At 35.7% G+C, this 60,948-nt stretch overlaps 6 protein-coding genes and 1 long non-coding RNA gene across 13 annotated transcripts; 4 read left to right on the top strand and 3 right to left on the bottom strand.

Annotated features, from left to right (window-relative positions):
* Nucleotides 1-5,486: 5,486 nt before the first annotated feature.
* LOC105191264 (peptidyl-alpha-hydroxyglycine alpha-amidating lyase 1) lies at nt 5,487-12,308 on the bottom strand. 2 transcript variants are annotated; one of them, XM_011154541.3, is made up of 6 exons: nt 11,952-12,308; nt 10,596-10,782; nt 9,906-10,526; nt 9,413-9,829; nt 9,102-9,305; nt 5,487-6,098 (listed from the first exon to the last, which is right to left on the bottom strand). In XM_011154541.3, exons 1-6 carry the CDS (start codon nt 12,045-12,047, stop codon nt 5,890-5,892), a joined length of 1,734 nt encoding a protein of 577 aa, XP_011152843.1. In that variant the 5' UTR covers nt 12,048-12,308; the 3' UTR covers nt 5,487-5,889. The 2 variants fall into 2 exon arrangements, with proteins under 2 accessions (XP_011152843.1, XP_011152844.1); XM_011154542.3 differs by having other exon boundaries at nt 10,656-10,782; nt 11,952-12,307.
* A 1,287-nt stretch (nt 12,309-13,595) lies between these two features.
* On the top strand, nt 13,596-14,670 carry LOC112588715 (uncharacterized). Its single transcript, XR_003113012.1, has 3 exons — nt 13,596-13,843; nt 13,969-14,282; nt 14,575-14,670. It is a non-coding gene; the product is annotated as an uncharacterized LOC112588715 (long non-coding RNA).
* Nucleotides 14,671-19,997: 5,327 nt separating this feature from the next.
* On the bottom strand, nt 19,998-22,232 carry LOC112588716 (uncharacterized protein DDB_G0288805-like). Its single transcript, XM_025299426.1, has 4 exons — nt 22,205-22,232; nt 21,854-22,045; nt 20,260-21,744; nt 19,998-20,136 (listed from the first exon to the last, which is right to left on the bottom strand). Exons 3-4 carry the CDS (start codon nt 21,395-21,397, stop codon nt 20,114-20,116), a joined length of 1,161 nt encoding a protein of 386 aa, XP_025155211.1. The 5' UTR covers nt 21,398-21,744; nt 21,854-22,045; nt 22,205-22,232; the 3' UTR covers nt 19,998-20,113.
* A 640-nt stretch (nt 22,233-22,872) lies between these two features.
* On the top strand, nt 22,873-25,902 carry LOC109503911 (uncharacterized). 3 transcript variants are annotated; one of them, XR_003113006.1, is made up of 5 exons: nt 22,873-23,304; nt 23,426-23,734; nt 24,038-24,599; nt 24,742-24,801; nt 25,364-25,902. XR_003113006.1 is itself a non-coding variant. In XM_025299407.1 (2 exons), exon 2 carries the CDS (start codon nt 23,701-23,703, stop codon nt 24,271-24,273), a length of 573 nt encoding a protein of 190 aa, XP_025155192.1. In that variant the 5' UTR covers nt 22,873-23,304; nt 23,426-23,700; the 3' UTR covers nt 24,274-24,615. The 3 variants fall into 3 exon arrangements, 1 of the variants encoding a protein (XP_025155192.1); XR_003113005.1 differs by having other exon boundaries at nt 24,038-24,619; nt 25,364-25,901; XM_025299407.1 differs by lacking the exons at nt 24,742-24,801; nt 25,364-25,902 and having other exon boundaries at nt 23,426-24,615.
* A 1,898-nt stretch (nt 25,903-27,800) lies between these two features.
* On the top strand, nt 27,801-29,346 carry LOC105187875 (uncharacterized). Of its 2 annotated transcripts, none has more exons than XM_025299405.1 (6): nt 27,801-28,112; nt 28,234-28,395; nt 28,470-28,602; nt 28,723-28,847; nt 28,927-29,071; nt 29,181-29,346. In XM_025299405.1, exons 1-6 carry the CDS (start codon nt 28,053-28,055, stop codon nt 29,330-29,332), a joined length of 777 nt encoding a protein of 258 aa, XP_025155190.1. In that variant the 5' UTR covers nt 27,801-28,052; the 3' UTR covers nt 29,333-29,346. The 2 variants fall into 2 exon arrangements, with proteins under 2 accessions (XP_025155190.1, XP_025155191.1); XM_025299406.1 differs by having other exon boundaries at nt 28,034-28,146.
* LOC112588709 (uncharacterized) lies at nt 29,184-29,945 on the bottom strand. 2 transcript variants are annotated; one of them, XM_025299409.1, is made up of 4 exons: nt 29,859-29,945; nt 29,576-29,737; nt 29,362-29,501; nt 29,184-29,248 (listed from the first exon to the last, which is right to left on the bottom strand). In XM_025299409.1, coding segments are annotated over exons 1-4 (363 nt in total). In that variant the 5' UTR covers nt 29,919-29,945; the 3' UTR covers nt 29,184-29,247. The 2 variants fall into 2 exon arrangements, with proteins under 2 accessions (XP_025155194.1, XP_025155193.1); XM_025299408.1 differs by having other exon boundaries at nt 29,193-29,235; nt 29,370-29,501.
* Nucleotides 29,946-31,056: 1,111 nt separating this feature from the next.
* Nucleotides 31,057-33,239, top strand: LOC105181433 (proline-rich protein PRCC). 2 transcript variants are annotated; one of them, XM_011138189.3, is made up of 4 exons: nt 31,057-31,534; nt 31,841-31,900; nt 32,011-32,922; nt 33,139-33,239. In XM_011138189.3, the coding sequence occupies exons 1-3, from the start codon at nt 31,166-31,168 to the stop codon at nt 32,902-32,904; spliced, it is 1,323 nt and encodes a 440-aa protein (XP_011136491.2). In that variant the 5' UTR covers nt 31,057-31,165; the 3' UTR covers nt 32,905-32,922; nt 33,139-33,239. The 2 variants fall into 2 exon arrangements, with proteins under 2 accessions (XP_011136491.2, XP_025155189.1); XM_025299404.1 differs by lacking the exon at nt 33,139-33,239 and having other exon boundaries at nt 32,011-33,072.
* Nucleotides 33,240-60,948: the final 27,709 nt, after the last annotated feature.

Raw genomic sequence — 60,948 nt, 5'->3', positions numbered from 1 at the left:
TTCCGCCACGTGATCTTCATTTGCACATGTTTCCTCTCAGGCGAGCGCCGCTCGTACGACATTATCGAACGCGGCGAAAATACACGTCGCGCCCTGAGCCGTGCCGAGATCAAAGCGGAAGTCGCGGCGAGGTGCAACGAGATGTATACGACAAGTTATCTTAGTATTATACATATATATATATATATATATATAATATATGTACATATGTGTGTGTGTGTGTACATATACACACACGCATATATATACACACACATATATATATACACACACGGCATTGTAAATATAGTAAAAATATTGACGTGATAGGATACTATTATGGATTATTATTGCAATTACCATTGCTGTCGAATCGCGTAAGCGCGACGGAGCTGTCGGCTGCTCTCGTTCACAGGCTGTTCAGCTTGCAATTCGCATCGCAAATAGTGTTTAACGAGGCTGTACGCGCAAGTAGTCGTTTGCTTCAAAACGATATTTTTTTACGGATATTTTTTGACGTTTGTTATGATTTCCATCGAATAACGGCGTCTTGAGTTTTGCGCGGGTACAGAGTTCCCGAGAGTCCTCGCCTCACGGCGGCAGAATCCTTACATTGTGTATTCGTCGACTGGTTGGAACAACCAGAGGCTTTCGTCACTTTCGGAAGTATAGCTCCTTACCTCATGTTTGTAGGCGTATTTGCGTGTGTGCGTGCGTGCGTGCGTGCGTGCGTGTATATGTGCGTGTGTATGTGTGTCTGACAAGAGATTAGAATTACTTTCTGAATTTCTGTGCAGGGCAAACGTTAATTTCCTTACAATATGTACCGTCAATTAGAGAAAAAATTCCTGTAAAAAAAAAAACGTCGAAAACTTGGGACTTTGCAAAGTTGTGCGCAACTGAAAAGAAATTGTCGTTCCTACTTCTCTTCCAACGTTGAATACAATCCCGAAGCAACGATCGCTCAAAGATTCTGTCGCCGAACGAGGGGAACTATATGTTAATACGCGCAAAGAAAAAAAAGAAAGAAGAAAAAAATAAGAAAGGAAACCTAGTCTTTCTCGTCTTGACTTTGCGTTACAACGCAAGCGTGGTTACGTGAAATCTCGCTTGGGTAGAGATACGCGGCGCACTTTATTAACTTATTGTACGATAATTTCCCTTTCGCAGTCTACACGGAGGAAGTTTCAGCTTTCCTCGACGAATCCGAGATAAATAGAGCGGCGTCGTTCGTCGCGTAACGAGATGCGTAATTTGGATTTTCTCGGAGATGGGTGTTTCTCTTCTCACGGTGATGAGAAGGCACGCGATTTAACGTAAATTCACGTCACCATCCCGTACACTATAAGTATACACACATTGTTCCGTTGTTGTCATCGAAACGTAAGGCTCTGTAAATAAAACATACGTCTAATAATAATAATAATAATAATAATAATAATAATAATAATAATAATAATAATAATAATAACAATAACAATAATAATTACAATAATAATGATAGTAATAATGATAATTATTACAACTATAATAATAACGACAACGATAACAATAATACTAATATTAATATTAATAATAGTAATATTAATAATAATAAAGTATAATGAGTATGATGACATCAACATTACGATCGAATGCGAGTATACATGGACATTGTGATATATTTTGGGTCGGCCGTCCATTTTTTCGACGGCGACGTCGGCCCGCACACGAGATATTCCGAGCGGTACCGGTGGTAGATTTGCGAGCGACCGCGAAGAGTCGACTATTCTAGTTACGAATTTACGGTAGACCTAGGTGAACCTAACGATAAATATGGAATAACAGATAGGCAATTGTCAGTGTATTACTACGAATGTATACGATTTTTAATGTACAAAAAAACGCGGTGGCGCGCGTCGCGGTGGCGCCGCCCCTCACGATTTCGTCCTGTCGTCCTGGGGCGGAAGACCTTATGATGTTCATCGGAGTGTTTGTGGTTCCTTATTTTCGAATGCTTCGTGCAATACCTCGTTGTTGAGTCTGCGTTCTTTTTAGCGCGCAAAGAGAGAGAGCTACTGTACTCGGTGAGAGAGTTTCGTCCCGTTGCTGCGCGAGTAAATTGGCGTGTTTGTGGTAAGCTAGACGGAGATTCCCGCATCAGGATTAATCGCGTCGACTAGTCGAAAACTAATTCTTTGCTCCAGAATTCTGACGTTCAACGTTTGGTTATTCTTGCGTGGATATTTCTGAGGAATAAAGCGGAAATGTGTGAGATCGGATGGAAATTTACGTTTTGTCAACAATTTTTAACACACAGCACACACATACGCACACATATGAGGGCTGATGTAATCGACCATTGATTTCCGAAATGACATTTAATAAATTTCGAAGTTAAATGTCAGGGATGCAAAGTATATAATTAAGCATTTAGACTTTATGAATCAAGAATGTGATGAATATTTCATATTGCCTCCGATCTCTCTCTCTCTCTCTCTCTCTCTCTCTCTCTCTCTCTCTCTCTCTCTCTCTCTCTTTCTTCCCCTCATACACACACACACACACACACACACACACACACACACACACACACACACACTAATGATACGCCAATTTATGCCCGCGCAGCCAACTTGTCTCGTTTCGCTTTGTTCTCAGATCGGATTCAGATGGTGAATTCTGAGAGCTCTGATTGGTGTCCTTGATGATTATATAATACCTCCCATTTTAAGCGAGAAACACAATTTCTGTATTTATTTTATTTATCATATGTGTATAGATAAATCTTCCAGTGAGCAGGGAGAAGTTCGCGTGCCCTCTTTCTTTTTTTGATTTGCGACGAGTGCGGGCATCGCTCCATACAGGTGATTTGTAACATACCACGAGCTCTGCTAATTGTACGTTTAATCGTTTTTGCGTCGATGTTAATTCGGTCGAATCGTACAGTCACGCAGAGGTCACCCGATTCTTCAGATTCGCGCGAATCGGGAGAGAATCGACTGACTTTATCGCATCTTTATCACAAATCATTATCGTCAATGACCTTGATTAGCGGTAAAATAGGCAGAATTTTAATTTTCATCGTTGTATAGTTGTGTATAGGGGTCAACTAAGTGTGTAAAATAAATCATTACCAAAATATCGGCCGATTTTTCCCTCGTTCTCCGTGCATCTCCCTTTCCTACCCCCGATTATTTCCCGTTTTCACCCGAAATGTTTCTAAGCGAGTCCCGGTATTGTTTAATAATCGGAATAATATACGTACAGTAGGATAGTACAAACACTCAATTTTTATTTGAAAATATACATTTTCATATTTATGTAGATACATAGATTTTATATATATATATATATATACGCCTCCTTACATTGTACAGAGAGAATGTATTGTTTCATTGTGTGTTACAATGGGTTACAAAGCTATTAAAAATTAACATTATATCTATGCGATATATCGATTTAACTTACAAAGCGGAAGTAGGATTGAGCGTGTAATTTATTCACGGGCTTGTAGAATATGCTACGACGGAGATATAAAGATAACGATTGTATTAAATTAACACGAGCGCTCTATCGACAGAGTTACAAATGAATTCGACTTTTGCGGTAACGACGTATGTATACATGCAGTCTTTCTCGCGGATGAATTCAATAGTTCAAGTATCAGTGACATACATCGCATGTAGACGTTAGAGAGATATACATATATATGCCAGATAAATTTAGGTGAAAAATAGTTTTTTCGGGATAAGGTCCTACGTTCGAGCAATCGTGTCCCTTCAGATTTTCTGTCAGTGTCCATTCCGTAATGATATGTTGACGCAACATATTACATGTAAGTAATATAATGCAAAACAGGAAATAATTGATCGAATGAAGTGCGACTCAATGAGGGTGTGCCGCAACGTGCGCGAAGACATTGTTCGTGTAATATTATCGTGTTGTATTATCCCTTATCGGTGTGATAGGAGCAGCCTTTGTTTGAGAGAAGGGCGAATGCGAAGAATATCCTTAATCGAGCTTTAACTTGAAAGCTTTGCGCGTGACGTACGTATGTACGCTGCAAACTATGTGCAACTGGAAACATTCGCGGCATATTGTCATCAAGCAAGTTATTTACATGAACTTCCGTAAATACGACTACGGATTGGGACAAATGCGTTCATCGAACTTGTTTCCTCGCCTGGAAGTAATCGATGAGTCCGCTGCTTTTTATAGCTGCGCTTATTTATATGTTCACGTGTTCAATCGATTAAATCTAATTTTCTGTAGATGTTCTGTTTTGTAGATGTTCTCTCTTCTAATTAAAAACGTTTCGTACTTTTGTTAAAATGTTTTATGTGTAGAAAGTTTTGTGTTAAATTTTTTGTTACAGTCATGTGTTAATTTAACATATCGTTGTTGTGTTACTTAGACTTTCTTGTGTTAAATTAAGATTAACTATTTTCAAGTGTTAAAATAACATTTCCAAGTGTTAAAATAACACAATTTATATGTAAATGCATAAATTCTTGCTGTGACATATTTTATATGTTAAAGTCAACATCTGTAAAATGTGTTACTTTCCTCATTATAACAGTCATGTGTTAAGTTAAGATTAACTATTCTCAACTAACATTTTTGGTATATAAAGATTGGATTTTTAACACATAGATTATGTCAATCTAACATTTTCATTTCATCAAATCATAAATCATTACTTTTCCCAATTGTTCATTGTATGTCGATTTAACACAAACTATGATTATTGACAGCATTCAAATGTTAAATTTTTGTGTTAATTTTTTACATATTATGCATGTTATTTTTTAATATATTTGTTATATGTTAAATTAACACATAAATGAGAATGGATAATTTGAGACACATGAAATATGTAAAATTTAACATATTATTTCTTACAGTGTACTAATTTTGCTTAAATAAGTGATCACACATAAGTGATCGATAAATATCAGAGCGAATATATTTTTATATTTTTCTCTTTTCTATTTTTAAGGGTAAATGAAGATGAATGCTTGTACGAGGTATTACTAAAGAGATTTTAACCTAATTTTCTTCATTCCAGATAAGTCTCACTTTTACGCACGATGTCTCGTATAAGATTAGATTTTTATTAATTCAGGAAAACATTGCTCCAAAATGTAAATGCTCTCGTACTAACGATCGAGCGAAAAAATGTGCATGATTATTATAAAATGTATATACGGTCCAAGCTTTTAACATTACCATTTCAATCGACTTGTTGTCATCTAATTATTATTGTTATCTAAAAAGCGTTCTGATTTATTTCTTGTATTTCTCGACTTATCTGTTTATTTGATAAAGTACAAGGGATTATTGATTATGGATTATCAAACATTCAAAAAAACGAAAGGAGAGAGAAAAGAATTAAATTATTTATTAATTAGAATTAAATTATCTATGGAAAAATCCAATTATGTATATAAATAATATATATCTCTCTTATATATATATATATATATATATATATGTATATATATATATATATATAACAGTTACGAACATAAGGCTCAGTAAAACTACAACGAATGTGACTCTATTGCAATTTGATCAATGTATCTAATTTCGGTTTGCGGTTACGGCTTGATTTGCTTTTATACGGCATCTCTTCATCTATTTCTAGTATTTCTTCGCTAAAATCTTTCATGGTAAATGTTACACCAAGTGGTAATGTCAAACAACTCACCCTATACGTGCGTTCGTAAGTAAGCCGAAGCGCTGGAATGTTCGCGACTTATCGTCGGTCGCACTCGGCTATCGTCGGCGTTGGCGTCCAAACTTCAAATGAAAATACAATTCGCGCCCATTTCGCGATCATGTCGGACGTCGGCGAGCGTACGGGTGTAAATTTGTTGTTCGGTTCGGTAATACTGACGCGATATTTCGGTATTTGCGCTACATGTCTTAAATTACCTTCGCAAGGCTGTTCTCGGGACGCTCGTCCTCTGAGGTTTCCGGCTCTGTACTCAGCTTATTGAAATCCCGAGTATTTGGCCGCTTCTCCAAAAATTTGAAACTCCGACCACGACGATTTTCCAGCAGGCTAGATAGCTTGAAATTCTCCCGTCTCTCCGCTTCCCAACGCATCCTTTTCCGCATGGTGAGTAAACATCCTGTTCGAATCAAAATATAAGCATATATTTGCTCGGTCTCATACGCAGAAAGCGTCCAACCTCCACGATTCACCTCGCGTAACTGTTAAAATTCTTATACGATTCGTCATTTTGAATCATATGCGTAGCTAAATTCCTCAAATGCAAGTCAACGTCATGATTATTTAACTACATATTTTATGCTTTCTACAACAGTATTTTCTTAGCTGTATGATGTGTCAAAATTTCATTATATATTATGACATTAGATATATATATATATATATATATACACATATATACGGGATGGTTTAAAAGTCTGGAAATGGCTAATTATCTCTGAAAGTAGCGGTTCTGTAGGAAAATGTTTCAGGTAAAAAGTTGTAGGGTTTTAAGTAACGCATTAAATAGCAATATTATTATGACCTTGAAGAGGTCAGATAAAAATCATTTTGAATTTTTTAATTGGAAATCTTCATCTTTTATTACATACTCTTATAGTTTATCTCGAGATCTTTCCAAAACATTATATTTAAGTTATTTTTCATGAAGTACTTTCCCAATTATGAGGCTTGAATATTACAGTACCGCCGGCATTAGCATTACCCAACATGTACCGCGTGGAGGTTGCACAGTCGGATTTACACTTCTGTTGTGTATATTGTGTGTGCGTATGCATACGTGTTGTATATACCGATTGTTAAAATTTCACAAATCTTTTAAAAGAAATTAAGATTATTTAATACTTCGTATTATTACACGGAAATATAATTTTTGTGAGAATTTCCAACTACTGACAAAACGTTTAAGGAAAGAGGAGGTTTGTCACGATATGTAATGTAATTCATACAATCGGTACGCTAAGCTCAATTGGGATAACTCAGGATAACAGATAAGATGTTTTGCTATTAGCAGAGCTCACACTTCGCTGCTGCTTTCCCCACTTCAGGCTCCGGGCTAGGTTTCGATGGGGTCCCCCCCTCACACGTACGCATATACACATACACACAATACACACACAGAAGTGTAAATCCGACCGTGCAACCTTCACCTTGGATAATACTAATACCAGCGGTACTGTAACATTTAAGTCTTATAACTCGGAAAATACTTCATGAAAAATAACTTAAATATAATATTTTGGAAAGCTCTCGAAATAAGCTATAAGAGTATGTAATAAAAAATGAGGATTTCCAATTAAAAAATTCAAAGTGATTTTTATATGACCTTGACAATACTCTTGAAGGTCATGATAATATTGCTTTTGATAGAAGCATTGCTAGATAGAAGTAATGCGTTATTTAAAACCCTACAACTTTTGTCTGAAACATTTTCCTACAGGACCGCTATTTTCAGAGATAATTAGCCGTATCCGACTTTTAAACCATCCTGTATATATACAGGGTGGCCCACGTAAAGTGTTACAAGCCCATAACTTTAAAAATATTTATCAAATAAAAAAATTGTTCATAAGGAAGTTTCATGTATTCGAGAGGCCTCTTTAACTACATAAATATAAAGTCGTCCCAGCTTTCCCTTTAAAGGGGAACGGGGGTAACTTCATAATTTTAAATGGAACCCCCTATAAAATGTTGCATATTTGGATTCTACGGGAAAAAACAAGTAAATTTTATCTGAAACATTTGTTTGGAAAATGCTTCTATCAAAAGTTATAAGCATTTAAACCTTTAGCGATTTCATTCATGATTGAACTCCATTGACACAAAGTTGCGTTCGTGATACAACAAAAACGAAAAAAACCTTAGAGTACATACTTGATGTTAACCAAAAGAAACATAAATAAACACATTTATCGGAAAACGTAAATACAGATCATAGACGAATATGCAACATTTTATAGGGAGTTTCATTTAAAATTATGAAGTTACCCCCGTCCCCCTTTAAAGGGGAAGCGGGGGCGACTTTACATTTATGTAGTTAGAGAGACCTCTCAAATACATGAAACTTCCTTATGAACAATTTTTTTATTTGATAAATATTTTTAAAGTTATGGACTTGTAACACTTTACGTGGGCCACCCTGTATATTATAACATTAATATTAATATTGAAAATAACCAAAAGATTACACTCGCTCTATAGATACAAGCAATATACAAAGTATACAAAGAGGATAGGAGGAAGGAGAGGTGCAAAAAATTAAAAATATTAAACTAAAAAGTATATTTGTGTATAATAAATATAATTTTAAAAACATAGGTAACATAAAAGAGATTGAAAAAGCAGTCAAGATGCTATATATTATAAATTATGAAATATAATATACAATATGCACTGTACTGTATATTGTCTTTTTGATAATTTATAATGATGAGATCTAACAAAGTTCACTGTACAGCAAAATATATCTTTAAAACAAACTTTAAACAATATTTACATATATAAGTAAAAGAAATGCATAGAAAGTATATGACACTTCCTAACTATAGTGCATATATGAGATCAAGACCAAGTATGGTTAAAACAAATTATTTCAAATAAATGAATACAATATGAATATTTGATTATAGGAACAACATAGATTTATCATTACTGATGAGTTTGTAAATATAAAAGTTTAAAAGTAATTACTGTCATTCAGTCAAAGAGAAATAAATAAAAAAAATTATCTCTAAGCACATTTGCAACTACAAAATATGGTAGATAAATATGGTCTTAAAATATGGTCACTATAGCTTTAAATTACAGTAAAGACATTATTCTTTTTTTCCTGTTATATTGTACATATATTATACATTGTACATATATTATATATTGTACAATATTATACATTGTATGATTATATTGCATGCTTTGAATTTTTTCTATAGTTCACTCTTGTTAAATGTTTTAATAAACAGGAAAAAAGGAAAATTTATTAAATTACTACTAATAGATATATCCAGGAATTAAATTAACTCATGCATAATATCAATGTTATAACGAGAAGTAAACAGCCAAGCGAATACTTCCTATTCAACTAGCTTAAATAATTCAAATGTCGTTTCGTCATAATCTGCTCTACCTCTTTTTTGGCATCTTGCTACAATAGCAGCAATTGCGACGCATATTATAAGAAAAGAAATGGCCAGTGAACCAAGACCTAGAATCATTTTTGTCATATTACTTTTCTCAGTATCTGCATCTTTAGTGTCAGGATGTATTAAAATCTTAGGTCGACGGTGATTGGTAGACACTAAATTCTCAGAATGCGTAGAATCATTTACACCTATATAAAAAGTTACGTATATTTAGATACGGATATATTTTAACAAATTCTTACGTATAATTTGGTAAAGTAGAAATATTAGGTGCGCGATTAACATCATTATATACCTTGTAAAAATCTGTAAACTTTGTGATTATTTAGTTCAACTACATATATTTCGGCACCATCTTCCGTCACGTAGAGATCGTGTGGATTGATCATGTTTTCCTTAGGTGCAAATATTGAGAGTACTTTCCCAGAATGGATGTCAAGCACGAAACCTCGTACTGGTACAGGATGTAGCGTATACGGATCGGGTCCATTGACTAGGTATAATTTTTCTCGAGCGTAAGCAACACTATAGATTTTTGTACCGATAACGGGATGCCTATATTCTTTGTGGAATGTACCGTTGCTGGCAAAGAAACACGAGACTCGGCCGTTTTCTCTGTCAGCAACGTAAATATAATTCAATGCGCTCGCTAATGCTAAAGCATGTGGGACGACAAATGCGTTCGCCGGTGGTAATTGCGAGTAGACAGGTCCTGAAATGAATTCAGCTTTAATCCAGAATCTAGCTAGGTGACATCTCGTTGATGTCGATTTCGTTTTTATTATTACCCCCAGCACCCCAGTGTCGTCCCCAGTGTAAAATCCGTTGTCCCTTCTTATTAAACTTGATTATCCTAGAATTGCAATATCCGTCGCTGACGAAAAAGTCACCATTGGTATGTACAGCAACAGCAGTCGGCTTACAAAATCTGATCTCGTCGTTTCCAGGCTCAAAAGCCACTCCCAGAGTTATGGATGGTTTTAGTATGCTATTTTCGAATAATACATTGGCATAACGGTCAGACATGCTTGTTTCCGTGCTAAATTGTGCGCGTTTCAATTTATCCATATGCTTTTCTATGTTTTGAGCGTCAAACTTGAATACTTGATGCATTGCTACATCAGTAATCCAATAATTTCCAAACTGATCGATAGTTAGACCATGAGGAAGATAAAACATATTCTTGCCCCATTCTAATACTATCTTTCCGCTTTTGTCTAAAAGTATAATCGTGTTTTGTGCTATTGGCCCATTAATAGGATTAAACCTATTTGCATTATCGAAAGTATCAAATCCCCAAACTCGTTCCCCTCTGTGAAATATAACAATATTGCCGCTTGGATCCATGGAAATAGCTGACACTTGAGTAAGATTCAATTGTGCAGCCCATTGTCGATCCCATACTATATCTGACAACAGTATAAGAAACATAACAAGATATAAATTACATTTCTTTATGTAAATCAATGAATACCTACTTTTGTCCAAGATATTTGGAACTATCGATTCTTGTTTATCAGGATGATTAATAAGCTCACCATCTGTCAAATAGGTATCTTTTGAGTGTTGCGTTTGATCCAATTGTTCCAAGGCTTCTCTATCTACCTCTTCATTGTCAGGATATTCCAAATATTCATTTGAATTAAATTTTGTATCAGAAAAATGCTGCAATATAGAAATCAGATTTATTTTTTCCATATACCTCTATTTATATAATAAATTTATATAAAGTAAAATAAAGTTTTGTGTATAGGGATAGTTTCTGTTCTTATAAAAAATAAATAACTTATATATGATATCAAATAAGAAAGTATGTAATATCAACTTGTTGATATCATGAAAGAAATAGGTAATTATATAGAATACCTTCCTCACCTCTAATATTGACAAAAAAATACTTAATCGACGTGTTTTTGTAAGACAAACAACTTTTCTACATGAAAAAGTCGTCGTTCTGCCTTGTGGAGCAAGATATTAATTGTTAAAGTTGATGGCAACTTAGGTTAGGAAATCTGTCACGGAGGTGACAAATAAAAAAGAAATCTTTGCCTTACTAAAAAGATGAGTGTACAATGTACTAAGAATGGATATAATCAAAATATAATTATATATAATTAAATACAATTAGATACAATTAAAAAATCAATTAAAATGTTTTATATTTATGTATTTTATGTTTATATTTTTATATACTTATATTTTTATTGATGTTTGAGATATATTTTATATATTTATTTTTATTTCTATGTCATTTTTATATTATCTCATTTACATTTACTATTTCAGTTATGTCTGCCACTTCTCTTATTTTTTTTTTTATTTTTTGCCTTACTAAAAAGATGAGTCTACAATATATTAAAAATGTATGTGGTATCTTATTATGCAGAACTGATCTTGTTCCTCTTGTTACATAACAAAATAGCATATGCTATGATTCTTCCGCTTTCGATTCATGATCCATCCTTCCTTGCATAGGGGCCTTGCTAATCTTTTCTGTATCTATTTTTAATATATTGCAGACTCATCTTTTTAGTAAAGTGAAAATTTATTTTTTATTATCTGTCACCTCCGTGACAGATTTCCTAACCTAAATTGCTGTCAACTTTAACAATTAATATCTCGCTCCACAAAGCAGGCGACAATTTTTTTCAAACAGAAAAGTTGTTTGTCTTACAAAAACACGTCAATTAAGTATTTTTTCGTCGATATTGGAAATGAGGAAGGATTATTTTGTATAATTACCAAGAAATAATAAACATAAGAGCCTAGCTCTTAAAATTTTGAATTTTCTCTTTTATACACTAAAATATAAATATACCCATTTATGTAATTACCTGAGTTTTCGAAATATCCCGCGCGTCCACTTTGACGTGAATTAAAGTAGAAAGAACCAAAATGAAGCAAACAGTGCGATACCGAAGACTCGTCATAATTTAACGAAACCGTCATCAGGTGTTTGCGCGTGTCTTCGATATATTTCGCCACTATCGTAAATATCGGTGACACCCGCGGTATTGGACCGCACGAAAAATCCGCATAACCTTGTAAGATCACAAATATTTTGGCGAACTACGATCAGATGTTTCGGTGAATTACTTTGATGCCGCAAATTTTGGTATATTCGATCCATGGACATAGGAATAGGGGAACGAAGCGATAACCCGAGCTTTAGGTGAGGGGAGTGAAGCCGTTGCGCGGCGGGGAGACTATAGTCACGTGGTACATGTGGTGCCGCACAGATGATTGGCTATAAAATACTTGTAAAACAATGATTGGCTATAAACCATAAATGCGCGAAATGTACAAGAAATATCGTATTAACAAATGTATATGTGTGGTAGGATATTTGGAGTAAAATATTTTATTTATAAATTATTATATATTAAAATATTAATAGTGTTATATAAATATATATGTCATCAGATGTCATTACATTAAAGATGTCAAATAAATGGTAAGAGGTTATGTATAAATTTGAGAACTATAAAATGTTTTTAAATGTATCTAATTTTGCAGGTCTGTGTTCTGACCCTTAGGCTTATCCAGACAAACTTGCATAAGCGCGTAACGCATATGCATAAGGAAATTGACCAATTATGATCCATGTAGTAAAAAAATATTTTTTGTATTAAACATACGATTAGTATGTAATTTCCTTATGCATATGCGTTACGCGCTTATGCAAGTTTGTCTGGATAGGCCTTAAGGCCTAGTACACAATGCAAAGGCACAGGAAATAGGAACAGGGAATGGGAACATGAAATAGAAACCTGTATAATACTGAAACCATAGACGTATAATAAACAGACTGTGCGTTCAGTGGAGGGGGCATTCTATATTCGAAAGAGACAACATGCTTTCGTTGAGCAATCTATCGCTTTCTAACGATGCGTGGTGGTAAAATGTGGGTAAAGCAGTTTTCCGTGACAGGGGAAACAGAAGTAGGAGAATATAGAGAAAGGGGAATTGTGAAAGGCAAAGAGAAGAAAATACGTCTGATATTAATACACGCATATGGAAAAATGACGATTTTGTATGGAAATATGATGAATATGGACATATGACGATGAGTATAATTACATACCGGTGGAAAATAATCTGTTTGTAACTTTTATATGCATTACTGCGGCATACACAACAATATAGACTCATTGTGTTACGATTATACTTTTTGTGTTATGATTATACTATTATGAATAAATACGTTTTATAATCTTTAATGTCAATCGTCTTGTTTACATATGCTTTGTTTTACGAAAAGAAGGAGAACCGGAAACATGAAGCCCTAAACACAATGCCAGGCAACAGGCAATAAGAATAAAAATAGACCAATCACAGTAGATTATTCTTGTAATAATCGATTGTGATTGGTCTATTTTTATTCTTATTGCCTATTGCCTGGCATTGTGTTTAGAGCTTAACACTCCACTCTAAACAGGCGGAGGCCGCCAAATACCTTACCACGCATCGTTAGAAAGAGACAGACTGCTCTACGAAAGCATGCTACCTCTTTCTAATATTGAACATGTGCAGACAAAGGAAACGTTGCGAAAGCGCGGTCTATATATTATATGTCTATGACTGAAACACAATTGCTCCTATGTTAACCAATCATCTGCTGTTGTGCTTGTGCGCATGTGCTGAACGAAAATCTGCCTACAATAATATTGAAACCGAATTAAAATGTTTTATTATTTAATTTCGGTTTTTGTCAGACGAGATTTAAGTAAAGGGAATTACTTTCTGCAATCATTAAAGTCGCAAATATAACATAGATCAACATGAACAAAATATTTAATTATGCATTTTTTGTGTTATATACATCATAATATTTATTCACTTTTTTTATAGGACAAAGATAATTTTATGCTATTTCTGGTTCATGTGCAAATATTTGGATTATATGCCATTTGGAAAAGAAGAAAACGTAAGCGTTGGATCAATAGGAGATGGTGGGTGCGACCCATAAACACAAGACGAAAAGAATATGGTGATTTTACAACCCTTTTTGCGTAATTGAAGGAAGATTGTGATCTTTTCTTTCGATATACACGAATGGATGTCGAAACATTTTATGAATTACTGGAAATGGTGCGACCTTATCTACAGAAAAACAGTTTACAAGAACCAATTTGTCCGGAACAACGGCTTGTGATTACATTTAGGTAAGATAGATGTGTTATTCTAATAATATATTATAATAATAATAAAGTATAATATTCATTATTATTTAAACAATTTTATCATAGATATCTGGCTAGTGGCGACCAAGTATTGTAATTAGCTCTCGCTTATAGAGTAGGAGTGTCTACTGCTCATAAAATAATAAAAGAAACCTGTGAAGTTATTGCCTTTTATATAAAATAGGATTATTATATTGTTAAAATATACTTTGGCAGTATGTATTTTAGCAGTATGTATGTTTTGAATCTAAAATAATCACCAACGTATTTTCAGATAGATTGTTATTGCACAAGGTAATTGGAGTCCAATCAGATGGCGATTCTTTATGACAATCCATGAACTAGAAATCAATAAATGTAAATGAGGTTAATAAATCTTTCATATAAAATTGCATATAAGATTGTTATCTACAAACATATAACTGGTTTTGAAATTAAGTATTAATTTACTACAGTTACACACTATAATATTCTGCTGAATACATTTGAATTTGAATTTGCAATAATTACATTATACATATATGAAATAATTACATTATAAATTATGAAATAGGCAATGTGCAAATCCTGTTATGATAATATCTTGTACTAATACTGTTACTACAAGACAAATGGTTAAATGTATTATAACAGTATACGTTATTTATTTAAAAATAATAATCTTTCGTACCTTAACGTTGTCATTTTGGTAATTATAGTATTGCACATTTCGAGGCTGATTTGCTAAGATATTAAATGTTGGATCAACATTACTCATACTTCTGAAATCATGATAATTACAGTATAGATATAGATAAAATGAAATATTGAAAAATATGATGAGATTATTTTGCCAAATGGTCATTTTGTCAAATAGTCAAAGTGTACATTACACAAAAATACAAAATCAGTTGCAGACAAGAAATTAGAAGAAACTGGTAAATTCATTGGCATCATCAAAAATTAGTACAGTAATGCAGTAAAAAAAAATAAGTCTATTATAACGTGTGTAATATAACAGATACTCTGTATTGACTGAGCCTATAATTAATCTTGTAATGAAAAAATGAAACAAACTTTCTCTGAAAGACGAATTGCCCCAAAAATTTAAGTGGTCGAATAGAGGCCATTTTTGTCTGGTAGGTTTCCTGCTTCATTTCTAGTTTCTAGTTCTTGCTGCTGCCTTTCTTTACTAAATCATTGGCGGAGACGAACCCAACATGTTTGGCAATCCAATGCTACACGAAACATATACAAAAATAGAATTAGATTTAGGTAAAAGGAAATTTTAATAGGGAAAATGTATTAAATATATATCATATAATTTTCTGTCACTACCAATAAATATATAAAAATATTTTTACCACAGTAAATATCGTGTATTACTGTCCATGCATTTTCTTTCGTGTTTGGATTATGATATTCTTTCAAATTTTTGTCATAAAGAAATGGTCGAGATCTTACTAGATCTATCAGTAGTTCATTGCCTATTTTTTCATTCTGCGTATAATATTCTATATTTATGAAATCATCCTCGTTTTCTTTTTCCATATCGTCTGTCTCCTGCGAGCTGTCGACTGTTCTTTTTCGGGAATATTCGTGATTATACACTTCTCTCATAATGTTTGCACAGATCAAATTATTTACGAATAAAGATAACCTCCAATGTCCATGAAAATACGTAGCCTCTCCATACACGAACTGTCTCTCTGTGATTGGTCAGGAATAGGGAATAAGGAACAAAAATCCAACGCGTCGGAAATTCTGTTCCTGTTACCTGTGTCTATGTCTATTATGCATCGATGCACGGTTGCTCGTAAGGCGAAATCTGAGTATTTCTATTGCCTGTGTTATTCCCTATTCCTATTCTCTATGCTTTTGCATTATGTACCAGGCCTTACAGCTAATGTAGACGAGCCTTTAGGGCAAAAGCACAGGCTTTTGTATAACACATAATACATAACATATAAGAGAATAAACCAATTAGTTTTCTTCATTTCCCTCCTCAGGACAGAAATGAAGAACTCTGATTGATTGAAGCCCTAAACACAATGCCAGGCAACAGGCAATAAGAATAAAAATAGACCAATCACAATAGATTATTCTTGTAATAATCGATTGTGATTGGTCTATTTTTATTTTTATTGCCTGTTGCCTGGCATTGTGTTTAGGGCTTAATTCTCTTATGTGTTGTGTACACTCGTGAACTAAAAGGTAAGTGCACCGATTTTTTGTTGACTTCGGAACGCGCTCCAACTTGAGGAGAAAGACAACCACTGCTTCATACGTCAACGCTGTCATTTATTACGAGAGCAGAAGGATGGCATAAACGAGTGTCAAATAAGTAGTGATTGTGGCGTAGACACAAATGTCTTGGAGACTTTGAGTTATAATTGAAAAAATGAAGAAACCAAATAGTGATTGTGAATAAAAGTGGCAAAAGGCTTCATAAAATTTGTAAAACAGCATATTAAAGGAGAGTATTAATTGTCTAACAATATTTTAAGTGAACAATATTTTTAAATTTGAGTGTAAGTTAAAAAAGTTATAAACCATAATTTCTTTAATGTTAATAATTTTATAGCTATAAATTTGCCATCGACGTTAAATGAATATGTATGTAATGCTATCATTTACATAGGTGGAAAATTATGTTATTGCGCTCATAAAAAATAAGCAGCAGACTAAGTCGAGTGATATTTTTTTAACAAGATACTCATATCACTCAACTTGGTCTGCTGCTTACTTCTACTGAACACAATAATATAATTCCTCATCTATGGAAATAATAGCATTATATATATATTCATTCAACGTCGATGACAAATTTATTAACATTAAAGAAATTATGGTTTATAACTTTTTTAACTTACACTCAAATTTAAAAATATTTTTCACTTAAAATATTGTTAGACAATTAATACTCTCCTTTAATATGCTGTTTTACAAATTTTATGAAGCCTTTTGCCACTTTTATTCACAATCACTATTTGTTTTCTCCATTTCTTCAATTATAACTCAAAGTCTCCAAGACATTTGTGTCTACGCCACAATCACTACTTATTCGACACCCGTATATGCCATTCTTTTGCTCTTGTAATAAGTAACAGCGCTGACATATGAAGCAGTGGTTGTCTTTCTCCAAGTTGGAGCGCGTTCCGAAGTCAACAAAAAATCGGTGCACATACCTTTTAGTTCACGAGTGTAGACATATAATATATAGACCGCGCATTCGCAACGTTTCCTTTGTTTGCCCATGTTCAATATTAGAAAGAGGTAGCATGTTTTCGTAGAGCAGTCTGTCTCTTTCTAACGATGCGTGATATTTGGCCCCTCCGCCTAAAGAGCCTAAAATCAAAGAGCCGCAAACTGTCTGCTAGGCAGGGGAATCTTTTTCCTCGCAAACATGGCGTCCCTTCGCGCGAAGTTCGAAACTAATATCTGAATCTCGTAAATGTATTAGTGTGATTATTCAAATAAAATTGAAATAAATTTACATAATCGTTTGAGAACGAACATAAGTTTTATTGAAAATAGTTATAATAATTATATATTATAACAATTATATTATATATTATAATAATTGTATTGAACATAATTATCTTTTAATAATTACATTATATTATTATTGCTATTACTAAAATATAGGTTCCCAGACAGCACATAATATTTACAAAATATTTTAGAAATATAGATCAAATATTTTATAGTTATTGTAATGTTCAACATTCTCTGCTATGAAAACAATTATAATAAATATGTAAAAATATGTCTGCAAAATATGTTTTATAAATCGATTTATAAGTCATAAGTTGTTTCATAAAAATATTTATGAAAAATGGTTTTCTTAAATATTTTTAGATATTTATTATAATCTTTTTCATATCTGAGAATCTCGAACATTACAATATTTATATAATATTTCACATCTATATCTCTAAAATATTTTGCTAACACTGTGTTCTATCTGGGTTATTGCATTCAATAGAAATTTCTTGTGACAAGAATTAGACTAACATACTAAAAATAAAAACAGAATTACTTTACTCAATATCGTTGGAAGTCTCTGCTGACTAATAATAGTTTTAGACTAATAATAAAGTTTTATTTCATGCTTTTGCCTAACAAACGCGAGCCCATGCTGAAACTACCAAATTCTGAACCGGATTCTTTTCGTTCTTCATGACCAGTGAAAATTTTTAGTCGCATTTGAATGAATCTCTTCAGAATAGCTGTTGCAAGATTGTGACACTTTGGTATAGCGGAAACATACAAATTTGGAAACTCCTTCATTATATTTGTCAAAAATATGTCTGCATTTTTACGGACAAATGTGATGACGTGCTCAACATCTCTAAAACATTCTTCTGCTTTCACGATCAGAGTGAAAATTTCATCGGAAACTTCTACTTGAGAACAATTTGCATAGTTTGTTTGGCGAGTAAATTCACTTTCTGGATGAGCCTGAGGACCCTTATGAAGTACAGCTGAAGAACATGTAGAATAAATTAAGTCTAACTTTGTAACTGTAAAAACTTGATGAACCACATAGCCTGCTACTCTGTACAGCACTTTATTTTCTTTTTATGGTACTGTGAAAGGTAGAATTATGAAGTCTCTTGGCCAATCTCCATTGTTATTCAAAGCAGTATCCAAAGCAGCAAATTTCAACTCATCAAAGATATTAATAAGTATTTCTCCCTCTGTCTCAAAGTCATAACTACTTCCAGGTACTTCTCTCAAAAGCATTGAAATAGTAGTTTGTCTTAGCCGTTGCGTTACTTGAAGTGGTGTAGGTGTTGGTCTGCGATACCTTATGACAGAGAAAAGATTTTCAATGATATCTTGAGTAAGTCGACCAGTAAACAGAAAGTCATAACCAAGTTCATTCAGGCACAATTCAGCAAGATCTAAAATAGTCTTAGTCGAAATTTTAATTGCAGTCTGTACAGGTTTCCAACCTCCTGATATATACATATGTTAGAACACATCCATTGTCAGTTTAAGAATAGTAATAGCTTGTTCATAAGCCTCTGTATTTTTTTTACTTAAAGCAGATAAGAGGGATCTGCAAGTGACATAACGGAACCATTCATGCATTAATAGCACCATCCAAGCTGTTGTAACCATTTCAGGGTCACCTCCTTCCATAAAAGCGATATTAAACAAGCTAGCAGCAGTACGATGATTAATGACTCGTCTCGCGACATTTAACTTCATCTTGTCAAAATGATTGCATTGCACATCACTCCTCTTTAATTTTGGAGTCATTCGCCACATATCTCCACTTTGATAATCAATTAGGGCAAAAATATGAGCCACTTTTACTGCTGAAGAAGGCAGACCTTGGTCTTCAACAATTCGATCAGGAAGATGTATAACTTTATTGTTTGTCAGCATTTCTTTGAAATTTTTAAAAGCGTGCACAACATCAGCCATAACAAACATTTTCTGACCTTCAACACATGGATGGCAGAAGCTGTTATTCAGTATCTGCGGACCCACTTCTATTCCCAGGGCTTTCCATACATTACGATTACCCATGTCGCAAGTCAGAACACGAACTGTTATTCCCACTTTGTACGACTCACGTACAATTTCTAGACAGCGATCTTTGACTGCTTCAGAAAAAAAGAATTTCCAGTGAAATCATAGGCTACTGGTTGTTTCCACCGGACAGCTAGTCCTCCTAAGATCCACACCATGATTTTACTTGCCTTTTCCTTTAGCATTGATAGGGATACCTCAGTCCGCCATTTCTCTCTTGTATCAGGATCAGGATATTGAAGCTTTAACTGTGAAGTTACTTTTGGTTTTGCTCCTGATATAGTACATCAACCTATGTATGACTTGGTTCCTGGATTGTAATCAATTTTCTTCTGAATTGCCATCTCGTCAAAAACAAGAACGCAGTCTTTGTTTATAGTTTTCATTGAGCTTATTTTTTTATGAAGAAGCTTAAAAATGTCATGCAACAAACCAGGCGAGAACTGTACATGTTGAAGTTTAGATTGAAGAAGACAAACAGACGGCAAAGGCATTTGTAGCTGTGACTGTAATTGATATCCAGTCGTGCCAGATGCAAAATGCAACTGTAAAGCGATTTGTAATGTCTTATTTGTCCATTTACTGCCGCGACTCGAACTCAAACATAGAGCATTAAGCTGATCCTCCCCAAAACGAGAAGACAATTTGTTCTTAAAAGATGATAACTTTTTCTGCCAATATGTAGCTAATTTATGTAAACTGTCAACTTTTCTTTTCAGGACACGGTTTTGCTGTAAAATACTATCAAGTTTCAAAGATGGATTCAATGTAGGTTGAATATCAATAGATAGAATTTTGGATTGTTTCAGCATAGGTTTCCGACAATTTTGAATAAAATAATTTTTACATTCTACGGTACTGGTATTATATGTCATACAACTGTTTACAATACTAGGATTAGGACTGGGACTTCCTTCTATTATAGAATTATCAGGTATTGTAGAATTATCAGGTATTGTATTATCAAATATTATATAATTATCAGGTCCAGTCATGTTTCTCAATATTATATTGTTATTAATAGATTCACACTCCGAATTTCTGCTATATCTTGTGGTACTTATCACAATGCTACTCTTTGAATTAACATTACTTTTAGATTTCCCACATTGTTCAACATTTTCATATATGGAGTTTGTCAATGTATGAATGTTATTACTTTGACTAAAGTCCCGTAGTTCCGCTATTGCACTTAGACCAGTATTATTATTTGTACTTTGATTATTATTATTAATACTTTGGTTAAAATCAGTTGTTGTTTGGATTTCACTCATCTTACTTGCTATCAATGGTACCTTACATTCTCTAAGAATCACATTCATATTTGCACTACAATGTGTTACTCCTATCTTATGACTCGACTGATTATCACAGTGCATAATGCTAGAAGGTACTTGACATTCGTCAAGGTCTCTATTCATATTCGTATCACAAGATGTTACTTCTATATTATGACTCGACTGATTATCGTATTGCACAATGCTGGAAGGTATTTTACATTCAGTAAGGTCCACATTCATATTCGTATCACAATGTGTTACATTATGACTCGACTGATTATTACAATGCATATAGCTAGAAGATACATTTCTTTGAGAAGTGGACTCTATCGCAGTTGGTCGAGGAACCAAAGATGAAACGATCTGTCTTCTTAAGGCTATGGGACATTGTGTCTCATGTATACATTCTTTTTTTGGACGTCCGCTTTTGATGCAAAGTTTTTCATTCTCTTTATTACTTGTCTTTTTGTTCCTATTCTGTAGATGTTTTGGTAGTCCTGGATGATCTTCTAAAGGATTAAAAGTTTTATTATTGACCTGCAAAGGTTTGACATTCCTACAAGTATTTGAGCAGTTGCAAAAATTGTAGGAATAAGGCTTCGAGTATTTGTTTGTAAATCTTCTCTGCTGAAATGTTCCTGCAATATAAGATAAGAACCATAAAACAAAATCTTATGACATAACATCTAAATATATATACTTTCTAAAGGAAACAACTATTTTATAATTTTATAATTGCATTCATACCTCACAAAGACAAAATTCATTTCCCATAGTACTTCTGTTTAATTTTTCTAACTATTGTTGCCGCAGATGAGGAATACAAGGGCACCTCCTGAACTTTATCCCAGTACTATATTTATTTGAACAATTATTTGCACTACATACTCGTACCATGATGCAAATCAATATTTAAACACCGCAACATAACTACAAATACTGCAAAAATAATAAAGTAATTACATAATTTGAAATTATTCTTATAAATGTTTCATGCAACAGTAAATAGCCATCAAATCTCTTTAAGGCAATACAATAAAACAAGTTTGTAAAAGGTTATGTTCAAATTCCAGCAAGTTTTCTAGACAATGTATTTACATTAGAAACATGTTTCAAAAGATTTAATATAAAATCCATTTACTTTGTATTCTATGATAGACACACTCTTATTTTTCTGCCTTCACATTCTAATGTAAAATAACCTCGCAACCTTCTTATCTAGCAGACAGCTAGCGAACTGTACGATTTTTCCTCGCAAACATGACGTATTCTGACGTCATATAGTACAGCCAATTAAAAACGTGGAGGCAGTTTGCGATTCTTTGATTTTAGGCTTTTTACCTCCGCCTGTTTAGAGTGGAATATTTGGTCTGTTCTTTTTAGCTGCACTACTGAACTGGTGCAATAAGTTAAAGTGAGAAAAAATATAGTTGTCTCATTCTAATTTATTGCACTAGTTCCGCAGTTCAGCTGAAAAGAACAGACCAATTATGTCTCCGGTTCTCTTTCTTTTCGTGAAACAAAGCGTATGTAAACAAGACGATTGACATTAAAGATTATAAAATGTATTTACTCATAATAGTATAATCATAACACAAAAAGTATAATCGTAACACAATGAGTCTATATTGTTGTGTATACTGCAGTAATGCATATAAAAGTGACAAACAGATTATTTTCTACCGGTATGTAATTATACCCATCGTCATATGTCCATATTCATCATATTTCCATACAAAAAATCGTCATTTTTCCATATGCGTGTATTTATATCAGACGTATTTTCTTCTCTTTGCCTTTCACAATTCCCCTTTCTCTATATTCTCCTACTTCTGTTTCCCCTGTCACGGAAGACTGCTTTACCCACATTTTACCACCACGCATCGTTAGAAAGCGATAGATTGCTCAACGAAAGCATGTTGTCTCTTTCGAATATAGAACGCCTCCTTCGCTGAACGCGCGGTCTATTTATTATACGTCTATGGTTGTATATTATGCGTTATGCAGAAGTCTGTGCTCTGGCCCTTACGTTTACGAATTTTTACTTGCGTTGCTCCATATGATGGTACGTGTTGGAGACTTGCGACTTTACGGTTACGTTTAAGAAATTTTTACGTGCCTTTAACATATTGAATTAATTTAAGGATATTGAGAAAGAAAGTATGAAACCAAAGAATCAAACTATACAATCATCAGTAGTAAGTTTTAGAAAACTTCTGAAAAAAGTTTACTGATTTGTTTATGTATATCTGTGTGTGTCTGTGCGTGTGTGTGTGTGTATATGTAGTAAATTTTAAGTGAATTTTTTTATCATTTTAGAAAGGCTGTGGACTCTTTTCCATCTGAGTACCACTAAAAGCAGAAACAACAAAGCATAATAATACTCTAATACCTCAAGTTGTTAAAAATACACTAATGAAACCAAGTATTCATCAAACAAAAATATAAAAACAATCTAGTACAAGTCAGATTAATAATTCTAAAGCAGAAAAGATAGTCATAAATAAAATATGTACTGAAACGAATTCTGATGATGAAGATTAAGCAGTTGACTTTTTGGTCTAACTTCAAGTAAGGACGTACCAGATGATTCTATGATGGTATCTTCAGATTCCGAGTTATATTCAGGTGATTTGACTGGTAAATTGAATGATGAAAAAACTAAACTCACAAAGCATGTACAAAATTATACATCATGCAACTCTCCCTATACTGGTTCCATTATTTCAACGAATAGCCAACTAAACAGTTCAAATAAAACATTAATAAGTAATGTTATGAATTTGTCTAAAGAAGAAATTTTATTGAAAAATAAAGCAGAGGTTGGCCCGCCAAATTGGAAGCCGACTAAGAACAGCAAAATATGTAGTTTGCATTTAAGCAGAAATGATATAGCAGGTATGGGATATACTCGTGTAATTTTACGTCCAGATGCGGTGCCAAGAGGTCAGTCTTCAAATAATGAAGAAAATGAGCAGTGTAATACATTGTTAAATGTAAAAGAAGTTTTCAATATTGAAAATAGTAAAACCAGTATCTTGACTGACAGTATTGATCATAATTATATTGATAACGAAGCTGCTATAAAGAACACATTTAATGGAATTATCATATACACCTATCAAAAAAGGAGTTATACACCTGAATACAAAACAGATAGCTGTTGAAATGAAACCAGGAGAATATTCCATTATATCCGATACACAAAGTATTAGAAACAACTCAACAAATACAGACTCAGAGGAAGAAACATCTATTGAGGAGACGGTTCAATCTAAAAATTTAAAGAAATTACAAAATGAAAATAGAACATTGAAATGGAAGTTGCAGAGACGTGATAAAAATATTAGTTCAATGGAAACAATGCTTAATGAATTACAACAAAAGTAAATCATGGATAATGACAGTTCGCAATTACTAAAAGAACACTTTGGTGGTGTTATGTTCGAAATTATGCAAAATGAAGTAAAAAACCAGAAGCGCAAAAGTAAAGGTGAACGTTATACAGACGAGGTGAAAGAGTTTGCTTTATCCTTTTTATTTTTTTTATTTTTCATCACCAAAAGGTTATGCATTTTGTAGGTAATAGGTTTTCTTTTTCCTTTCTTTTTTAATGTCCTTATTGTCCGTTACAGATACATTAAAACAACACAGATACTTTCTACAAACGTCTTAATGATGTTCCAAGATTCTAAGTATGTTTTTTGAGATGTTCTTAGAACATTGTATGCTGCATGAACATAAGTTCTATTTTATTAAATAACCTGTTTTTCATAAAAAAATAACTAATTATTAACATTTTCTATTTTTAACTCGTTTCTTCTTCAATATTCTGTTCTGTTCTTCAATACAAATAGTTCATATTATTATAAAATATTTTTAAACTCTTTTTATAAAATTTTGCATGGTGTGCAATTTAACTAGATGTTAAATTTAAAAATTTTTAAAGTTAAATATTTAATTAACTTGTAACTGGTGAATGGTAATAAAACTTGATTTTATATTTATTGCATTGTTGATATTACATGTATTTATGAAAAAATAATTTGTTACTGTTATTCATAGAAAAAAACTGTAGTGAAGCAAATTGTTGATGTGAAGTTGAAAAAATGCTGCAATTTTAATATAAAATGGGATCATATTTTTATTGCTTAATAATTGCATCTTGTATATGTTACAATGAAATAATGTTAATGTTCGTTATTAGTGTAAACTCTATATATATATTTTTTTAGTAAAATATTACATATTTTCCAGGAAAATGTTCAGATTACCTGCTCCATCAACTTTGAGAAAACTACTATTGTCAGTTGATGCAGAGCCTGGCTTCCATGAAAACATATTATCCGAGATAGGAAAACTGTCGACAGATGATCGATATTGTAATCTCGTGTTAGATGCCATGGCACTTAGAAAACAAATGATATGGGATGATTATAAGCATCAAATGGTAGGCATACCTGATTATGGAAATATGGGACTGTTGGGAAAAATGGATTCCAAAGACAGGATCGCAACCGAGGCATTGATGTTTATGCTTGTTAGTCTTAATGGAAAGTGGAAGTGGCCTATTGCCTAATTTTTTAAAAGCAATATGACATCAATAATGCAGACTGAGCTAATAAAATCTGCATTAATATTGACTGATAAGTATAATATATGTTCATGTTACGTATATATATATTTTATATATGCAATGTTGAAATACATGTTATGAAATAATGTTTAAAAATAAAAAACAAGTACAGAACAGTTTTCTCGTCTTTTTGTGTGCTGACGAACTGATTTTATGCGTCTTGCGCCATACCTTTGTTCCTACTCTATATTTCTGCGCTATTCCGTATTTATCCGCCTGTATTTTACGCTTTTTCGCGGCTTGCTGTAAATGTTCGCGCGATTCTAATACTCTCTTGTTCCTTTTTTCAGGTGCGTAACTAAACTCTTGTGCCCCTTCCATCGGTACTAATTCCGGCGGTAGCTTTATTAACGCGACTCCTCCTGCTCTAAGCCTAAATATAAAAGGTTCTACTTCATTACATATATGATCTTTTTTATTTAATCTCATCTGAATTTATATCAATTTTTCCTTTTTTGGCATATATAAATATGTGAAAATAGTTAATAAATTAAGTAAACTTTACACACACACGTATATATTTATATATATATACATATATATATATATATATATATATACACAGGGTGTCCCATTTTACCTGACAAATTGTAATATCTGGGAAGCTACATATCGGATCAAAAAAAGTGGGTAATGAAATTTGTTCGCCTCGAAGGGGGACATCCAACGATATCAAACTCGACCTCCCACCCTACTCCCGGGGGGTGGGGGTGGGGGACAACTTTGAAATCTTAAATGGGAACCCCCATTTTTTATTGCAGATTCGGATTCTACGTCACAAAACATGTAAGTTTCGTCCGAAACTTTTTTTTTATTCGTGATAGATGGCGCTGTAATCGCAAAAAATTAGATTTTCTACAATTCTCCAGAAATGATCATTGAATTGAAAAATAAAAAAATACCTGTTCAATATTTTTAAAAATATTTTTAAAAAACATAACAGTTATTCCTCCCCATCCCCTCGGGGTAGGGTGGATGGTAACGTTCAAATCTCAAATGAGAACCCACATTTTTCATTGCAGAATTAGATTTTACGTGAAGTTTTCATGGAAACAATTTTTTTCATTCGCAATAGATAGCGTTGAATTTTTCCGAGAAACTACTTTTAGCATTACCCAGGAACAACGACGAGGACGTAGTAGTTTTCTGTTCCCTTCGAGATGCTTGTTTTAGGTGAGTCCCCTCGCCTCTCACCATCGGGGTGATTTTGCATAATGAACGAATGAAAAAAATTGTTACCATAAAAACTTCACGTAAAATCTAATTCTGCAATGAAAAATGTGGGTTCTCATTTGAGATTTGAACGTTACCATCCACCCTATCCCGAGGGGATGGGGAGGAATAACTGTTATGTTTTTTAAAAATATTTTTAAAAATATTGAACAGGTATTTTTTTATTTTTCAATTCAATGATCATTTCTGGAGAATTGTAGAAAATCTAATTTTTTGCGATTACAGCGCCATCTATCACGAATAAAAAAAAAGTTTCGGACGAAACTTACATGTTTTGTGACGTAGAATCCGAATCTGCAATAAAAAATGGGGGTTCCCATTTAAGATTTCAAAGTTGCCCCCCACCCCCACCCCCCTGTACGGGAGTAGGGTGGGAGGTCGAGTTTGATATCATTGGATGTCCCCCTTCGAGACGAACAAAGTTCATTACCCACTTTTTTGATCCGACATGTAGTTTTCCAGATATTACGATTTGTCAGGTTAAATGGGACACCCTGTATATGTATATATATATATATATATATATACATTTCACAATGTTTCCTTATAATAAAGAAAATAATTACATATTTCTTTCCATATTTCTCTTTATTTTATTTGATTTTCCTACGTATATTAAATTTTAATTAAAATATCTGATATTGACTTCAGTAGTGACTGTTCGTGTGATTTCTGTTTGTGTGAGTACTGGTACCTTCATCATGGCGGAATACACCCCCTCCACTTGCGACACGTTTTGCCAGAAGTCAGCGGTCTAGTTAGTATATAAAAGTCTGTGGGGACACCATTAACCGTACCACGTCTGGTAATGTTTTCTCTCTCGATTGTGCGACGTGCGATAAGGATGCAACATCGGAACGTCTCCCACTACTTCTTCTTCACTTCTTTCGCGCTGTACAGTCGCGAGCATAAAAGTTTGTGACCGTTTTTTTGCAACTTTCGGAACGCATCTCGACTCGAGAAGAATGAGAGTCACTGCTCCGCCTGTAGAGCACGCCTGCGCAATGACTCACGACGAAAGGCGAGAAATGAAATATACGCGGTGGGACATATTATAATAATACAGACTCAGATGAAATGAATACTCCAGTATTAAATGGAAATGAGGGAACACAGAACAGACAAGAATCATCCGATGTAAGTCTTATACTCCGAAGGACATCCGAAAAAGGTAAAATACGAACTTAATTAAGAGAATTAAGCTGCATTACGATAGTTACGATTCTGTTATATATTTATATATGATTTATTGTTCCAGCAACAGCCATCTTCTATAGCAGAAGCAATGATGTTAGATACAGAAGCAACTGTTATAGCGAATTTTGAATTTTTGGGACATACAGACATGGACATGGAAGAGGAAGAAGGAGATGGAGACGATGAAATTTATGATGCAAATACAGATACCAAACCAAATAAAGTAACGCTTACTATCATCTTGCATTTTAATGATATTGTTCACGCTATTTGTTAACATAATTTCTTATTTTTCAGGCATCTATCTTCCTTCTAGCGGAAGATGTTGATACAGATGCAGAGGCAGAAGTATTAAATGAATTAAATTTCCTCACAGAAATTGAAGAATCGCCACCTGGTTCTATCCATCTGGAAATGAATTCTTCAAAGGGTAGTTAGTTAGTAAATCCCTTTTTATTCGTATACTTTAAGATAAAATATAAACCAATCACAATAATAGATGTTTTATAATATTGTCACATATAATCACATAATCTAATGATGCCTGTAGGTTTATTACATAGAGGATTACAACAAGATCCAAGACGCCCAAATAATAAAGAAGGCCGTGACTCCACGCTGGAATTCGGAGAATTACAATTATGTGTCAACAATGATGCAGAAATATCGTACGATGTAAGTTCCAAGAATTTTCCCCTGTATTTCAGTCGAGTCGTTTTTTCAGCTATGTAAGTTACAATTTGAATGAATACAGTTTGATCTCTTCGAACGTTCCGATAATCTCTGCAAGCATCACGGATGTGAGAAGATATCTACATTGGGCGACTGCTGCTTTTGCGTAAGCGGATGTTCCGAGCCGAGGTACGATCACACAAAATGCTGCATAGAAATGGGTCTAGGTGAGTGGAATAAAAAAATTACATCGTAAAAATAAAAAATAATAAAACTTACATCGTACGATATTTCTGCATCATTTTTAACACATAATTGTAATTCTCCGAATTCCAGCGTGGAGTCACGGCCTTCTTTATTATTTGGGCGTCTTGGATCTTGTTGTAATCCTCTATGTAATAAACCTACAGGCATCATTAGATTATGTGATTATATGTGACAATATTATAAAACATCTATTATTGTGGTTGGTTTATATTTTATCTTAAAGTATACGAATAAAAAGGGATTTACTGACTAACTACCCTTTGAAGAATTCATTTCCAGATGGATAGAACCAGGTGGCGATTCTTCAATTTCTGTGAGGAAATTTAATTCATTTAATACTTCTGCCTCTGCATCTGTATCAACATCTTCCGCTAGAAGGAAGATAGATGCCTGAAAAATAAGAAATTATGTTAACAAATAGCGTGAACAATATCATTAAAATGCAAGATGATAGTAAGCGTTACTTTATTTGGTTTGGTATCTGTATTTGCATCATAAATTTCATCGTCTCCATCTCCTTCTTCCTCTTCCATGTCCATGTCTGTATGTCCCAAAAATTCAAAATTCGCTATAACAGTTGCTTCTGTATCTAACATCATTGCTTCTGCTATAGAAGATGGCTGTTGCTGGAACAATAAATCATATATAAATATATAACAGAATCGTAACTATCGTAATGCAGCTTAATTCTCTTAATTAAGTTCGTATTTTACCTTTTTCGGATGTCCTTCGGAGTATAAGACTTACATCGGATGATTCTTGTCTGTTCTGTGTTCCCTCATTTCCATTTAATACTGGAGTATTCATTTCATCTGAGTCTGTATTATTATAATATGTCCCACCGCGTATATTTCATTTCTCGCCTTTCGTCGTGAGTCACTGCGCAGGCGTGCTCTACAGGCGGAGCAGTGACTCTCATTCTTCTCGAGTCGAAATGCGTTCCGAAAGTTGCAAAAAAACGGTCACAAACTTTTATGCTCGCGACCGTACAGTACGCCCATATGCGTATGCGTATATACCTGTCATCGCTTTCGACTGTTTTACAGGCGTATACGGCATCGCCGAGGGACACCATACCTGCCTCTGAGTGTACTTCCCGCTTAAGGCTAATATTACATGTGTCGTACGACAAGCTTTTCGGATACATTGATTGGCGTACGCGGAGCAATCCTAGAAATATTCTATTTGTTAACCAATCAACGTATTCGAAAAGATTATCGTACGACAAATGTAATAGCCTAAGAGCCAGAGCATAGACTTCTGCATAATGCATAATACACAACGCATAAGAGAATCTACCAATTAGAGTTCTTCATTTCTGTCCTGAGGAGGGAAATGGAGAAAACTAATTGGTTTATTCTCTTATGCGTTATGTATTATATGTTATGCAAAAGCCTGTGCTCTTGCCCTAAAGCGGAAAGCACACACGCGTAAAGAAATCAACCAATTAGAATCTTTATTTCTATTGCCATATTGGAAATTAAAGACTCTGATTGGTTCATTTTCTTATGTGTGTGTATTATGCCTTTATGCAAAAGTGCTCGCTTCACGCTTACCCCTCCCCTTAACGTAGCTGGCGAATGACATATGGGTATACCTTAAGCGAGAAGCACACATTTTTGCATAAAGGCATAATACATAACACATAAGAAAATGAACCAATCAGAATCTTTAATTTTCAGCAAGGCGATAGAAATAAAGATTCTAATTGGTTGATTTTTTTGCGCATTGTGCATTATGCCTTTATGCAAGAGTGTGTGCTTCCCGCTTTACTACTTAAAACCATATACCGAACGAACGAACGAGCTTCACGCATCAACCTTATTCTTGCAGCTATTGTAGATGAGCCTTTAAGCAGCTGCTTCTCTTCTTCTGCTAAACGCGACCATATATTAAAAGAAAGAGAAAGATAAAGATAGAGAGGAAGAGTGTGAGATAAAATTAATAAGAGAGAGTGAAAGATAAAAAAAGTTTAAGGTCTGTCAAACAGTTGTTTTGATATATGTGAACATATACATTAATATAAACAAATTTAAGCATTTTCTTGATTAAAAATGAGTCTTGTAGCATACGATAGTAGTGATGAAGGTTCTGAAAATGAAGAAAATGAGTCTATGGAAACTATTATTGCAAACAATAACAATGATGGAATGAAAAATATAACGGTACAAGCAAACTCGAGATTATCCTTACCTGCTCCAAAAGTAGTTTCAAGCACAAACGATGAAGAGGAGAAAGAAGAGAACACTTTAGAGGAGAACTTTAGAAACTTCCTCGATATGCTACCAAAGCCAAAAGATTCAAATTCAGCAGGAAACATTGAAGAAAATGATGATATTTTGTTAAAGAAAGAAGTAGAAAATAAAGTCATAAAATCAGCAAAAAAGCAGACAGTGAAAATAACAGTGCCTTCTTTATTGGAGGTAAGCTGCATAGAAACATAGTATCAATAGATTGAGCCTTTGTTACTTTTTTCTATTTGTCAAAAACTTTGGTGCCAGCAAATGTTAAGACTGAAAATTGAGAAATTAATTAGTATATTACTAATTACTACATTACTATCACAATTTACTTTCACAATCCTAATATTCACTAATGATAGGCCTTTAATTATGGCTATGTCTATTTTTACTATGTCTGTGATAAACACACATCTGTATATTTATTTCAAAATATAAATTTTATTTGTTATATTGTACTTAAATATTATCTTTAACATATTGGATTAGTTTAAGGATATTGAGGAAGAAAGTATGAAACCAAAGAACCAAACTATACAATCATCAGTAGTAAGTTTTAAAAAACTTCTGAAAAAAGTTTACTGATTTGTTTATGTATATCTGTGTGTCTGTGTGTGTGTGTGTATAGTATATTTTAAGTGAATGTTTTATCATTTTAGAAAGGCTGTGGACTCTTTTCCATCTTAGTACCACCAAAAGCAGAAGCAACAAGGAATAATAATACTCTAATTCCTCAAGTTATTAAAAATACACTAATGAAACCAAGTATTCATCAAGCAAAAATACAAAAACAATCTGATACAAGATATCAGATTAATAATTCTAAAGCAGAAAAGATAGTCATGAATAAAGTATGTACTGAAACAAATTCTGATGATGAAGATGAAGCAGTTGACTTTTTTGGTCTAACTTCAAGTAAGGACGTACCAGATGATTCTATGATGGTATCTTCAGATTCCGAGTTATATTCAAGTGATTTCACTGGTAAATTGAATGATGAAAAAACTAAACTCACAAAGCATGTACAAAATGATACATCATGCAACTCTCCCTATACTGGTTCCATTATTTCAACAAATAGCCAACTAAACAGTTCAAATAAAACATTAATAAGTAATGTTATGAATTTGTCTAAAGAAGAAATTTTATTGAAAAATAAAGCAGAGGTTGGCCCGAAGTTACCTATTCCTGAGCAGGAATATAACATTGATACACAAGGTAATATAGCATTTGATGAGAAGGCCATTGAATACCTCTGTGGAAGACGAGGTGTAAAACGTAAAGATAGAGAAATTGACGAAGCAAACATAATTGAGATAAATGGAGAGGATATAAAACCAGACGAAAGAGAGTGGCTGGTAAAGGCATTAACAGAAGAATCTGTACAAAGGCCAGTTTCTATGCAGAATTGTGGAATCAACTCTCAATCCAAGAAGAAGCATCAAATTACTTATTTGGCGCATCAGGCTAAAGCTATGGAACTGGAACTAAAAAATCAGTGGTCTCAAAATAGAATGGCACGAAAACAAACAAAATCAAAATATGGTTTTTAAAACCATGTGAATATATGTGTATGTATAAGTATCTCTTAAATATAGAATTTTATTTATAACTCAAATTATATAATATTACTTGTAACTCAAATTATTACTAATAATTGTCGATAATACTTGAGAAAATAGAACGTTTTATTGATATATTTAAGGTACAATTGAAGCCAATATTCAATCATTCATCCTTCCAAATATTTATCCTAACTGCTCAAATTCTTTTCTTTTGTTTTCCAGCATTAATTTAGCTCCTGTTAAATTAGGTGGTAAATCATGATATGGATCCAAAAATTGCTTAATGTTAGCCAGGTTACCCAACAATTCCAAATATAGTTTATATTTTTCTATTACTGATTTCTCTTATATTGATTTCTGGAAATTTCAAAATCATCAAATTAACAAAAATCAAGGCGCTATTGTAACAATATATTCTTGAGACTAAATAAAGCAAGAAAGTCTAGTACTACTTTTTCTTCTGACAAATAGTTAGCGAGATATCGTACGTTAAATATTGAAAAAATTATCAAGTTTTCCTCAAATATCTCAAAAAATATTAGACAAATAAAAAAAATGTTTTAGACAAAAGTTGTTCAAATTAACTAGTAGAAAAAAACAGTGCAATAAAAAATAAGGGTTCTCATTTAAAAAACGCAAGTTGACCTTCAAATGACCTTGAAAATAGAGGTCAAGGTCATCATAAGGTAGCTCACTTAAATCCTTACTTTTATTCAGATCATTTCCTTAAAACTTCCTTGTACATAAAACACCTTGTACATATATGTATATATTGTTACGTCCCGTATAGAATTTTTTGGATTTCTTGGGGGCGTAACTAGACAGAATGTAATATGCTGAGCGTATCACTTGAGGAAAAGAAAAAAAAGAAATTTATTATGATCGCGAGTAACTCACTCGCCCGCGCCGTAAGGGAGCCGCTGACGGTAAAGGTCATTCTACAATACGTGTCGTAAGTTGTAAGCCATAAGAACTGACCAATTATAGCCGATTATTTTTGTAATAATCGACTATGATTCGTCAATTTTTACTTACAACTTACGACACGTATTGTAGAATGACCTTAAGGTTAGGTTTTAACCTTGATGGAACATTAAATAAGCAGAAATATAAGATATTATTAGGAGTACAAATAAGTTTCCGCCGTTTGACAAAAGATGGCCCCACCAGAAAGTTATGTTGAAATTGTCAGATGTAAAACGTAATATCGTAAGTTTGGACATCTGGTAACAACATAACCTTAAAGTATTAGTGACTTCGTATCAGCATCACATAATTTTTTTCGTGCGAAAATGTCAAGTTTTGTGCCGAATAAGCGTCATTTGCGGGAACTTTTGATTTACTTCTTTAATTTGAAGAAATCTGCAGCTGAGGCGCATCGATTGCTTGTAGAAGCATATGATGAGACTGCTTTAAGTGAGAGAAGTTGTCGTGAGTGGTTTCAAAAGTTTAAAAACGGTGAGTTTGACGTGGAAGACAAAGAACGTAGTGGAAGGCCGAAAGTGTATGAAGACACGGAATTGGAAGTGTTATTGGAGGAAGATTCGTGCCAAACGCAAGAAGAACTTGCACTTACATTAGAAGTGACTCAACAAGCAATTTCACATCGTTTAAAATTGTTGGGAATGATTCAAAAACAAGGAAATTGGGTTCCATATGAACTGAAGCCGAGAGACGTTGAACGCCGATTTTGCACGTGTGAAATGCTGCTTGCCAGGCATAAAAGAAAGGGTTTTTTGCATCGTATAGTCACTGGTGATGAAAAATGGATCCACTACGATAACCCAAAGAAGAGAAAATCATGGGGATCACCTGGCCATGCTTCAACATCGACAGCCAAACCGAATATTCATGGAAAAAACTCATGCTGTGTATTTGGTGGGATCAGCTTGGTGTCGTGTATTATGAGTTGCTCAAACCGAGCGAAACCATTACTGGAGCTCTCTACCGAACACAGTTAATGAGATTGAGCAGAACACTCAAGGAAAAATGCGCCTGTTACTACTCTAGACACGACAAAATTATTCTCCTACATGATAACGCTCGGCCACATGTTGCAAAACCGGTCAAAACCTATTTGGAAACAGTTAATTGGGAAGTCCTACCCCACCCGCTGTATTCACCAGACATTGCCCCTTCCGATTATCACTTGTTCCGGTCGATGGCACATGGCCTGTCTAAGCAGCGCTTTACATCATATGAAGATACTAAAAATTGGGTCGATTCGTGGATAACCTCAAAAGATGAAGAGTTCTTCCGACGTGGTATCCGAATGCTGCCAGAAAGATGGGAAATAGTAGCGGCTAGTGATGGATAATACTTTGAATGAAATGTAATATTCCGTTCTTTCACAATAAATTCTTAATTTTTGATAGAAAACGGCGGAAACTTATTTATACTCCTAATATTATATTTGTTTTTATTAATTCTACTACATTAATAAATATTCTTCGCACATACAAACATAGTATTATTATATTTTTATTGAGTAGTGCACTGAACAACTATGACATTGTTCTGAGAGTTTTCTCATTTAGAGCGACGAAACAAATATATTTTATGAATTTTTTTTCGTGCAGATAGAAAATTTCACGGATGTAATTGTTTTTGGAGATTATTTAATACTGTATGAAAAATATTTATTAACTTACAGGATATTGTAATAAAAGCAAAGAGGGTTTCATTTCGTACTTCTTGATTCTGTTACAATATTCTTTTATATTTCATACTACATCCTTGTATAACTTAAAATTATTCTTAAAATATTATTAAGCAATTCAATAATCAAACCTATGAACCTGCCCGACTCCGCAAAATAATTAATAAAATATATTTCATTTTCTTGGCGCCGAATATTATTAATACTATTATAAATAATATTACAAATGATATAAATTTTTACAAATAAAATTTGTAAAAATTTGTATTTGTAACATTTTTATACAATTACAGATAAAATTACAAATAATAATATTACAAATAATATATATTACAAATAATAATATTAATAAAATATTATTTGTAATAATTTCGGTGCGCGAGTAGACAAAACTTTTCAGTATTGTCATAGAGAGGAAAGGAGAGAGAGACAGTCGCGCCCGCAATTCAGATTATGGGTAAGAAAGAATTAGGCTCGTTCGCTGAGCGAGAACGAGAGCGACAAGGAGGGAATGATATTCTCTCTCTCTCTCTCTCTCTCTCTCTCTCGCTCGCTCGGCGCGTCAACGATTGCCGATCGCGTGGCTCACATGGATTGACCGAGCTGGCTGTGTGCGTGCATGGGGAGGGGGGGGGAGGGAGAAACCTCGTGCAAGCCCGTCACCAAATTCGCATCACTGATACCAATGATGTCAAAACCGAACAAGCTGCGGACAAGCGTAACTTATAAATACCGGAGATCAACTGTTTATCAGTTCATAGACAATTAATATGACGAGATATCCGTGGAGACCCGTGTATTTCTCTTTCGTCTTTGCGTACAATTGCGATCAATAAAAAATTTTCACGAATTGTTCGGTTTTGACATCGGTTTGACATTGGTATACGTGTGTTACGTCCTGTAGATTTAATTAGTAAAAATTCTTTCCTCTCGCGGATTTATATTCTCCTAATATAACTATAATAGGAATATATACATATATAAATATAAATTAGGAAACAGACCCATCTGGCGAACAGCCGTCGCGCCAAATGAAAGGCGATTCGGGAAAATTCCATAACAGGAAACAGTGCCCTGTTGTAAAAATTTACGTCTTCGTTTAAAGTTTATATCTGGATAGTGTTCGCCAAGTGTGTCCGTCGTCCTAGCCATAAAAATTTGAAACTCCGCGCTAACAAACCTTCAGTAAAACAAAGCAACACAGAGCATTCCTGCTCTAAAACTTGAAACTTACATCTTCCCAATCCAAAACCATATGTGTCCTATCAGTCAACCAACAAAGCTTACTTCACTGATAGTCGTAAAATCTGATCTCAGCCTTTGATTTACGGCATTTTGATTTTTCCAGCCGGCCACTTGTATACATTTCTCTATCTCAAGAATCCACCACCTCCACGCTTGTCGCGCCTAATTCATTCAGCCAATCATATATCCACCTAAAACTATGAGACACCCACGCTCCACCCTTTAGCCCTTCCATATTCATATCTCCAAAAACTAACTGTCTCCTCCCACGATGTCTTTTAACTTTGCTAATGGCTGAGACTTTTTCCCACTAAGACCAATTCACCCCTTCCTCAAAGGCCATCTCTCTACCCACCCTGATAGCTTCTGCCTCCGATTATCACTATAAAAACCGCGGTAATCCGCCTCCGCGACACACTACTTCTACTTCTACCATTACTTCTATTCTGAGAGACAGGAAAAAGAGCAGATTCACATTCACTTAGATTCTATTGGGTGAGTGCAAAAGTTCGTGCGGAGTTTCAATAGATGGAGTTATAAGTGTCGTAAAGTGTTGTCATTAATACTTCCATCTACATATTATATAACGTTGGAAAGGTGACGTCTTCAGCTGTTATTAAAAAAAAAATCATTTGTTTTCATACAAACTGCTTCGAGAAATATCACTTTAAAAATGAGTATCGATAAGGTGCATTTACGGCATGTTATGCTTTACGAGTTTCGGAAGGGAATAAACGTTGCCGCAGCCGTAAAAAACATTCAGGATGTTTATCAGGATGAAGCACCAGCTAAACGAACTGTGGAAAAATGGTTTGCTAAATTTCGGCGCGGAGAATTTAACCTTAAAGACGAGCCACGCTCTGGTCGACCTTCTGACATTGATGACGATGTTTTGCGTACTTTAGTGCTCAATAATCCGCGAATTTCAACAGAAGAAGTTGCTACAGCACTAAACGTTGACCAATCAACCGCTTTTCGGCGTTTGAAAAAGATGGGATTCGATTTGAAGCTCGATATATGGGTGCCCCATTTGCTGACCGAGAAGAACAAAATCAAGCGAATTTCTGCAGCCGTTTCTTTACTCGGGCGGCTCAATAACGAGTCGTTTTTGGGTCGACTAGTGACGGGCGATGAGAAATGGGTCCTCTACAACAATGTTCAGCGCAAACGGACATGGAAACAATCAGGTGAGCATGGTGACGCAATGCCAAAGGCCAGTTTGCACCCGATGAAGGTGATGCTCGAAATAGATTATGCCCTGTTGCAAGGGCATAATCTATTTCGAGCTTCTCCCCGCTGGCGAAACGATTGATTCGGACAAGTACTGTCGCCAATTAACCAATCTGAATCGAGAAATAAAAGAGAAACGTCCGATTTTGTCAAATCGCAAGGGAATCGTCTTTCATCACGACAACGCCAGACCACACGTTTCAAAAAAGACGCTGCGCAAACTGAAGAGCCTGAAATGGGATGTCTTAACGCATTCACGGTATTCTCCTAATATCGCACCATCTGACTATCACTTGTTCCGGTCATTGCAAAATTATTTAAATGGAAAAAGCTTTGACTCTTTGGAGGCCTTAAAAAACGGCGTCTCTTCGTTCTTCGAATCTAAACCGCGCTTTTATGATCGAGGCATCCGTATGCTGCCAGAACGTTGGGAAAAGATTATAGAAAACGATGGAGAATATATCATTGATTGAATAAAGATTTTTGTTTGCCTAATCACTGTGTGACTTTTACTCACAAACTCCGCACGAACTTTTGCACTCACCCAATAGATTCAAAAGTCAGACCTGTAAAAACGCGTCCTTAGACTCAAAATCGTCTTCGGTTTTGTTTCGGTACTACACATACTCTTACGTCCTCTGTCTTATTTTTTTTTGGGGACAAAAATAAAAATTTAGAATTAGTGCTATTGTGCCATAATTGGACAATTGGAAGGGAGTCGCACAACCCATCCCAACCTACAGAGCAGGAGCCGCCTATCAACCGTTATATCTTGTTCATTTCTCGCATCCCAGGAATCACCAGTAAGTTACATTTTCTTTGCTTACTAACTCTTTACTCATATTCCTTCCATTTTTTTTTATTTCCTCCTTCTTTCACTTCTCATACACACACACATACACATACACAGTCATTCATCGATTGTATTAAACCGCGCCGTAATTCATTTTGTTATTATACTCATTTTAATAAATCTGTTTATATTTCATTTTTTTCCAATTGATTTCAAAATCACATATACCCTTCCAACAGTCAACTCATGGTCCTATCCCCAGTAAAGGGATTCGCGTCCCTGACCGAAAAACGGACCGCTCGTCGTACGTCGGTGCCCGAGTAAAGGGACCCGTCGGGTCCCTGACCCGTTCACTGACACGCGTGTACGAACGAGGTTCGCCTTACTCGCGAACGAAAGGGTTGCGTTCCTCCTCTAAGACGTAACACGTGTGTATGTGTGTGTGTATGTGTACACGTACAATTGCGATATACACTTATCATGTTAGCATTGATCATTTTTATTCATGCTAAAAAAAATAAGTATGATTATGTAAAGAATTTGTCTGCGTATTATATTATATTATTATACATTCTACATAGTTTTTCCTGTGATAGTAAAAATAACACACTTGAACAACCTTTACGCTCATATCACAAAGCCTGATCCACTGCACTACTGAAGCAAATTGATCATTCTTCTGCTATAACGACATTAACAGAAAAGACTAAACTTCAAACTGCATTTCTCAAAAACGTTTAAGATTTGCACCGTTTTTGGATAGCATTTGTTACATCAATATTATACTTTTCTAAAAGCAAAATCGCGCGATGATTTCAAGGATGAAGATTCCTTTTGTATGAGATATTAATTATTTATTCTTTATTAATGGGAAAAGATTTTCCTTTGGTTTAAATGTTCAAGAAAAGTTATTTGTTCTCTGAAAATCTTTCAATTTTTATGTTTGTGAAAAGTTTATAAAATTCGTAAAGAAGGAAAATTATTTTACTACCTATCTGTTCAAGAGTTGCACATAAGAGATATTTTAACAAATCTGAATCTGAATCAGTCAATAAATTAAATTTTTCATTCAAAGAAGCATATATAGGGTAAGCATAAGTAAGATAAGTATAAATAATAAATTAAATATTATTCTCTGAATATAATAATAAATATTTTTTTCTTTAGCTGAATCATCGAAGTAAATATTCTATTATAAATTGACTTTTCGGATTACAATATTAATTTGATTTTTCAGAGATTTGCTTTTAAATTGATTCTTCGGAATACGCTATTAAATTGACTTTTCGGAGTACACTTATAAATTGACTCTTCTGACTACACATTTTTTAGTTGACTCTGTGGAGTACACATTTTTTAATTAACTCTCCGGAGAGAAGAGAAGAGAAACATTTTATATTTTATTTAAAAAATCTTAATTTTTGCAGAAAACTGATTGATGAAGAAAAAAATTAATTCACGACCTCAACGAAGATCTTAAAAAAATTACTGCAAGAAATAAAGTTGTTGTTATTATATACCATTGTACAATATTAAAACATAAGCGCAATAATTATCTATAATTTACATATATGGGCGTTTATGTAATTATAAGTAATATAAAAGTCATGACAAACTAATGTGGCCACACGTTATCTCTGTCGCGACATTGCTAGAAATCGTCCGAACTCTCGAAATTATTTTCTTCCCGAATTATGAATATAAAACAATGTCGAAAGGAAAACAAGGGCGTGAAAGGAGAGACGGCGACGTCTGCCTTACGATAACATCGCTGCTGGCTCGCTTCAGTTTATCGTCGCGATTGTCTATTCGCTGGTGGTGAGACAAAGACCGATTTTCCGTTTTTATCTAACTAATCTAGCTCGCTCGTGAACATAGCACAGAACAGAACTAAATAATTATGGACATAGCACGGAATAGTACCAACAAATCGTGGACATTGACTTAGTAGTTCATATCCATGAAAAATGGACCCAGTTGGCGCTTCGAATCAGCCAACTTTTTGATAACGCTGTAAATGCAGCCATGGCCACTCTCAAGCTTCTCTCTGGACATATTAGATGCGCAACTAAGTTCCCGCTGTTTTTCAAGAGATGGCTCCAGTAGTAAGTGCTGGTCGATTGTGACATAACCAAAACGTCATGAACCAAGCTTAGACATATGGTAAACAAACCGCTTTGACACATTAGTGATTTTGTTTTTGCGTCATATACTTTTGGTTGTGTGAAAATGTCTGATTTTGTGCCAAATAATCGTCATTTGTGGGAAGTGTTGCTTTTCTTCTTTCATTCGAAGAAAACGGCGGCTGAAGCGCATCGAGAACTCCAAAAAGTTTACGGAGATGCTGCTCTAAGTGAAACAACGTGCCGTGATTGGTTCCGTCGCTTCAAAGACGGTGATTTCGATGTTGACGACCGTTCGCGTGAAGGAAGGCCAAAAACCTTCGAAGACGCTGGAGGCATTGCTCGATGAGGATCCATGCCAAATGAGCTTGCTTCAGCATTAGGAGTTACCCGCCAAGCCATTTCCAAGCGATTGCATGTGTTGGGAATGATTCAAAAACAAGGAACTTGGGTTCCTTATGATTTGAAGCCAAGAGACGTTGAGCGTCGTTTTTTCGCCTGTGAACAACTGCTCCAGCGGCAAAAAAGGAAGGGTTTTCTTCATCGCATCGCTACGGGTTGATGAAAAATGGATTCATCACAGCAACCCAAAGAGAACAAAATCATGGGGACTGCCCGGTCATGCTTCTACGTCGTCGGTTCGGCCGAATATTCACGCTGCGAAGGTTTTGCTGTGTATTTGGTGAGACCAGGGCGGTGTTATTTATTATGAGCTGTTGAAACTGAACGAAACCATCACTGGGGAACGGTATCGAACTCAATTGATGCGATTGAGCCGAGCACTGCGCGAAAAGCGGCCACAATACGAGCAGAGGCACGAAAAAGTGATTCTACAGCATGACAACGCTCGGCCTCACGTTGCCAAACCCGTTAGAACCTACTTAGAAACGCTCAAATGGGAAGTCCTACCCCACCCGCCATATTACCCAGATATTGCGCCGTCCGATTATTACTTGTTCCGTTCAATGGCACATGGTCTGGCTAATCAGCAGTTCCGCTCATATGAAGACATCTCAAAATGGCTTGATTCGTGGATAGCCTCAAAAGACGAACACTTCTACCGTGACGGTATTCGAGCTCTGCCAGAAAGATGGGAAAAAGTTGTCGCTAGCGATGGGCAATATTTTGAATGATTCATTTGTAACCATTTTTTCACAATAAAGTTGCATTTTCATCAAAAAAACAGCGAGAACTTAGTTGCGCACCTAATAGTATATCTAGACTGCGCGTTCTCCCAAATTTCAAGAGTGGGGGTATAACCCTCGTAGAAAAGGAAACACTCTGTTTTTACTGTTCGTTCTCTCTCGCACCGATAGGAGGGGAATAGGGGTGGTGGTTACTGTACAGCATTGTACAGCAACTATACCCCTTCCATCGGGACTGTGCGAGAACGAACAGTAAAAACAGAGTATATCCTTTTCTACGTGAGCTATACCCCCACTCCTCGAACACGCAGTCTAAATATACTATGTCTAGATGAGTTCGGTTCTGGACACGGAACGAGAACGATCTGTTGCTCCTTGTCAATATAACATATTCCTCTCATTTTATATCTTAGACCTGGCATCCTCACAAAGTTTTATCGCTAATCCCACTGTTGATTACATGCATTCGAGTCGGACGGTTTTTCGTCACGCACTGCAAGGCTCACTTCGGAATTTTATACCATGGACATAGACAAAGGAAACCTCGATTCTGATATGGACACATCATCTCCTCTAAATACCCTTGATGACAGATCGCGATATTCTTTACATGTGGAATCGGTGAGAGATCAACGCAATAATACTTCTACATCTAAGTTTTCATATCCAAATGGGACCTCTGATCCCTCGCCGGGAGCGAAGGAAAAGTCTAGTAACTCATTGACCGAAACACATGGAAGACTCATGCAGAATAGATACGGACCTTCGTCCAAAGATCCTTTCGAAATATATATATCCAAAGTAGTAGACAACCGCATCGATAAAAACATTATCATGAGCGAAATAAAAATTGGCAAAATAATGGCTAGACTTTTTCCGACATTGTGGAGATCCGCGATCAATCTGAAATCTGTTGGAATATATAAATTCTCAGTCTCCTTCCCAGACGGGGTAGCGGCCAATAAAATGGTGGAAAACGTCTCCGTCATGGGGGAGAAGGTAATTAGGGATACCATTTGGATAGCTTACGTACCGGATTATCGTATCATTTCCAGGGTTGTTACCAGAGATATTGATTATTCTGAAACAACGGAGGAAATTAAACAATTTTTACAGGCACCTCCTCATTATATAACCCAGCTACCGGAAATACTCGAAGTCAAGCATATTCAAAGGAGAATAGTTAATCTTGCCGATCTTGCCGAAACTTCCTTTCCCTAATCATAGGGCCAGCTCGGGCATATGCCCGACTTTCATTGAAAATCGAAGAGCGAAGATTGTCATGGCGAAGTTGGGTCTGAATCCATCTGATGCCATGGCGTTCTATAAATTCACTGGGCATCGTCTACCAGACAAATGGTTCGAAATTAACAGTGCTGAAGAATCTGCTACGTTTGCGGACTTTATCCCCTGGTTTAAGGAGAGCGACTACTTTTCGGACTTGGACCCTGGATTGTCGACTAGCGGAGAGAACATCCTGAAAAGCCATCCGGAAGACAACTTACCTAAGAACAAGATAAGTCCACATAAGTCCAATATATCTCGCAGAACCTCACTACCACGCAAGAGCAAAAGATCGATAAGCTTCAACCTTCCTTCGGAGCAGATGACACCTTCCCCATCTGAGGATATTCCCGTAAATGACAATCCAATCCCTCCGGATCTGAGGCCCTCCACCTTACCCCTGGCTGGGCGGGGGGATCGAAATACTCTTTTCCTTACAACAAGTTTGCCTTGCCTCCCCTCACCTCAGGGTGGAGTGGGAAAGATGGGGGAGGTGGAAGGGGATTATCCCTCCTCCTCTCCAAATATGGAGATAGTTCCTTCTGTTGTCCAGGATCCTAATACAGAGCAGATTTTGCTGTCGGAATTTAACAACTTTATCACAGATTATGGTGAAAAAATAGACCCTACCTCTGAAGATACGACGCCGCAATTAATTATTTCTGGTCCCCATAACGTGATATCGGGTTTATGCTCTTTATTGTCGTCTCTAATCGTCAAACATCAGGAAGAACATCTTAGAACAAATCAAGATGCGAATTAATTCGTATTGCAATTCTAAAATAACAAACAAATACTATCATAACATGGTCTACTTTTGTTGGAATAATTATAAAAAAAGATGGCTCAGAATAATCGGGACAGTTTTCTCTCCACAGTGCAATGAAATTGTAGATATTTGAAAGCTAGGTTCAACGACCTTATTGCTCTTCTTGATAAATACCCAGGGTTACCAGCTTTTATTTGTCTTTCGAAGACTTGGCTGAAAGATACTGATAGGATGAATCTTAACAATTACATTCTTATTACCAACAACAGAGAAGATCCGGGAGGAGGTGCAGCCATAGCAGTTAGATTGGACATCAATTTTGTGGTTTCACACACTGCGCTCGGTGAGGAGCTTCTTTCCAGACACAACATGAATTTCTGCTGCATTGAATTTAATATTAACCAAATTCCGCACCAGTTGATCTCAGTATACAATCCACCTAACAATACATTAGTTGATAACGATCCGCCCTTCTGGGATAACTTTTTTGCAAAGTTTAAGAGTAATTATAACTTGATCATTACCGGAGATTTTAACTATAGACACCCTCTCTGGTGTGATAACGTTTTTAATCCGGTTAATGCCAGCAAAAAATTTGCTGATGACATCTCCAATTCTAATTTAGTAATTTTAAATAACGGTAACCCTACATGGTCTTCCAAAGACCTACTCCATTATAGCGCCATTGATATCACGCTTACCTCAAATTCCTTATCAACTTGTGCAAAATGGCAAACACTCCCTTATCTTTACGGAAGCGATCATTACCCCATTATCATTGAGTTTCTTGATCTCACTCCTGACAAATTTGGTTACAGACCCCACTATAATGTTTCCAATATTGATTGGGATCATTTTTCTAATAGTTTTGAGTCACAACTGTCACTTCTTCATAACAAAAAGGATAGTGCATCTGAGCTTTCGGCAAACCCTGTTTTTATTTACAACAACATTCTAGATAAGATACACTCCTCGCTGATTAATGCTTCCATCATGAGGGACAGGCCATCTTTGCGTAGACCTCCTTCACCTTGGTGGGATGAAGAATGTAGGAGCATCCTAAAAGCTAAAAAAATTTTCTTTTATACAAAGATGCTCCTACTTTGGAGAACTTGGAGCATTATAACTGTAAGGAGCTTGTAAGGGGCCTGTAAGGAGACCAATAAGAAACTCAAGAACATTAAAAAGTTTAAATATAGATAATTTTGCGAATCACTGAATAGAAACTCGGATATTAGTGACACTTGGAGAACTTTAGCTGCCTTTAAAAATAAAAAAAATCTTAATAGCATTATTAATGAATTTTCACAAGGCAGGCTTGAAGATGCTAAAGAATCCTTTCGAGACGCAGTTAAGCAACCTTGTAATGAAAACCTTCGGATTGCCTCCTCTTCTGTAGTGAATAATAGTGAAGTCCCGCCTTCAAATATGCCTAAGGCATACATTTCCGTTCGCAACTCTCCTCTTGAGGAGGAGATCACGGTAGAGGAATTTGATCTTACGGTTAATAAAGCAAAGAAAAAGAAAACTGCGCCGGGCCCTGATTTGATTACTAGGAATATTCTCATTCATCTTCCTAATAGTTCTTTCAGAGCCTTAGAGCCTTATTTAACCAATTCATCGAACAAACTCCTGGAGAGACTATTTCATGTGTTTAATTCCTAAGCCTAACTCTAATAAATTCAGACCAATCTCTCTTGCCAATATCTTGGCAAAAATATTCGAGAAGATAATTAAAATCAGGTTGGAATGGTGGGCAGAATCCTTAGGCATAATACCTCACTACCAAAATGGTTTCAGAAAGAGCAGGTCATGTGCTAATAGTGTCATTGCGCTCAAAACCTTCATTAAACTTGTTCTATTATAAAAAATACGTTGGTGATATTTTTATTGACATTGTAGGTGCTTTTGATAATGTCAACGTTGACAAATTACTCAATATTCTGAATGAACTAGGTATCCCTGGGTACTTTGCTAAATTTCTCGCATTTATGCTTAAAGACAGGAGGGTGAAGGGATATTTTGGTGGTAATCACTTGGGCACTAGGCTGAGTAATCGAGGAGTTCCTCAAGGTTCGGTACTGAGCCCTCTCCTCTTTAATATCTATATATCTAGAATCCATCTAAACTTGAATAATAAGACACATTCTTTCATATGCGGACGATGTTGTGATTTTCTCTGCGGACTCCTGCGTGGGGGAGATATATAAGACACTACAGAAAGACCTCTTAATTCTGAATAAAAACCTTGAGGCTATAGACCTTAAAATCTCTCTCAACAAAACTAAATGGTGCATATTTCATGAATCACATAGATTCAGCACAATCCAAAATCACATTAATAGAATAGACTCATTCCTAAAGTTACATGACGAAATAATTCCGATTTCTCCAGGCGCCACGTTTTTGGGTTTTTCGTTTGATACAAACCTAAGCTGGAAGACTCAGATAACCAAAATTAGAATTTCCTGAAACGTGTCAATCTTCTCAAGTCATTTGCTAGTATTAAATGGGGGTGTCATCCCGCCACCCTTCTCATAGTTTACAGAGGTCTCATCAGATCTGTGTTAGACTGGGGGGAGCTTGGTCCTCACGGAGACTACTCCACATCGGCTATTACCTTTGAGCAGAATTCAATTCAGATGCGCTCGCATTATTCTAGGACTTATGTCTACGACTCCGACGAACATATTACTTGACCAAATCGCGGAATGGCCTCTTTGGCATAGGTGGAGATTCCTAGAAAAGAAAATTTGCATCAAAAGCTACAAGGGCAATAACCCTTTAGTTTACTTTATCAAAAATAGTCACATGTGGTCTAAGGAGAGGACTCTGAAACCAAATCAATACATTCCGCCAAATTCCTATTACAGCTTTATTAATGACAAACAAGTAGCTCTGACAGATCTTGGCAAACTTAACAAACTCCCTTCCTTCTATCACAGATTCTCGCTGAGACTTTTCAAAATCAATATTTATCTTAATACTTTTAATAATATTAAAAATTTTTTAGCACATAGTACCGCAATATTGCAGGAATATTACAGAAATGTTGCAGGAATATTACTAAAATATTGCATAAATATGACAACAATATTGCAGAAATATTTAATGTCCTAGGCATAAGTCTCGCAAAAATATTGCGGGAATATTGTTATGATGTTGTCGGAATATTGTCACAATATCACAGGATTATTGCCACAATGTTGTTGAAATATCGCCACAATCTTGTAGGAATATATAGCCACAATACTGCAGAAAAATTGCAAAATATTGCCGAAATATTACTGCAATCGTGCAGGAATGTTGCTACAATATTTCTTAAATGTTGCTGCAATATTGCAGGAATATTACTGAAACATTGCATAAATATCACAGCAATATTGCAAAAATACTTAATGTCCTAGGCATAAATCTCGCAAAAATATCTCAAGCGTGGTCTACAATGCCAGTAAGCAGTAAGAAGTAAGCGTAAGCGGTAAGAAATAAACCAATCACAGTAGATTATGACAAAAATAATCAACTGTGGTTGGTCCATTTCTTACTGTTCGCGCTTTTTTCTTATTGCTTACGGCCATTGTAGATCACGCTTTAAAAACACTACGTTAAATAAAAAAATGTTTCAGACAAAAGTTGTTTGACTTGAAGGGGGACATAAGACAGCGATAGCATTTTGTTAATAGATGGTGCCACTTTCAAGATATTCACTGACAATCAATTTTTATAAATGAAAATCCCAACTTTTTATTATATCTTCTTTTTCTACCAATTAATTTGAACAACTTTTGTCTGAAACATTTTTTTATTTGGTTAATATTTTTTGAGATATTTAAGGAAAACTTGGTAACTTTTTCAACATTTAACTTACGATATCTCGCTAACTATTCGTCGAAAGAAAAAATAGTATTAGACTTTTTTACTTTACTTACTATCAAGAATATAATAATCTCAAAAGTGGCGCCATTTATAAACAAAATGCTATCGCTTTCTTGTCCTCTTTCAAGCCAAACAACTTTTGTCTGAAACATTTTTTGATTTAACGCAGTGTTTCTGATATATTTGTGATGTGACATTAAAATGGGACACTCTGTATATAAATTGTTTCACACTGCAGTATTGCGGCGATAATCTGAAATATTACGTGGCGATCTGTCATGCTGGAATATAGTGGCAATATTCCTGTGATATTGCAATGAGATTTATCATCGCGCAATAATGTTGTAATATTGCCACTATGTTGCCATATGATAGTCACATTGTAACATTGCAGTAATATTCCAGTGATATTGTCTAATATATCGCTCATCTTAAGTTAAGTCAAAACGCAAATATTTTCGGTAATCATAGCTTCAGAATCATAAATTTTATAAGATTTGTAAGATGCTATAAACCATAATTGCTAAAAAGTTTTTATTAAAATCAGTATCTTATCATTATCATTTTTATAATAAAAATACAGATGTAATATTAACGTATATATATATATATATATATATATAAGACAATTTTCAATAATAGAAATATAAATATAATGATAGCATAAAGAATAATGTTTATAGAAGTTCTCAATAAGAACTTTTCGCAAATCGAAAAAATTTTATTTCTTATTCAGTAAAGGATTCTGAAACTGAGTACAGCAACCGTCAATAGCGTGACTATAAACTTTGAGCTAACAGATATTAAAGAAATCGATAATAATTCTTTTCGGGAATAATTTTTTTAAGAGTTTTCGGGTAAGCTTTTTACAATTTGACCATTTAGATCTAAACAAAACGGCGTATTTTCTTCAGTCTGTCTTTTATGAAAATCATTGATTTCTTAAAAAAAATTGTTATTTTATACCGGAAACTACAAAGATTGCGTTATTAATATTTGTACCTTAAAAATATGTGGGTAGTTTTTTTCTAAATTTTTTTTCAATATGGCGGACTCAACATTGCAGCCGAAATCACGAATTTCATCTTATATCGATTTTTCTAACGTTTTTTCACTTTATAATGCTGATTTATTCAATCTGTCTGATATATCACTTCGCAACATTGTTATAATATTCCTGCGATATTGTAGATATCGCGATATTGTAGATATTGTAGATTGTAGATTGATATATCACATTGAAGTATTACTGCGATATTCAGAAATATTACGTAGCGGTCTATCATGTTGGAATATAGCGGCAATATTCTTGTGATATTGCAATGAGATTTATCATCGCGCAATATTGTTGTAATATTGTCATTATGTTGCCATACGATAGTCACATTGTAACATTGCAGTAATATTCCAGTGATATTGTAATCTGATATATCACTCTGTAATATTGTGATAATATTGCTGGAATATTATATAATAATCTAGTGATTTTGTAATATTGCTACGATATTATAATATTGCTTCAATATTACTGCAATATTGTAGTGCTGTGTGAGTTTAAAAAGAGGATAGGTAAATTTTGGTACAACAACAACAAAAGATTATCCTCGGAAGGGATTTTGAGGCTTGCCGCCGCTGACATTCGCAATCTTAACCTGGACAGAGAAATATACACGGATGGTTCTGTGCTCCCTGATGGTGAGGCTGAGTACGGGGTGTATTCTCCTTTCCCTGAAGCCAGAGAGGCGATCCATGTACACGACTCCCATATCACTTTCCTGGTTGAAAGCATGGCCATTCTGCGTGCTACTGACATCTCACTACAGGAGAATATAAGAAGAGTTGGAATTGTTACGGACTCGATGAGCGTATTAACCCAGCTAAGTAATCTCTACTTGGAAGGAACCGGATCGGAACTGTCATTTAACATCAGATACAAACTACAGATGGCGGAATACAGAGGCATGGAAATACTGTTAGTCTGGATCCTGGGACATAGGGATATCTCTGGCAACGAAATGGCTGACCTGCTTGCTAAACTTGGATCTCTGAGTTCTGAAATCCCGGATGGGAAATATTGCTCTGTTTTACCGGAGGATGTAATTTATGAGCAACTTTTAAAGGATAAAGCTCATGCTGTACATGAACTTACGCAAGAATTCAGATACAAGGGGAAAAGATATTTCGAGCACTTATCTGCCTTATTATCCACTCCTTGGTTCAGAGATTTGGGCAACTATAGGAGGAGCACGATCACCTTGATGGCTAGAATAAGGTCGCATCATATTGCGACAGGAATTCATCTGAATGACAAAGATATATGCATAGATGAGAGTTGTGTATGCGGATGGAGACAGCGCAATATAGAACATTCTCTTTAAGTGCCCTTTATACTCGGCGGAATCGGATCGCTTCCTTTTGAAATTGTTTTACAAGGACGCTAATTTCTCGGTTGAAGACTTACATACAGCAGCGTTCGACTTTGGGAACATACACGTCTTTGAGGAAATAGACAAATTCCTTCTGAACACTCATCAAACCCTATAAAACCTCACCTTTCAATGCTATCTGGAAAATGGCATGTGGACACTGTTTCAATACATTCCGGAGCCAGAAATAGAACCAACCAACCATATACTATAACTATCCATATAGCACAGCACTGTTGCAGCAACATTGCAACAACAACAGTTGTTTTGCAAGATTGCAACATTGTATTACAATACATACAATAGAAACAATGTGAAAGTTGCTGCAATCTTGCAGCAAAGGTAAAATATCCGTTTGCAGCAATATTGCAATGAAATATTGCAGTAACATTGCAGTGTAACATTGCAGCAACATTTGTAATATAATTTGTATGCAATAATGCTTTATATACAGGGTGTTTGATAGCTGATCATGCAGACGAAAGTTGGAGATAGATTGGGTGTAGCCGAGAAGAAAAATCATGTACCATAATGTCAAATTGCCAATAGTTATCGAGTTATTAATTAAAACATGTGAGCCAACGAGCGCGTAGAGAGCGGATGGCGACCGCAGTAAGCACGTAGACATTTGATACAGGCGGAGTCAGCGAGTAACGGTAGGCGAGCGCGCGCGGCGAGGGGCAACGTAAATGACAAGAGGCGAGCGTGCGCGACGAGGAGCGAGCGAGCGCGAACGACGAGGAGCGAGCGAGCGCAAGCGACAAGAGGCGAGCGAGCGCGACGAAGAGCGAGTGAGCGCGAACGACGAGGAGCGAGCGGGCTATAAGGAAAAAGCTATAAAGAAAAAGCTCGCTCGCTCCTCGTCGCGCGCGATTGCCTCTTGTCGCTTACGTTGTCCCTCGCCGCCCGCGCTTGCCTACCGTCACTCATTGACTCTGCCTGTATCAAATGTCTACGTGCTTACTGCGGCCGCCCTCCGCTCCTTACGCGCTCGTTGGCTCACATGTTTTAATTAATAACTCGATAACTATTGGCAATTTGACATTATGGTACATGATTTTTCTTCTCGGCTACACCCAATCTATCTCCAACTTTCGTCTGCATGATCAGCTATCAAATACCCTGTATATACAGGGTCATCGAAAAGTATCGGACTCCCCTAATATCTTCAGTTAGAATGCATTTTGGAGAAAATGTGCAATAGCAAAGTTGTATGGTTTCAAGCGGGGAGTAAGATGATGATCTTGACTTTGACCTTGACCATGTCCTTCAAGGTCATCTTAAGGTCAACCTTATTTTTTTAAATGGAACCCCCAACATTTTATTGCATATTCTTATAGCTTATCTCGAGAGCTTTCCAAAACATTATAATGAACCATTTTTTGATTAAGTACTTTTTGAGTTATAAAGGTTTGAAGTTAACAATTTTTTGACACAAAATGTAAAATATCTTGTAAAATATTATTTAGTTTTCAGTAATCATAACCTTAATACTTTTGTGCGTGAAATAATGAGACCAATTAATTGGTTTAAAAAAAATATTGGGTGTGTGAATATGACTCCGCCCTTTTTTGTTAAAATAAAACATATTTGTTTGTTTAGAAAATTAAAGAAAAGGTTATTGAAAGTATGCTCCATCTGCAGCTACAACCTTCGCCCATCTTTCAGGTAATTTATGTATTCCTTGCCTGAAGAAGTCCTGGTCTTTTGAGCTGATCCAATTATCAAGCCAAATTTTGATACTTTCGTATGAAGTGAACCGTTCTCCCGTAAGATCTGATTGCATCGTCCGGAATAAGTAGTAATCTGAAGGAACTATGTCTGGCGAATATGGCGGGTGGAGTAGCACTTCACAGTCCTGTCCATCTAAATATCTTTTCACGACTTCTGCGGTATGCGGTTTGGCATTATCATGCTGAAGAATTAATTTGCTGTGCCTATTCACCCATTCTGGCCGTTTTTCTTCTATGGCTCGCTTCAAACGCATTAGTTGTCGTCGGTAAACTTCTTCTTTAATAGTTTCAGAAGGTTCGAGCAACTCATAATATACAACACCTCTCTGATCCCACCAAATACAGAGCATAACCTTGGCACAGTGAATATTTCTCTTTGAGAATGCTGTGATGGGCCGGGTTCACCTGGCTTCACCCAAGCTTTTTAGCGTTTAGGATTCTCATAATATATCTATTTTTCATCTCCCGTGACTATTCGATGCAAAAATCCTTTTCTTTGCTGTCTTTGAAGCAGCATTTCACAAATTGTTTTTCGACGTTCGATGTCTCTTTCTTTCAAATCATATAGAACCCAGTTACCAACTTTTTGAATCATTCCCATTGCTTTTAAACATTTTGCAACAGTTGATCGTTCAACATTCAATGCTACAGCCAATTCGGATTGAGTTTAGCAACAATCCTCTGTCAATAATGCTTCCAATTCAGCATCTTCAAATTTTTTTGGTGGTTTCCCATGTTCTTTGTCCTCAGTTCCAAAATCATTATTTTGAAATCGTCGAAACCATTCCTTACAAGTTATATTAGATGGAGCATGATCACCGTAAATCTCCACAAGCAAACGATAAGTTTCCGCTGCATTTTTCTTTGCAATAAAATAGTGTAATAATACTTCCCGCAAATGATGTTTGTTTGGAACGAAAACCGACATTTTCAAGTAGGATTAAACACTTGTTGCTTACACTTAAAGCAAATTTCACGTAGTGCGTTTGAAAGTTGACATGAAGTACTATCGAATACAAGTGTTGCCAGTTATTAGTACACGTTCACAATACTATAAGCAACATCTGTTGGGAAAGGACGGAGTCATATTCACACACCCAATACATTAATCGAAAAGTATCGGTTCCTCCTAATATTTTTCAGTAAGAATGCATTTTGGAAAAATATCCAATAGCAAAGTTGTACCGCTTCAAGCGGTTATGCTAGTAGGCTATGGCGGAAAACTGCCCGAAGGTGATCGCGAGAAGCTGCTCGAATGCGTGATGTCCGAAGGTGTTAATCTGCCCGAAAGCGTTGGCGGGGCCGATCTTTATTGTCTCACTCTCGCAGCCACCAATAGTAATACAAGCTCTTGAGCAAACAATGCGAATCACTGATTTGAATCTTTGATGCAGTGCTGTCTTCTTCTTAACGAGCAGCAGTCACCTCGTGGACGAAAACGAACAGCCCCAAAAATTGTTTCTGTAACAAAAGAAGCCATTGCGCTTCAATTGATTGTCCCAAACATCTTCATTTTATTTCCAATAGCCCAGAATTTTTTCGTAAATATTATTAATTGACCTATTAGATTTTCAGTTGCTCAACGAGCTTTTTGCTAGTGCTGGTTGAAATAAACAAATCGATAGTTGGACCATCACTTAATAATTAGTATTTTTCTCTACTTAATTATTTAGATCAATTTCCTATCATTTACCTGATTAATTCTTCTTTGCTCTAATTAGGAATGGCGGAGCTTTCTGAAAGAGATCGAATAACAACTGTTAATGATGCGAGGATGGGGAGATCAACAAAGAGGGTATAAAACAGTAACGCGATTATTTAATGAAAATTTTCGGAATGAAAATAATAGGACTCCAAAAGTACTGTAATCCGTACTATTCAACGTTTTGAGGACATTGATAGCGTTAAAAGCCGCCCAAGATCTGGTAGACGTAAAACAGCAACAAATAATGATAAGGCATTAGATGTTTTACAGTCTTTCGTTGAAAGTCCCCACATTTCTATCAATCGCGTTGCACAAGAACACGAAATCGGTCATGCATCTGTCAGTAAAATTCTGAAATTGAATAAATGGCATCCATACAAACTCCATTTGGTCCAAGAGTTGTCCGAAGACGATTTTGATAGACGCATCGAATTTTGTGATCTTATGATGGAGATGATTGTCGACGATCCTCTATTACTTAATAATATTGTTTTCTCTGATGAAGCAACATTGAACTGACTGGAAATGCAAATAGACACAATTGTAGATACTAAAGTGACGTTAATCCTCATTGGAAAAGAGACAATCATACCCAATATCCACAAAAAGTTAACGTATGGGCTAGTATCCTTAATAGTAGACCAGTTGGCCCTTTCTTCATTGAAGGCAATTTGACAGCACAAGTATACACAGTCATGCTTCGCGAACAAATTGTTCCAGCTATTCGAGACATAGCTGGTGGAAATATGGATGAAATTTATTTCCAACAGGATGGAGCTCCACCTCATTATGGTGTCATTGTCCGTCAATATTTGAATGAGGTTTTTCAAGACAGGTGGATAGGGCGAAAGGGGGTTATATTAAGTGGCCACCTCGGTCTCCGGACTTGACCCACTTGACTTTTTTTGTGGGGTTACTTGAAAAGTAAAGTTTATGCCATCAAGCCTCAAGATTTAGATGATTTAAGAGGGAGAATAACTCGAGAGATAGAACTAATACCGCCGGAAACGTTCCGGAATGCGGTTTCAGCGGTTTATAACAGATTGGCACATTGCCAGGCTGTTGAAGGGCAACAATTTGAGCATATGTTGTGAATTGTTTGGTACAATTGAATATTTTGCCCAAGCTAACCAATTGGAATGAAAGGCTCGCCTTAACTGGTCGGAATCACACACCACTCTTGCCTTAAATGGCCGTAATCATATACCACTCTTGCCTTAACTGGCCGGAATCACACACCACTTAACAAATTGTTAACTTCAAACCTTTATAACTCAAAAAGTACTTAATGAAAAAATGGTTTATTATAATATTTTGGAAAGCTCTCGAGATAAGCTATAAGAATATGCAATAAAATGTTGGGGGTTCCATTAAAAAAAATAAGGTTGACCTTGAGATGACCTTGAAGGACATGGTCAAGGTCAAAGTCAAGGTCATCGTCTTACTCCCCGCTTGAAACCATATAACTTTGCTATTGGATATTTTCTCCAAAATGCATTTTAACTGAAGATATTAGGGGGGATCCGATACTTTTCGATGACCCTGTATAGATATATCAGGTATAGTAAAAAGAAACCCATTATTTTTGCATGAAATTGAAGGCTTTAATTACCATAGTTAGAATGATCCGATTTAGGTCAAATATGCGCCGTTTTGTTCGATAACTTGTTGCCATTTTGAAGATAATTTCATTATGCCTCTCTCATAGAAGCCCTCGTCCTATTGGCAAAAAATTGAGACAGTCGATTTTCACAAGCCTCTCTTGAAGCGAATTTTTCACCAGCAAAATTGTTCGCCATGGACAGGAACAGATGGTAATCACTTGGTGCCAGGTCCGGACTATAAGGTGGATGCATAAGAACCTCCCAACCAAGCTCCCGGAACTTCTGGCGAGTCACTATCGATGTGTGTGGCCTGGCATTGTCCTGATGGAACACAATTCCTCTCCTATTGGCCAAAGCTGGCCGCTTCTGGGCGATTGCTTCCTTCAGACGGTCCAATTGTTGACAGTACAGTTCCGAGTTAAGAGTTTTGCCGTAGGGGAGCAGCTCATAGTAGATAATTCCCTGCCATTCCCACCAAACACACAACAAAACCTTCCTGGCCGTCAATCCTGGCTTGGCCACCGTTTCCGTCGGCTCACCGCGATTCGACCACGACCGTTTTCGCTTGACGTTGTCGTAAGTGATCCACTTTTCATCACCAGTGACCAATCGCTTCAGAAATGGGTCGATTTTGTTGCGATTCAGCAGCGATTCGCAGATGGAAATTCGGTCCATGAGGTTCTTTTGCGTTAACTCGTGTGGCACCCATACATCGAGCTTCTTTTTGTATCCAGCCTTATTCAAATGGTTCCAAACGGTTTTTTGTGCAATCTTTAGCTCTTGGGCAATCGAAACAGTGCTTACATGACGGTCGGACTCGACAATGTCCATGATTTTATCGATATTTTCGACAATTGGCCTTCCAGTGCGTGGTGCATCTTTGACATCGAAATTACCGGAACGGAATCGACGAAACCAAAATTGCGCGTGATTGGCTGTTACATTATCAGGACCATAAACACTATTCACATTTTCAGCTGCCTGGCTTGCGTTTTCGCCTTTATCGAAGAAAAACTGTAAAATATAGCGTATTTTCTCTTTGCTAGTGTCCATCTTTGACGCGCGCTCAAACAAAACTGAGTCAACTAATCACAAAACTGTCAGAAAAGTTTTTTTAGTACGAAATCTCATCTTTCTAACGCCATCTAGTGGAACCCGATCGGACTTATACAACGCGAGATACAGATAACTAAAGCCATCTATTGGAAAAATAATGGATTTCTTTTTACTACACCTGATATATATGTATATACAGGGTGTCTCAGAACTTTGGGACACGGGCTCCGTAGGGACATAGAGCTAAGTGAGAAGAACAAAAAAGTCCTGTACCATAATGTGAAAATCGTAATAGTTTTTTAGTAATAACCGCGTAAAGTTTGGCATTTTCCACGCCTACCACGGCCTATAGACACTCTGCGGCAAGCTGTGTGCGTAGGGGCTGAGCGATAACACGTCTCGCGCTGATTATCGCGATGGCGTCTTAGCGCTTTGACGCCGCGCGACGATCAGCGCGAGCTGCGTTATCGTTCAGCCCCTGCGCACATAGTTTGCCGCGGAGCGTCTATAGGTCGCGCTGGGCGTGAAAAACGCCTAACTTTGCGCTGTTATAATTAAAAAACTATTACGATTTTCACATTATGGCACAGGACTTTTTTGTTCCTCTCACTTAGCTCTATATCCCTACGTAGGCCGTGTCCCAAAGTTCTGAGACACCCTGTATATATATAAGACACCCTATATATATATATATATATATATATATACAGGGTGTCCCATTTTAAAGGACCCACTCAAATATCTCAAAAACACCGCGTTAAATCGAAAAATGTTTTAAACAAAAGTTGTTTGGCTTGAAGGGGGACATAAGACAGTGATAGCATTTTGTTTATAGATGGCGCCACTTTCGAGATATTCATTAATCATCAATTTTCTTAAATAGAAATTCCAATCTTTTATTATATCATCTTTTTCGACCAACTAATTTGAACAACTTTTGTCTGAAACATTTTTTTATTTGCTTAATATTTTTTTAGATATTTAAGAAAAACTTGGTAATTTTTTCACCACTTAACTTACGATATCTCGCTAACTATTCGTCGAAAGAAAAAATTACTTTTTTATTTTATTTACTATCAAGAACATATTACTATAATAGTGCCCTAACTTTTGTTAACTTATCGACCTTTGGAAATTTCAAAATTATTAAATTAACAAAAGTTACGGTACTATTATAGTAATACAGGGTGCGTACGGTATTTGAGGACACTCATATATGTGAATGTAATTTCTGGAGAACAATTTTGTTTGTTTTTTTCTTGTCAGATCATCAATGGAGGACTATAAAATAACGCAAGAAATGAAGAGACATGCAGTTATCGTCGCTATATGCGCGAAACACACCGATTTAGAAATCTCCAATTTTCTCAATTGCGCCCGATCATTCGTACATAAGGTTCGTCGTGAATTGGAAGCATCAGCTGGCGATGTAGAAACTGTTGCAAAACGCAAAAAATATGAGGAACGTTCGGACACTACTAGAAATACACAATTTGTCGAACAAGTGCAAGAGATCGTTGACGAAAGCCCTTCAAAGTCCATGAGGGCCATTGCGAGGGACCTGAATGTCTCTGAGAGCCTAATCCGTCGAGTTGTCCACGAAGACCTCCGCTATACGTCCTACGTTATGCGCAGAGGACAGTTTATGTCGGCACAAACTCGGGAACAGAGACTTATCCGAGGAAAACGTCTTTTGAACAAGCTTAAGCACCCTGAAGTTCCTAACATGTTGTGGTTTTTTTCTGACGAAAAAAATTTCGACCAAGACAAAAATCGGAGATTTCAATCGGAGAAATGACAAGTGGTTATACTCACATCCTACAGAGGTTCCCCGTGTTATGCACACGAAGTTTCCAGCAACTGTCATGGTTTTAGGAGTTGTGAGCAACGAAGGACATGTTATGCCATCCCACTTCTTTCGTCAGGGGCTTCGGGTGAATGCTGCCGCCTACATCGAGGTTTTAGAAACATTTGTGAAAATGGATTGATAGTGTACGTGGGGACAGACCATACATATTCCAGCAAGACTCTGCTCCTTCACACAAAGCCATGACGACACAAAATTGGATGACCGAAAATTTCTATGACCACATTACCCCAAACTTATGTCCACCTAGCTCCCCAGACCTTAATCCCCTGGATTATTACGTATGGGGCGTAGTTGAGCGGGAGACCAATAAACATCCTCATAATAATATTTCATTACTGAAAGATGCTATAACAATAACAATGATCAAAATGAACAAAAAGCATTTGATTCTGGCATGCAATCGTTTCCGACCCCGGATTGAGTCCGTTATTGCCGCTAATGGAGATTTTATTGAGTAATTGTATAGTCTAGGAGTCAATTAACGTCGTGTAAAAATTTCATGGAATTATAATAAATTTTGCAAAAAATATGAACAAATTAGTTTTAATGTCAATTTGTCCTCAAATACCGTACGCACCCTGTATATTCGAGAAGTTGTCGAGCTCGTTCTCTTTCTTTTGGACCGTTTTGCGAATCATCTCCGAAATAACTGAATCAATTTCTGCGACACGTGAGCGCGCGCTAACTCGGTAAGCACCGACTTTAATTTTGATTTGCGCTCCGAAACCTTGTGAAGAGAAGGACCATCGTTCTTCGCCAGCGCGAGCCTGGTCCGGATCTCAACAAAGCAAAGGAGAATTCGCCGATCGTATTCCACGACAATCCGACTTTAAGCGCTTGCGTTCTCGGTCGGTCGGAAAAGATCACGCCGAGCATAATCTGTCATCGGAAAGTAAATCGCGTCGGGTCCGCACAACTATCGATATTCAGCTGACCACGAGCGTTCGATAAGAATAAAGATCTGTATCCGCCAACTTCGAAGTGTCTGACTCTTTGCTCCTCACCGCTTGACGAAGCAAGCGATTTTCGTCCCTTTGCGCCTCACGCGAGACGAATCCAGCAATCGTGCGTCGCGGGAACCGGCGCTCATGCATTTCATCAGATTCGAGATGCGCCGTCCGCGAAAAGCGCGAACAGAATCCGATAGACGTCCTACTCGGGAGGAGATGGCGAATGGAGATATTTCTTCAAAAATTTATTTATCCTACTGGGACACTTTAATTGTTGAGAATGGAATTCTTCATAGAAAATGGCAAGTACCCAATCTCAAAGGAAGTATTCTTCAAGTTATTGTTCCACGTTCGGAAGTTAAACGGATTTTGGAAGAGGCACGTGACGCTCCTTCTGGAGAATATTTTGGTATTAATAAAACTTTAGGGAAAATTCGAAAACGTTTTTATTGGGCAACATGTAAAAAGGATATTGAAGATTGGTGTAGAACTTTTAGGATTTGTGCAGCCAAAAAGGGGCCCTCAGATAAAGAAAAATCTCTTCTTCAGATTTTGAATGTTGGAACTCCTTTTGAACGACTTCAGATGGATATACTTGGTCCGCTGCCAATAACTTCTTCAGGAAATAAATATCTTTCAGTCATAGTTGATTGTTTTACAAAATGGGTTGAAGCTTTTCTTTTGAAAAATATCAGGGCGAACACCGTAGCTGAAGTATTCGTCAGTCAGGTAATTTCGAGATACGGTGTGCCTTTAGAAATTCACACTGATCAAGGAAGGAATTTTGAATCACAGTTGTTTAAGGAACTTTCAGAAATGTTAGGAATTAGAAAGACAAGGACTACAGCTCTTCATCCTCAATCTGATGGGCAAGTTGAACGTCAACATCAAATGATTCTTCAGTATTTGTCCAAGTTTGTTGACGAAAATCAGAAAAATTGGGATAAATGGATTCCGTTATTTCTTTTAGTATTTAGATCTGCAAAACATGAAATAACGGGAATGACTCCGGCAGAATTGAATTTCGGAAAAGATTTAAAGTTACCTTTAGATTTACTTTGTGGAACTCCTCCGAAAGATTGTGTCACAAACTTTAGAGATTATGTTTCTGATTTAAAAGGAAAATTAGATGAAGTTTATTAAAGTGTTAGGCAGAAAATGACTTTAAATTCGGAAAAGATTAAAAGGTGGTATTATAGGGAGCAGGGGTCAGCAGGGATCAGGGAGCTAAGAAATGTTTATTTGAAGAAGGTCAGAAAGTTTGGTTTTTCAATCCACAAAGGAAAATTGGGAAAGCTCCAAAGTTACAAAGTAATTGGGAAGGACCTTATGAAATAGTAAAATGGTTGAATGAAGTAGTTTATTGTATTAGAAAATCGAGTAAGAGCAGGAATAAAGTAGTACACGCAGATAGGTTAGCTTCTTTTAGTGAGAGACAGAAATAAGGAAGACATCAGATACCTGTAAATTTTTAATGGTAAAATTATTTAGAACAAAATCTTGCGTTCATTTTCTTTACTTTAAGGTTTAATTTTGGAGAGCGGTTTCGGAAGACCACATCTGG

Source organism: Harpegnathos saltator, unplaced genomic scaffold (assembly GCF_003227715.2).
Source record: "Harpegnathos saltator strain DR-91 unplaced genomic scaffold, Hsal_v8.6 scaffold275, whole genome shotgun sequence".
In the NCBI taxonomy this organism is placed as follows: domain Eukaryota; kingdom Metazoa; phylum Arthropoda; class Insecta; order Hymenoptera; family Formicidae; genus Harpegnathos; species Harpegnathos saltator.
Note: the sequence above shows the minus strand (reverse complement) of the source record. Positions and strands in the feature narration are given on the sequence as shown.

What these genes read in the sequence shown, in the direction of transcription:
- LOC105181433 (XM_011138189.3), top strand. Translation starts at nt 31,166, where the DNA reads ATGAGTCTTGTAGCATACGATAGTAGTGATGAAGGTTCTGAAAATGAA. An exon ending in CAGTGCCTTCTTTATTGGAG is followed by an intron (nt 31,535 to 31,840) that starts GTAAGCTGCATA and finishes ATATTGGATTAG; the next exon opens with TTTAAGGATATTGAGGAAGA. An exon ending in AAACTATACAATCATCAGTA is followed by an intron (nt 31,901 to 32,010) that starts GTAAGTTTTAAA and finishes TTATCATTTTAG; the next exon opens with AAAGGCTGTGGACTCTTTTC.
- LOC105187875 (XM_025299405.1), top strand. Translation starts at nt 28,053, where the DNA reads ATGAATACTCCAGTATTAAATGGAAATGAGGGAACACAGAACAGACAA. An exon ending in GGAAATGAATTCTTCAAAGG is followed by an intron (nt 28,603 to 28,722) that starts GTAGTTAGTTAG and finishes TGATGCCTGTAG; the next exon opens with GTTTATTACATAGAGGATTA. An exon ending in ATGCAGAAATATCGTACGAT is followed by an intron (nt 28,848 to 28,926) that starts GTAAGTTCCAAG and finishes GAATGAATACAG; the next exon opens with TTTGATCTCTTCGAACGTTC.
- LOC105191264 (XM_011154541.3), bottom strand. Translation starts at nt 12,047, where the DNA reads ATGACGAGTCTTCGGTATCGCACTGTTTGCTTCATTTTGGTTCTTTCT. An exon ending in GGGATATTTCGAAAACTCAG is followed by an intron (nt 10,783 to 11,951) that starts GTAATTACATAA and finishes TCTATATTGCAG; the next exon opens with CATTTTTCTGATACAAAATT. An exon ending in TCCAAATATCTTGGACAAAA is followed by an intron (nt 10,527 to 10,595) that starts GTAGGTATTCAT and finishes TACTGTTGTCAG; the next exon opens with ATATAGTATGGGATCGACAA.
- LOC109503911 (XM_025299407.1), top strand. Translation starts at nt 23,701, where the DNA reads ATGATGGTATCTTCAGATTCCGAGTTATATTCAGGTGATTTGACTGGT.
- LOC112588716 (XM_025299426.1), bottom strand. Translation starts at nt 21,397, where the DNA reads ATGCATTGTAATAATCAGTCGAGTCATAATGTAACACATTGTGATACG. An exon ending in ACATGTACAGTTCTCGCCTG is followed by an intron (nt 20,137 to 20,259) that starts GTTTGTTGCATG and finishes ATTACAATCCAG; the next exon opens with GAACCAAGTCATACATAGGT.
- LOC112588709 (XM_025299408.1), bottom strand. Translation starts at nt 29,918, where the DNA reads ATGAATACTCCAGTATTAAATGGAAATGAGGGAACACAGAACAGACAA. An exon ending in ACAGACAAGAATCATCCGAT is followed by an intron (nt 29,738 to 29,858) that starts GTAAGTCTTATA and finishes TTATTGTTCCAG; the next exon opens with CAACAGCCATCTTCTATAGC. An exon ending in TGGAAATGAATTCTTCAAAG is followed by an intron (nt 29,236 to 29,369) that starts GGTAGTTAGTCA and finishes TTTATTACATAG; the next exon opens with AGGATTACAACAAGATCCAA.